General features: G+C 42.5%; 2 protein-coding genes across 3 annotated transcripts; one reads left to right on the top strand and one right to left on the bottom strand.

Moving 5' to 3' along the window:
• Positions 1–4,481: 4,481 nt before the first annotated feature.
• PAIP1 (poly(A) binding protein interacting protein 1) lies at positions 4,482–16,768 on the bottom strand. Of its 2 annotated transcripts, none has more exons than XM_053448079.1 (11): positions 16,425–16,768; positions 10,788–10,951; positions 10,257–10,454; positions 9,553–9,665; positions 8,960–9,071; positions 7,692–7,817; positions 7,251–7,384; positions 7,020–7,137; positions 5,423–5,477; positions 5,222–5,315; positions 4,482–4,856 (listed from the first exon to the last, which is right to left on the bottom strand). In XM_053448079.1, the coding sequence occupies exons 1-11, from the start codon at positions 16,681–16,683 to the stop codon at positions 4,757–4,759; spliced, it is 1,473 nt and encodes a 490-aa protein (XP_053304054.1). In that variant the 5' UTR covers positions 16,684–16,768; the 3' UTR covers positions 4,482–4,756. The 2 variants fall into 2 exon arrangements, with proteins under 2 accessions (XP_053304054.1, XP_053304056.1); XM_053448081.1 differs by having other exon boundaries at positions 7,278–7,384; positions 16,425–16,765.
• A 6,869-nt stretch (positions 16,769–23,637) lies between these two features.
• NNT (nicotinamide nucleotide transhydrogenase) lies at positions 23,638–61,799 on the top strand. Its single transcript, XM_053448078.1, has 22 exons — positions 23,638–23,769; positions 30,757–30,948; positions 32,904–33,133; positions 33,831–34,048; positions 35,838–35,925; positions 37,627–37,715; positions 38,281–38,468; positions 38,881–39,014; positions 39,481–39,672; positions 40,862–41,015; positions 41,379–41,540; positions 42,709–42,819; positions 44,131–44,276; positions 45,949–46,144; positions 47,205–47,438; positions 50,113–50,273; positions 51,464–51,643; positions 54,172–54,331; positions 55,989–56,070; positions 60,304–60,422; positions 61,007–61,122; positions 61,276–61,799. The coding sequence occupies exons 2-22, from the start codon at positions 30,798–30,800 to the stop codon at positions 61,423–61,425; spliced, it is 3,261 nt and encodes a 1,086-aa protein (XP_053304053.1). The 5' UTR covers positions 23,638–23,769; positions 30,757–30,797; the 3' UTR covers positions 61,426–61,799.
• The last annotated feature ends 10,290 nt before the right edge of the window (positions 61,800–72,089 follow it).

Below are 72,089 nucleotides of genomic sequence, written 5' to 3'. Positions count from 1 at the left end.
AATCGGAGTAAGGATTAGTGTTGTCATTATTATATATTGCAGTAGTGTGGTAATTAGTCTGGTTAAGAGGTGTTAATATTACGATAATGTAGTAGAGGTTTGTCAGTGTTACTCGTGTTTGCTTTTGTTGTTGTATTGTAATTCGAGACCATTAATTGCTGTAGTTGAATTTTCCTATTAATATACTCTTAAAATACATATTGCTGTGTGCGTGTGTTTCTTTGCCACCTGTCCCCAAAAGAACGAAAGAATATATATTTGGGTACAAATAGTTATATTTCTTACAAGTGCCAAGCTAGTTCCCAGGTGTCTATATAACTTATTATTAAAATGAATCAATCCTTGGTTAAGCCTCTACTACTTCATCTGAAAGGCTGTGCCATGTATCAACCACCCACTCAGTAAAACTCCTGTGTGTTATGTTTTGGTACTAGCTTTCTAGAATGTTGCCCAAATTTTGATCTTTCTCTCTTAAGCATTTAATATTTCAGCCCACAAAGAGAAAATTGATTAAATTAATAAATTGAATCCTCCCATCACACTATTTGCACCTTTTGAAACAACAAATGAAACCCCTTATAATGGTTAATAATGATATAAGCAACCCTTCTTTCATCACAGTGACAACGAATGTGTTTTTTTACGCATTGGAATTATATTGACCTTCAAGTGTTCTATGATATAGGCCGTGCATATAGACAATAAAGTCACGCAAACGAGAACACCTAAATAATATCACTAATGATTCCAATACTCCAGTAAGTTAACACTTTCAGGCTTGTAATTCAGGTAACTTAAAATATTTTTCTTGAATTTATTGATTGCATTCACAGAAGCCCCAGAGGATGAACACAGAATATGACCTAAACTGTTTCTTTTTACAAATTGTGATACATGATAAATTATGATATTATTTTAATTAATTATGCACAATTTAATTATGTCATTAACAAAAAGTTTTTAACTGTCTTTATTGTATGGTCTCCATACATCTTTGCTTATACTCCATTTATCTTTGCTTTTACTCCATTTTTGGTTCAAGCTGCCGTTTACTACTGTATAAAAGCAAAGATCGAGAACAGCATCCCGAAGATTAGCTCCTCCTCTTCGTTCTGTTCTTCTTCGTTCCGAACCTGATTTAACATCTGAAAAACTTTATTGTCATTTTACAAACATGCACATTGAGCCGGGAAATCGGAAGAACGGCACAACGTGTGGACGTAATCACCGGCTCTGGACTAAGCTATTTTATTGAATAAATCCACAATGAATATACTCGTTAATTAGATAAGAGCAGACATGCTTCATTATAAAGTGACATGAATTACAGAAACATAGCAATGGAAACTACAGAGATGATAAAATATAAAAAATAAAAATATGGTGCAAATAGCCTTAAAGATATTTATGTGGAATGCGATCAGGGCCGGCCTTAGGGGTGTGCGACCGCACAGGGCGCCATGGCAACAGGGGCGCCTGCCCGGGACTTATATCAAAACATTGTTTTTTTTTGTTTTTAAACTTTATTTAACATCCTTCATGTTAAATAACGTTAAAAAACCCCCCAAAAACAATGCTTTAATATAAGTCCCGGGCAGGGGCACCGATCGGTTGCTCATGAAGTTTTCAGCAACCGCTCTGCGCCACTTACTCTCCGTGACTCCGTCGCGGTGCCGGCATTTCATGTTGAGCGCCGGAATATGTCGTCATATTCGGGCGCTCAACATGAAATGCCGGCACCACGGGAAGACGGATGCCTCCCGCTCCCACCTCAGGACTCCGGCAACAAGGTAAGGGAGGATAATGAGAAGTAGGGAGAGGGAGTAGATAGTTAGAAGGGGCAGGGGGGATAGTGAGAAGGTCAGAAGGGAGGGGTAGTGAGAAGGGGCGCCAGAGTAGTAGTCCACACAGGGCGCCAGAACACTTAAGGCCGGCTCTGGATGCCCCCACACAAATGACACATCATTAGCATCAGTGCAATATGGATCAGAGCGACGTAACTGAACTCACTGTATTTTATTTTTTTTTCCAAATAATTTCCAGAAATAAGAATAACCGTTTTTTGTTTTACTATTTCCCCTTGTTGGAAGAGGGAGAAACTGTTTCCCTGCGATCCTCCTGCACTGATCCACAAGCAACTCTTCATAGACTTTCATCGGTGATCGCAATGTGTGTGATCTGCCAGCAGGGGGAGCAATCATACAGACAGACCCAACAGGTGATACACTGTCCATCTGTGATGTCTCGGAACAGAATAACTGATTACACTATCGGCCATTCCTTATGTAACGGCATACCGGTGCTAGTGCCAGCAGCCATTACCATTTGTCAGCAGGAAGCCGGTGATGCTCAGTTTAGCGAATATACCACGTTGATTCCATGGGCTTTAGGATTCATGTTTCTATAAGCATTAAAAAGGGTGGAAATCCCCTCGCTGATTTAAAACAGATGGGCGATCAAAAAAAACGGGTGGATGACAGAGACCACTATTAAGCTTTACTCATTGTGAAAAATAATCACATGACGCAGAAGCAGGCACTGATAGGCTGTTGCCATTGCAACTTAGTTTTTTTTGGTTAAATCACAAATAAAGGACACAGAAGCTTTTCAGATGAATGATGGATATGCCGAGATTTATTTGCTGACAGTCTACAGCTGTCCGGCTGAGAGTTCCTTTAAATTTTACAGTTGAAGTGCTATTTGCTGGCTTTCCCCGTTTCATGGCTGTTATACCTGAAAGTAGTTTTAGTGCATCACGCACAAGGTACGCGGATGATCAGCATACGCATGTAAATCCAGCACAAGCACCGACTTATAATGCAGATAATTGCCTAAACCAGACAATACAACAGCACATGGGTCCAGAAGTCATGTCCTATTAGCTTATATTCTCCTTCCAAAACATGGTCACAGAAAACAGGTATTTTGCCCAAAACATCCAACTAGATCTATTTTTTTTTTTTAAACCCATACACTGTAAGGAAGCGCTGGCCCTCAGCACCCTCCTCTCTAAACAGCGTTTAGCATTTGAGAATAAATGAACAATTCATTGAAAATCCTTTATTTGCTGTATGTATAACACAAAGGTTAATTCACTTTCACAGTAATGAATGTACAAAAAAACCCAAAACAAAGTGCTCACACAGGGAAGTCTACAAGCATTTATAGGCAAAATATACCATTAGAGTTCATCCTACAGTAAATGTGCAGACCCTCGAATGCTGGCGGTCTTCCCAATTACAGACACAAATGTTTAATGGATTATCTTCCCGGTGCTTACGCAGAATACTATGTTATAGATTCATTAGTATAGCATGTTACGCGGGGGTCAAATTCAACAGCAAGGCTGTGTGCAACGGGGGCCAAAGACCACGCGCACTACAAACGCAGCTATACGATGAAACGGGACAACCGGAATACGGGAAATCTGAAGGCTCGGCGAGGCTAGGAGGCAAATTGAAGGTGTAGCGGCAGTCGCACCGAAACCCCTCCAACTGAGGCTCCCAAATCTTCTAAACAAGGGGATCCGTACACTTCTTAGCTTTAGACAACACTTACGAACAATTTACACAGTAACGAGGACAATAAGTCAACAGATCTATGGTATCTACACATAACAAAATGGGTTTAATGCATACGAACCATCTGATTGAGTATGTTGAGCTGCATATTTTTTTGGCACTCAAAAGTTTGGCTATAGTTTCCCTTTAAAGCAGATTTAACCAACTTGCCGGTGGCTTTATGTTTGCATCAACAGCGGCAGTGACCAACCTACACAGGTCCACGACCTGATCACGTACCGCTGGGGACACGCGGCGGACAAAAGTAATTTATTCCGGAGGCACAACTATTTACACAATATTTCCAGATTCCGTAATGTGTGTGTGTGTGTGTGTTAATGGTGATTACTCTCGAGCACAATGGCTGAACTTGCTGGTTATACTACTCTTATTGCGAGACTAAATTAAATCGTAAAATCTAAAATACAATCACACATTTCTGTAGGGCCGAGAGACGACCTGAAAAGAGTTGATGATTGACATTAACAGACTTTGTATGCGGGTGTATTTGAAAGTCTTGGTGTTCACGTGGAAAGCTATTGGGGGGGGAGCAAGATTTAAAACGTGGATCTTGCTACAATCCAACACAGATCCGTACCATCTCTGATAAGCCTGGCAGGACTGTTTTCCTTCAAATATTTTTTTTTTTCTTAATTCACATTGGAGACACCATTTCAAAATATGTACAGTTTACTATGTTAAAATTCTAGTTGTACACAATACATACCCAACTAAGCTTTTGCGTTTATTCCTTACTATATAATCCGGTTATACTGGATCTGCTCCAAATCTTAACAGAAAGATGCAACTTCAATGTGAATTATTTGAGAAGGTCAGCAGAACTGTTAATATTAAAAAATAAAGCAAAGCCTATCAGCAGAGCAGACTCATGTTAGGAATCTCTTTCTGAACACAATACCATTCGGAAATCAAAATTTTTATTGAAGCCAAAACATACTGTTTTTTACTGTACATAAAATAAACTATAATATATATACACAAACGTCCATTTCTTTAAGTTACAGGGTTCCGTTTATACTTGGGTTTTTTGGCATTCAGTTTAACAAAGACTTTGCATAAAATTAAGGTTTCCAATGAGTTCAATCTTAATTTTGGTATAATAAAGTCATATTTGCCCCTGTCTTCTAAACATACTGGACCTGCCCTGAAATGCCAACAGCGCACCAACGGGGTATTTACTGGGCTTTTTTTTTGCGTTCTGACTCCAAGCAGAATTTCTCATATGCTTCCTCCATTTCTGGGTCCATCTCGTCGTCATCAAAGTCATCAAGGTAGCTAAAAGATTATAAAAGAAAATAATGAAACATAACGGTGGGCACTATAGTGTTTATGTATGTAAGTCTTCAGAGTGTATGTGTGTATGTATGTATGTAGGCTGAGTAAAGTTTCTTTAATAATGGCCAAAATAGACTTCTTAAATGGTTAATGAACCAACTGGATCACACATAAAACGCTAAGAGGTACCGGATACTCCCAACTCTCTATAAAATATTGCGCCCAGCTCTGTCACAACAAATTATATTGCAACAAAATAATTCAACCAGTTTTTTTCACTATTGTAATCCCCCCCATATTATTTTTCCTCCCAATACATAATCACTAAGGTCCTAGGCCACAAGTAACGTATGGAATACACGTACCCATCTCCACCACCACTTAGGTCTGTTCCGTTCTCCTCATAGTCGGGGAAAAAGTCTTCTCTGTCCAGCAGTTCCTGATACTTTTCTTGATAGTCTTAAAGCAAAGAAAAAAACTAACTAAAATACATATATAAAACACAGACACTTCCCTTTTAACATGTTGTCAACACACGGACGCCACGCGTGATGCGGGCAGCTTACCAGGGTCGGCTGCGGTGAAGGGGACTCCTTCCGATGTGTAAAACGTGGGTTCATTCTACAAAAACAAAGCCACATACTGTGAACGATGACATCAACGGATGTAATAACCCTTTACCTGAACTCCCTGATCACAAAATACAAAACAAAAAGGTTTTATTTCCCAACCAATGTAGAGAACGGCCACACACTGGCAAGAGACTTTATTTCAAGTAAAGCTACGTTTTACTATCAAAAAGCAGATCAGATTCAAGGAACAATGCCACCCGGTCCCAAATCCATTAGCAGCGGGTCCCCATGATGATCAGCATGGTTATACTGCATGCACAATAGACAGACGTATAAAACAATACTTGACATAGTTATAATAGTCAGTGGCTGAAGACATATGGTTGGCTATTCAACTCCCTGATTATCATGGATTGTAGAGTCAATGGGGTGTGAAGACTTTGAATGATATATATCAGCTGCAAAAGCGACAAATTACCTTTAAGTTTATATTTAAACAGATATCAAAAGTACTTCAATTACTGGTTGTAGTATGTTGGCTGTAATGAGCTTCTGCTGTGGCAAACTTCTCCTAATGTCAAAACAGTACAAGAGAAAAGAAACCAACAAAACGTAACTTTTAATGCCTATGAAAAATACTGTTAGTCCCTCCACTAAATCTAAAGGAGATCACACATAACCAAGGTGCGGCATATCGCTTCACGCAATGATGAGCCTATAGATGAAATGTCATAAGTCACAAAATAGTTAAAAGCACAAGGCTGTCTGTGATACATACTTTACCAGTATGGCTGGTCTGAGAACTTTTTTCCCCCCTGATATGTGCTTTTGGGCAACTAGGATTACCCCTTCTGTGCACCCACGGCACAGGTATTTGTTTTATGATACAAGGGAAAGAGGATTTTCAACAGTTTAACTATTTTGTGACATGACTTATTTTTTTGTGCGGTCCTTTATATTGTGGAGGGACTATTAGTATTTTTTTGTATGCATGAAAAGTTAAGTTATATGGGTTTCTTTACCTTTTTGGGTATTAGATTTTCAGTAATGGGTTAACCCCGTTTTGTTTGGCTCTACGCACATCTTTGCATCCAAACATCTCTTAACGCCCCATCTGATTAGGCAGACAGAGGTCTATACACAGAATCAACACTTGCCTGTGATAACGACATACGACGTAAATGTGTACAAGCGTTTGAGGAGGTTAGCAATTGGTATTTTTTTTTTTTTATTTTTTCAGTGCATATTTTACTTTTAGCACAGTATAACAGGGGCGTCCAACCTGCGGCCCTCCAGCTGCTGCAGGACTACATCTCCCATAATGCTCTTTCAGCTAAGGGGCTGGCTAAGGAGGATGGGAGATGTAGTCCTGCAGCAGCTGGAGGGCCGCAGGTTGGACGCCCCTGGTATAAGATGTACTCTGGTTCACGAAAATTATAAAAAACATTTGGCGAGATTAAATATGTCTGAAAAAATACTTTAAAATATTTTTTTAAAAAAAGGAAGCTACATTTCCGTAAGTTCTGAATTAAAGAGCGCTTCCGTCTGTATAAGAGGATATCTTTCTTTTTTTTCTTCACATGAGTCATACCATGAAATAATTGGGATCGTTTTCAGGAGTCGCTTCTTTGTAGGTTGAAGCTGCCTGGACCCGTCCCCAGTTACTTGAACGAAGTTCTACCAGTTTCAGTAGCATCTGCTTCACGTCTCTAAGATACATAAACCGGGAGAAAGAATTTATCACCGTTTTCATCAATACTAAAACTGTTGTTCTTTAACAGATGTTTCGTGTGACCCCCCAATGCTTGAAATTGATACAAACTGAGATATGCTAATTGCCATTTTCAACCTGCTACAGTCTGCGTCCAGCACTACATTCTTCATCCTCTGCATCACCTCTTCCATGTAGGACACCCCCTTCTCTTTCCACACATCCTCCAATACCGATCCGGTTAACTGGAAGACAAACACATGCGGTTGGTGAGTTCAAAGCATTCCTCGTGGACATTTAGAGAACTTTTTGCCCTGGTCGGTACCACAATACACAGTTTTATTTTTCTTCATATGGTAGAAAAAGAAGAGTGTATCACATCAGTTATCTACAGAAACTAAGCATACATCACTAGGCATAGACAGCCATTGACAGGAGTGCAGCGTCAAGGTCAGTCATGGTTAAGAAGGAGAAGCGGAGGGGTAAAGGGTCCCTAACAGTACTTTACCAGTGGACTGGTTTATGGAGTTCTTTACTTCGTTATTGTTTTACCTTCAGAAGCTTTACGGCACAGATGAGGTTATCATCCACAGGGTTGGTGAATAAAGCGTTTAGTAGTTCTTTGAGGCCGCTTTGAAGGATCTCTGCCCGAGTCACTTGTCCCTTTGCTCCCTTTATCTAAACAAACACAGGAGAAGATGGCGGCACATAGTAGGTGATCTAATCTAGGAAATGTGAAATACAGTATATAGGCGCTTGTCAGGAGTTATTACAACTGCAAAAATAAAAAAAAGTTAGGAGAGCAAACCGAGATACCTGCCAAAGGCAGAGAAAACTACACAGAGGCTATAACAATACGACTGCTACGCAAGAATAGTCAGCTGTCTGAGCCGTGACGCAGCTAGCAACAGCAAACAAGAGCGTAACTTACTTTGAACTTATTCGCTAACAACTCCAACTCAGCAACAGAGGCACAACGTATTTGCCAAATGAACAAACAAAAACATTGGACATAAGAGACTTATTTGAAGCTTTATATACTGTACTAATCAAAGGCTATACCTATAGTATGGTGCCATTTTAAACAAAATATTATTTAAAAAAAAACACACATTAGTAGACGGGTAAAACAGCATTTTTTTACATAATCTCTCAACGCCTCCCCACAAACCGCTTCCGTATCCCTGTCTCTTTTCCCACAGCTCTGCTGCTTCTCTTGCATCTTGTTCTTCTGTCTTCGTCAGCTTATCCGTAAAGCTGCCTCCCACACACTTCTGCAAAAGGGCGGAGCCTCCGGGCAAACCTCTCCCTCGATTGGAGGTACAGGGGAGAGGCTGACCCCGTGACACTGCTTTTTTTTTTGTTCACAGAGAAGCAGGTGAAGACAGAAGAACAAGAAGAGGCAAGAGAAGAAATGGCGCTGCGGAAAAGGAGACAGGGACACAGAAGCGGTCGGCATAGAAGGTAGGGAGACGTTGAGAACATCCAAACCCCTGTAATCGGGACAGTACGGTTGGTATTTATTTTCACTGCTCACCAATAACCGTTCTCATTAGAGCTACTTTGACAACACACACAATGGATTCATATAGAGCCGCATTAAAACATTACGTAACAACTAAAACAGTTTTAAACAACGAAAACAGCGCAGTGTTTTAATCCGAGACTATATATACCAGTATGGTATTTGAAAAAACAATCTAAAGCTGTTTTTTCCCAAATACTCCAAAAAGAAGCCAATAATGTGCCTGTAAGGTAGGAGATCCAACACCACCACATCAGTCATTAAGCACTGTGCGGAGCGGAGGCTGTAGACTCACCTCCAGGTTGAGATAAAGTTCACCTAGAAACAGTACAAAGGAATGGAAGCTTTTTCTCGTGGCAAGGTCTCCTTTTGCTGCCTGATCTCTCTTTTCAAATTCTGTTTGACACCTATAAAAGATAGTAAAAGGGCCGGTTATTAGGACATGGCAATGAAAGAGTTAATCCCAGTAAGTAGGTTTACTGGATTAATCCAACAAATCCATCATAAAGGACCTTTAAATAAAAAAAAAAAGCAAACAAGTTTGGGCTTCGATTTTTGTGTCACCCGATATTCTATGACTACGTAAAATGTAAAGATCCAAAACCTCCAACATGGCTTCTACTTCTCACACCTAAAATCTTGAACTCATCCTTGACAAAGCCTTTTAATAAAGGCATCAAAGCGCATAAAAAAAATTACACCTGGTCTTCCATATCTCCATCCAGTGACTAGAGAAGGTTCCCGTGAAAACGTGACTTACCGCCAGACACAATCAGTTCCCATGAAATCGCCAAGAATAGACGTTTCACCTTTACCAGCTGCAAATAATGGAAATAACGGCATAACACTTAAAAGGACGCAGTGGAGGAGCACCTGGAACGCACGTACCTCTTAAGCAACAAGCCTCTGAAGCTACTGTTCTGTGGGTTTAGCTGGAGGTTAAGAGATAAGTAATTACACAGACGAGCTCCGGTGTACGAGAAATTGGGGACAGATGTTGCCTAAAAATAAAAAAAAATACATAAATATATATATACATACACACACACACACATTTTATATGTAACTCATACTAATTTCACAGATGCAGAGGCAAAAAGATCCGGGGGTTAATAACACGGCAGCGGAATTATTTTAGGAGAACACGAATGTGTAGAAAACGGAGCACGGACACGAACCTCGTACTTCATTTCTATCTATACTAGTCCCGGCTACATCAATACATATACACACACGATACAGACTAATCAAACGTCACAGCCCGAGATCACGTCGTCAGCTCCTGTACAATCCGTCCCAGACTGCATGAAGGAGCTATCTGCTGCGTTAAGAAGTTCACCCACAAGGGCACTGTGTTTAGTACAGAGCCGAGTAGACTGCACTCACGTCCGCTCAGCCATCCCAAACGGCTAAAGTCAATTAATGAGTGACCTTAACATATAGGAGCAGCCTACATCAGGACCAACAAAGCAAAGAAACGAAGATAAAAAGCTGAAACCCATGGTTTTAGACCTTCAGTAATAAAAGACTATTTTAACGGCCACGTCTTTCTTTTTTCTCCTGAATACACAGAACTCAAGCAAAAGGATTACCTGCTGATACACGAGCTCGACAAGTTCTTTTAACAGGTCGTCTGTGGTGACCCAGCTGTTTAGTACATCTGCAAACTGGTAAATTTCTGCCTCAAAACTGCCAGGCTGTTCAGTCAAATGATTTAAGATGTCCTGGACGTATTCTGCGAGTGTCGGTTCTGGAAGGACTGGATACCCGCCGTTCTCATCAACATAGTTCTACAACAACAAAACATGTCCAACTTTTAGCAGAACACACAGTCACTGTAAGCGATGATGTATTTACCCTTGGCCTGACCCAGCTGCCCTCCCTTTAACTTTGCAGTGGCCGGTCAGAGGTCTGCCGGCCCCCTGGACTGCCACCCTAGTCCTTAATACGCTACTGGCAAGCACTTTGTGGTCATGGTCAGCCTATCAATCACTGTATCTATAACTAAATGCAAACACTATATATAATCACCTGGTTTTCCACAAGTGGATTCCCCATTCAAGCCCACGCACCTCATTCACACACTCACTCACTCACCACCCGATCGTTGCGTCTGTACGTACATTGCCTTCGACAGAGTACCCCGGAGGATAGAACTCCGCCGCCGTCACAGACAGGTTGGAGAGGACAGCTTTCGGCTCTGCCGGCTGAGCTTTGGACACCGCCATGGAGTTTATCTGAGCGGGTTTGTGTGCTGGCGGAGGAGACTTCTTCCGACTCTGCTGAGCTAACGGCAGAAAGACACAAAAAAATTAATAAATAAATGATTGATATCACATGGCATCACAAATCAAGAAATACAAGTTTAACCTCCAAGTAGACAGATCCCCAGCGGCTGAGAAGGTTCTTGCTAAAAACACGTATGAAGGCTAAAGACGATGGTAAAAATCATAGATTGGCGATAAATGGAGCGCGACAACTATAGACTGCGAATAACAGTTATCTAAAAACCCAGCGCCAATTAAAAGGACTTGATTTCTTGTGGCTCATTCAAAATAGTACATAAAGAACCCGAGCATGATCTTGCCCATAACGCTCAACCAGGAAGCAGGCTCGGCTGATTGGCCGAGGAGATGGGTCACATGACAAGTTACTTATCACCCCCTTTTGCCCTAATCACTATGAGAGCTTGAACCATACATCACTTGCTTGCGCTGAATACCCAAAGCGGTCGCAGTCACTCATTCCTTAAAGGGACTGTCTGGCCATCATACGCACTTCAAGGCATGGCCCTTTAAATGTGTCTGTCCCGACTAACACGTCAAGGATTATGCAGAATCCCCCCAAAACGGATCTACCTCTTTCTACAGCTAAACGGCCAGCAGGAGACGTGTTTGGCTGAACTAGATCCCATATGCCGGAGGATAATCAATGCTTTCTTTATATTTACTTGGGATGCTCAATTTACTTTATTTGGTTAACGTAAAAAAAAACAACCTAAAACAAAATAAAATTAAAAAGTAGAAGGCACGATAACGTTTTGTTTTTCATTTTTTCCCCTCTGATTGGTGGAAATTCTCAGCATTCAGTTCACGGAGTTATGAAGCTATAAAGATGTATTTCGGGTCCCATAACGGGGCGAGGGCTGGAGTTATAGCCCTTTTTGTATAATGCCAATTGTAACAACATTGTACGTTTTCACTCGTCCCATTGTAATAAAAGATAAACCATAAAGCGGCGCCGTACGGCCAGAGAGGCCATAATCCGGGAATCAGATCAGAAAATAGGATTTTAAACACGATTATTGTACAAATGCTTCATTTTAATGAAAGCACCACAACGGCCGATCACAGACAGGGAGCGGCGTTACCGAGAACTGAGGATGAGCTAAGAAACTATTTAAAAAAAAAAAAAGGCATTTATTAATAAGCAGAAAAATGTCCATCTAGTTTTAAAACAAAGAAAGCGGTCTGAAGCGCTTCTCAGGGGTGGCTTTGAAGTGTATGTTGGGATCTGCTCTTTCATGTAATAACCCAGGGCAGATCTCAAGCCGGACTGAGCAGCGAGTTCTGCAGCCCAAGAATATATATATATATATATATATATATATATATATATATATATATATTATATATAGGGTCTGTACATAATATTCCAGGCGAGGTCAGGCTGTAAATAGAGATTGGAAAATCAGGGGGAAAAAAGTTTGCTTCCGTTTTTACCCCCCAAAGCCATTTTTCGTTTGTTTTTCCCTTGAAAAATTAAGCAAAATAGAGTGTGGAATATGTTCTTCTACAACGAGAAATAATAAGTTTACGACGTGCCATTTAAACTATATAACAACATGAAGACCTTTATGAAAGATGCAGAAATAATGCCAGTTATTTAACTTTGCCATTTGCTATTGGTGTGAGGGCTCTGATTGGGCAATTGTGATTCCTTGTCCAATCCATGGAGGCAGATTAGAGATCTACTGTTTTTGGGTTGTTTAGTTATTTTCTTGCATTTCAGGGAAAGGTGTGTGTGTGTGGTCCTTTCCACTTATTGTGAAAACGCCTCGTAAGTCTCCATGTGAATTGGTGGAAGGATCGCCATGCGTTGGTCTCAATCAAGAGCCTTTCCTGCGAGTTTTACTTGCAGTTCCGCTTTTAACCACCAGGGTGTTCTGCGTAAAAAGGTATTCAGGTGACAATGATCCTTTCTGTGCTCCTCTCACACAATACACTTTAGTAAATACCGAGTGTCACACCAACTGGTGTAGTACGTACATGGACTTGCTACCCGGTAGAGATGGTATGGTCAATTTCCGTATGTGAGGGGTTAATTCGATTGTATAGGCATGTGGTGCCAAAAGGTCTTTTAAGATAAATTGGTCTTTTGAAGCTGGGACTCAAACCAAGGCCCTCTGCAAGGTGTGAAATGCCACAGGGAGGCGGTGCCTTTAAGTCTGCTAGCTGAGTCATTCACCATATGCCTGTCTCCCCTCATAGATACTGGATTCTTTGAGGGCTAAGTGTCCACTAGCAGTCAGGAAAACCATCTCATATCCAGGTCATATCAAACACATATCAATAATAACTTATATATTCATTATCATACCTCCTTGTGTGCATACCTAGAACGGGGAAAGCGCACCCTACTAAAAGAGTACAAACATGGCGGCGCCACTTAAACGGTTTGGAAGGAATTGTGAAGTCTATGATGTTCAGTCATAAGTAGTAAGTGTGACATCAATGGACTTAACAATTTACAGGAAATTCATAAATGCATGAATTATTGCTGTGGCGAGCACAGGAGGAACGATAAAATGAATATAAGTTATTTGGACTGATATGTTTCCACCACACAAGGGGGAGGTCGCGTATGGTACACACCTTCCCTCCGCTTATACCACCTCTGGGCCGGCTTGGAATCTCGAGATGAACTGGGAAAGAGTATAAAGTTAATGAAAGAAGATTGGTCATGGTGCCTACTAGGGGCCAAGATCTAATTTTGAGTAAGTCGCCATCTTTCCTTGCCGGAGCCCTACGGACAGAAAAACTGTTTCTTTACACTCAAGTGAGTAGTTAGGTTTTCTGTAATTTCTCCTTTTTATTTTATCTGTTGGTGTAAATAATCTGTTTATCATCTTTTTTGTACGCAATGATTTTTTTGTCCATAATAAATATTCCTTTATTAAGTTCTGTCTTTGTCTGGTAAAGACTCGCGTTACCCGATTAGACCATTTTATCGGTAATCTGGAATCACATAATTATTGTGATAAAATATATTGTGTGGGTTTTTAGTCTGATTCGCTTGGGGGACCAAGGCACCCCATTTATAAATTGTCTTGGTGGTGGCAGCAGCGTTATTTTGATATTAGTTATATCATTATAGTTAATTGCGGGTGGTACTAAGGGTGGATATTTGTATTTTTATCACTATTTCCAGTCTAGGGTAGACAGATTTTAACCCTTTTACCACCAGAACCAAGTTACGCGCACGCTTGGAGTAGAGTGCGTTCGTGACACCGAGCCTATCGAGATCGTTAGCCGAACGGGTCAGGCCTTTAGCTGGATGGCGCCAGCTCTCCCCTGATTGTTGATGGGATCGGGTTGGGGGGCATTCTGCGGAGCCCCCCCAGATATTTTCTGTGCAAGAGATGTGTTTAGCTCTGGTGCGGTGAACGCGGCAAGAGAGACCAGACTGACGCCAATGACGGATATAGCTGTAAGTTATCCCCCCCCCCCGATCGGGGTCTTCCTGTACACAGTTATATTGCATCAATTTAAAAAATTTCAATTTTTTTTCTTCTTTAAATCATGTTAGTTTGTCAAAGAGGGACAACAAAAATACAACCTTTACCAATAAATGGAAATCTTTATTCTGAGTAAACAGCCAATAAAGTGCAAACAAGCACCTCCAGAAAACAGATCACATAAACAAACCCATAAACAAACATACCGTTTTCCATCAACAGCAGAGAAGTATAACGCGCTCGAAATACGCTGACCCGATGCGAACGTTTAATAATAAAACTAAAACTAATAATAAAACGCAGTTTGTCATTTTTGGTTTTAGTTTTTCTCTTTGGAATGTGAAATGTGCGATTGCGGGACAGTTAATGGTCGTCGCTGTGACTTCGGGGTTAAGATCAGGAGACCCTCGAGCCCCCCTGAGCAGCTCCGCTGATAGAAGATAAATCCATATTAAATGACTGAGCCCTAAACTTCATATTAAAATCCTTACATTAAAGATAAACAACCCCCCCCACTTGTGATTTGATCAGGATCCGAAAAGCCCCCGTTGAGGTTAATGGGAGCGCTTTGCGTTGGTTCAGGGGGCTGTCTTGTTGGTGCCTCGTTGCCATCGGGGGCCGGAGCTGGGTGGCTGAGCATGGTGCGCATGTGCGGTGGCGTGCAGGAAATGTGTCCAGCTAAACACGTGCCTTCAATGCCAAGTATCGGAGGGGCAAATGTATCGGTGAGAATACATCCATGCATGTGCAAGGGGCAAAACGTCTTAAATTAGCCTGTCCCTTTATCTCAGCGGCCTGTTCCATTGATGTGGAGAGGCGGAGCGCGTCTGTCTGCCCCGTAAATCATTCTTTCCTTTCTTGTCTTATGATGTCATCAGTCTTAAACCGTTTATCTAAACAATTACTGCTGCCACCCAATGAGAAGTGCTGGGTTTAAAACCTGGCTTTCCCTTAGTGCCGATTACTGTTTTAATGCACTATTGGGGTAGGAGAGTGGGGGGTAAAACGCCGGCATTGGTTGCTATAGCGATTGCACGGCGTCTAAGTTGTCTTTCTATAGTGAGACCACAGACGCGCGCCGTCTGCATCCGCTGTAGTGCGAGGACGTCACAACCTTTCAACAACTCTGAGGTCTCTTTCATGAAAATAAGTCATTTAACGCGTTCTGAGAGATTTCCTGCGACAATCAAGTTTCTAACATCAGCTGATTCTACAGCGAAAAATATACATCAAATATACACGTTACCTGGTGATTCAACCCCCGGGAACCCCGGCACAGGGAGAGGCCGCGGGGCTCAGATCGCCGTGTGAGGACGACTAACGAAGCAACGGCGAGCTACACCAACACTGGGCTCTATTCACTAAACAGAGAGTTTACAGGAGACCATGCCTCCACTGCCTCGCTTCACTATTAAGTGAGCACTGGACAGATGGCCCTGCGTGATGTATAATTCAATGCATATTCTCTCCTTTTAGTGAATAGACCCCACTACGCCACAAATGAAAAACCAACTACACCGAAACAAGAGAAATACAGCGCGCCGACTCATGATATCACTAGAATGACATAAACAAGATGATCCGATACAGAGCGCCGACTCATGATGTCACCAGAACAAGTGAGCGGCTCCAATACAGATACGAATCATGATGTCATTAGAATAACACAAACTCACAATCCAAGGTCACAGAAGTGAGATCTACAGAAAGAAAACGGCCCTTCCCTGCCCCGCAGAGCTTACACTCAGTCGGATTAATGGAATCCCGAGGACCGTTCTTTTTCCCCCACACTCCAGGCGGGGAGATGCGGCGGCTGCACCGCGTTACGGAGGATAACATCGCCATCATAAAGAGCGAGGGATGGAGTAAAGAAGCGGGCAATGCGAGTGGGGCCCCTGGGTTTAGGAGCCCCTGTGGGGTCAGGAGGCAGGAGCACCGAGTACCGATGCGCCCCGCATGACGCTGGCTCGGGGCAGTTATCGGGAGCGGGGGCCGTTCAGGTCAAGGTTGCCCTCCCCAGTACCTGCTGCAGGCTCGGGTCCCACGGGCGGGCCGCTGCGAGGCGGTCTGAGCGGCTCCTGCTGGTGAACACCTCCGGCTTTGTTTACAGGGGATTTCCCGGCTTCCTCTTCGCCGTTTTGGGCCCTGAAGCCTGCAACTTTACCGCTCTCCGTCCCCTCAACTCCCCGGCCGCGGCCTCTAGCTACCCCCGTGTTCAGGTTCTGTACCCCGCGTCCTCTGCTCCTGCCTGCCCCCGGGGCTCGGTCGAAGCCGTCAGACATAGCGCGGAATTGAATCGATCCTTGAGCTGAGCTCGGCGTTCGAGCAGGACCAGCCCCCCGGGCTCGAGCGCAGTGCTCGCCCCACCCACTGTCACGGACTAAAGCGCTGAGCACGGGCAAGGAGCGCCTCTAGCGGCGTGGAGGACCGGAGAGCGGGATCCGCAGCACAGCCGCTGAACTGCAGCGCCGCCTACAGACTGGAGAATCGGCAGAGGCGTCCGTACCCGGGCCATGAAGCTGTAGTGCCGCTCAAAACCTGACGGGGGCGCCAGAGGCGGAGATGAAATCCAACCCCAGTGAGCTTCTGCAGGCTGGCCCTGTATCATGTATCGTTAAATCTGTGAGACTAATCCAATGCCTCCCCATGCTCTGAATTATACATTACACAGGGCCAGATCAGCTCTTCTTGCACGAGGAACTTGCCAGTGCTGGGCCTTCATAATGAAGTGAGGGAATTGAAACCACAATTTTAGCACGCCCTCCCTTTACCGGTGTTGTTCATAACGTACACCCATTCTGGCTAGCAGCACATCCACTTCTATGGCCCTGTTTAAAGCAGGTTCATCGTGGGCGAGCCTGCGCAGGCATGGTCTGAATGCGATGATCATCAGGGCTGGGCTAGTTGGGGGTCACCATTCACATTGATAATAGATTAAGGGTAACCCTTACCCTCTGCCCAGCCCCCCTACACTGTGCCCGTTCTATGTTCCAGGCGTGAGCCTTGGGTCGGCGGCACCTGGTTGCTGTATTTATTTGCCCCCCATGTAACCAACTCCAGATGATGGTATAATAACCCGGCCTCCCACCACATCCTTAATAAGAAAAGAGAATCGTTATCCTAAAACGCTTTGTACTACAGCTGCCTGGTGGTTAAAGGGTTAAACATATCTGTTGATAAACCGCAAACATTTACTTTTATTTCCGGGCCCGCGTTGTCAGATCACTTACCTCGCTCTCTCCACAATACAGCCCCGGTGCGATTATTGCCCCAGGGTGGCTGCGAGCTGATCCAAACCTTAAATTAGCACCCTTTAACCCTGCCTGCGCTGGAACTAAGCCTCTCCTGTTTACACGAGCCGTTGCTTCACTTCCACCTTTGTCTCGGTTTCACTTTCTGCACGAAATGTTCTGCGCGTTATAAAAGCATCAGGGTTCCTTCCTTTTATTCCCTGACGTTACCATATCTTTAAATTCAGACCCCCGGGTATTATGTTATATTATAATCTTACATGCATTTTTACTTATTGGTTTCGGTTACCGAGTCTGATCCAATGCAGCATATATGTGTAAAGGTTTTTGTGAGCGTGAGCTGCCAATCAGGGACAGGAGTCAGGTGCGTTCTAAATCTGGGCACCAATTTTTTTTTCTTTAAAGGGACACGCCAGCCGTCATTTGCACTTTCACGCCTATGGCAGCTGTGCGGTCAATGCTGACACCTCCTGGAAGATAGAGAAGAGAAATCCAGCAGGGTCTGTCCAAACTCTACTGGGATCTCTGGCTCCCCCTGTCAGCCGATCACACACATTGCGATCAGCAATGCAAGGCTATATGAATCTCTGCTGATTGGGCGTTGGTGGCTCCCAGTGGATGTAAAGGACAATGTGAACCTTAGCGTTAAGGGGCACGCTCTACTTTTGAACAGTTAACCCTGTGCTCCCCTGCAAAACCCTAGACACCGGGAAGCGATTTCTTGGCGACATGAGGTTTTTCAAGCCCTGCTTTAAGGTACTAAAAACCCCTAGTACTAAAGGGTTAAAGTACTCTAATATACATTCTTTGTAGTGGGACTATCAGGGACAGTAAACTGTGCCTGTAAATGGCGATCTATTATAAATACATAAAAAATGTTTCTAGCCTATACTGCATATTTAGATGTGTCCCCAGTTAAAGGGACAGTCTAGTCGCCATGTTTCTCTAAATCGAACGTTTTGCAGGGTTAATAAATGCTGGCGTGTATCCTGGTGAGCTTCACACGAAACAATCTCAAGGGAGCGTCCCTTTAAAACAAAATCCACTTGATTCTTCTTCAGCGCCCCCAACAGGGCAAGAGGCAGCGCTCCAGCTGTTGACAGATGGGATCTTAGTTGGGCGTAGTGAGAGAACGTACATTTTTAGTTAAAACTATTTACAAAAGACCAAGTACTGGATATGAGGAATGTTTTAAGATCTTTTTACTGCTGACATATTAAAAACTTTTTCACGTAAGCCCCGGTGAGCAAGTCTCACTAAGTGAGCCAATACTAAAAAAAAGGCTGAAAACACATTTAGGAGACAGTATGTTCTCTATGCACTTTACAGGCATCTCCTGCACACAGAAAGCCTATAAAGGGTCCAGTACGGATGTATTGTAAATTCTGCCATAAAACATTGATAAACTAGAGACCCCGGCGGCTCTATGTGGAGTTACAAGGAGAACACAAGAATACTTCAGGAGGGGTACCAAAATATTAAAATCAGAGCAATCCAGGGGCAATTTCCCGCTTACCAGCCCTCCCCTGCATTTGTATGTACTAAATACTAACTGCATACCCCCCAACAGTCCCGTTTTTTGTGCGACAGTCCTGATTTTCAGGTTGTGCTGTCCAGAGTAGCTGCCCCATTGTCCCGCTTTTGGGGCACCCACTATGCCTCCTTTCATTACAAGATAAATAATATCGATTTCATCGCTTTAGTAGTTTACTACATTTTTGTTGACAAAGATCCGTGCAAAGTACAAAATGTCATATTTTGTAATTCATGTGAGTAGCGACCTTTTACCGCGGCATCATCAAACCCTCGCCGGCCGCGGAACGTCCTCCCGGGTCAGTTTAATGAGCAATATTTGTACCGTGTGTGAAGAGGAGAATTCGGATGGAAATTCCTTCATCTACCCCCAAAAATAAGTGCACAGGAAATGAAAGTGGAAAAAAAGTTTATTTTGTGGAAATAAGGAAAAGAGATAATAAACTCCAAAAATAGTTAAAGGAATATAAAACATGTAATGTTTAACTAAGCATTGAAGCATCGCTACTCTTACCTTCACCAAAGCAGAGGTCCTTGTGCAAAGTGATCTGATCAGAACAATCAGTGGGATGGCCTTATCAGCATCACTATGTTGCCATGGTAACAGCATTATTATTATTTTCTAGTTGCACAAGAATCGTGTTTTTTGTGATCTGAGCTCCCATGGAGATCAATGGGGGGGGTAGCAGCTGCCAATCACACACGCTATCTGACTGCTGGTGATTTTATAGCATACATGTGATTGGCCGGTGCTTCTATTTCTTTTTACGCATGTATAAGAAGTGTAAGCTCCAGGGACAGGCTACCCAGAGCTCTCCCTCTTATAGGGCAGAGCTAGTCGTGCAGGCAGGGCAGGTTGTGCACAGGGGCGGGGATAGGCCCAGACAGCCTTAAATTGGTTGGGAGTGGGCATAGCTAAACAGCGCTCCCCGACCTGGGGAAAGAGGAAACTGAGCTGGAGACTCTGCATCTAACCTGGAGAGTTCCCAGGTATACTAATGCTTCCTGGTTTAATGGAGGCAGTTAGGGGGTGACTTATGTAAGAAATCATTTTTATACTTTTATTTTGTTCTGCACATTTTAGGCCTGAATGCAACTCGAGTGCTAGGAACATATGGTATCAATTAAGTGACGTAACTTAGAGGGTCTTGGAATGCTGGTGTATCATATGAATGTTCCAATAGGATTCTGTTACGTATACCCTAACCAAATGTAAAGGGGTATAAATTGGCATGACTACAAAGACAAGGTCTCTTTCTACGCTCTTTCTACGCTCTTTCCACGCTCTCATTTTCATCTCACCAAGATACTAAGCCTACAGTACCTTTTATCAACATTTGTTCCAGCATTGGTATTGTATGAATTGATAATTTGTCATCGAATAAACCTAATTAATAAACTTTGAAGCTGTGGTCTTGATTGCTGTTTGATCACTGGAGAAGCTTAGATATTCAAGACAAAGAATATTCTAACAACTTATAATATATATATTATAAAATACATATATTTCTACTAAAGTTCTAATTTCCATCAAGTAGAATGCATTGGAGTCCATGCAAGAGTTAATCATATAAAACCACATCTCCTTGCACGTGAAATACTCACCTCCAGACAGCACTGGTTCGTTGTCACTGCAGACGGGGGGGTCTATTCAGACTCAGTGGGTATGTGTGGCAAGTTCTCTTGTTGATTTAAATGGGTGCGCTTTCCTGCCACTGATTGGCAGCCTGTCGTCATCTCGAGTGCTTGCCCTGTGGCTTGCTGGATCCTTCTTAAGTGGGGCGGTCAGAGACATTAAACTGCCCCTTTCAGAAACCCAATTGAAAGGTGTGTTCTATGAAGGTACAGTTTAATGACATTTAACTCCTTGTGCTCGCAGACCATGTCATTAACACAGTCACTGCTTGGCAGGGAAGCTTCCCTGCGGCTCAGTGGGACTGCAGCTGTGAAAGGCAATGCTCGTCTGTCACACGGCACCCCTCCCACGGCTATTTGGACAGGTGCCATGAAATAGAGGACGGAAGTACACAGAGCGAGAGAAGACATAATGTGAAGCGAGGCAAGGTCATTTACAGAAGTCAGGCTGCAGATTCTGGAGAACAAGCAATAACCAAGCAGAGAAAGCGGCGGTCCCTGCTTGCGCCAGTCACACGCTTATGTCACCCAATACTTATTATTTGTATTTATTTGGCGGCGCAGTACGCAGTGCAGCGGGCGGGCGTGATGATCACAGCTGAAAATGCAGATAGTCTGCGGCTGCTGGCAGGGGCCTGATCGCGCCTGTTCTGGCCGGGTTCAGTTTAGTGAAAGTCACTAAGAAAGCATTCTATGACTTTTCCTGATCAGTAAAAAGAATGCGGCCGGGATAAATTCATTCTGCGAAAGCTTTAGGCACTCAGCAGCACTAAGAATGTTTTCAATGCTTCATTTAATGTCAGAGTATATCTCTGTTTTTACACTGTGCCATACCTGCAAACCGTCCTGCAATGTCTGGAGCAGTCCTGGGAACGAGGCTTCTGTGTCGGTTGTTGGCTGTCTGTTTATTGGGACTGCTGTTAGCCATTTGCATGCACAGTGAATAATATTTGAGGAACCTCAGCTTTTATATTGCAGACATCTATATTTGTACATACAAGCTAATTATCCATACATGTATGACAGCGCTACGTATAACACCATTAGCTGTAAAACATGCTGCATTTCAATTATTTTTTGGTCAAAAAGTCCGATCAACAAGAACATTCCATAGGTTCTTTTGGTGCAGTTTTAAAACATTGCTCTAGAATGACTTTTTATATATAACCCCGGATGCTCTTGCATTTTATCTCCTATCTATACAAACAGACTACATGAAAAGTATGCGGACACTCGACCATCACACCTATATGAGTTTGTTGGACATCCCGTTCCAAAACCATACACATTAATATGTAGTTGGTCTCCCCTTTGCAGCTATAATGGCTTCCACTCTTCTGGGAAGGCTTTCCACAAGATTTTTGAGTGTTTCTTTGAGACTTTTTGCCCATTTATCTAGTAGAGCATTTGTGAGGTCAGGCACTGATGTTGGATGAGAAGGCCTGGCTCACAATCTCTCTTCACACATAAAACGCCTGAGCGAGCCTATTGCTGTGATACAGAATTGTGTTTTGCTGTTTAATTATTCACTCCACACTGATTGTGCTGTGACAATATGTGCTGCGGAACTGAAAAATAAATGCTGGCACTCCTTACAGGGACCGTTAAATGTCCCCGACGCCCCACTGAAGAAGAATGCATGTAATCCGCGAGTCCTTCAATAGGTATCCTAAACAACAAAATAAATAGCCGCGGACATGGAGCTGCCCTCCTCCTTCACAGTCTGACGTTTCTTCAGGTATTTCTTTTTTCGAAGGTTGAAATTAATGTATTCTGGCCAAGCTACCTGTTACAGGCATTCCTAGGAACTTCTGGGCTCCGGCTACCCGGAGCCTTCCCTTGCGGGACGCGGCCAGGACTGCACACTGATGTCAGAGGGAGGTGCTCCTGACATCAGTGGGAGGTCCCGATGATGTCGGGGCATTCCTGCCGACAGCAGTGGGAAAACACCCCTATTTAAAGGGAAAATGGGCGGGGAGCGGGGCACGCCAAGACCCCGCTCCTGCGACCCAGAGGATTCGGGTCTTGACCCGGAGAAGCGGTGCTTCACCCAGCAATCTCCGGAGAGTTCCCAGGTATGGTTACAGGGGGAGGAGCACCTCTGCCACGGTGCGGTGCTGCTGCTCAATGGGCCGGTTAGAAGGTCACTGAGCTTCTCAACTGACACTATGGCGTACCGGCCAACTTTTACTCCAGATGTGGGAGGGGATATATAACACTACATTTCTCCGCCTACTTTAGGTCCCACCCCGTTCTGTCCCGGGGGGCCTGGAGCTTATTTACCTGCATTTAGGCTGCAAGTGTCTCTAAGACATACACAGCTTAACACAGCACTTCCTGTGCATGGTATAACTTATTATGCACATGCAGTATTTTTATGCTGGGACTTATCCGAATTTAACAGTACAGGACCCTGTAAATCAGGACTATAGGCAGATATGCTATGGAGGACTCCACCCTGTCACCACAGCCTCCAGTTAATTTCCGCCAGGTGCCCCAGGATATGACATCATATCCCAGCGCTCAGGGACTGAGGGGCAGCTGGTGGTGCAGCCCTGGGTGAGGCCTGCTGTTAATATGTCCCTGACTGGCAGTACTAGAGATAATGGGTCTGATGTTCTATTTAGTAGATTCCCTGCAGAGCTGGAGGACGTCACCGGGTCCCTGAGCATTAACTATAAGCCCAGCGCCCTGCCAATGGCCCAATGACCCCACAGCAGTAGCACCTCAGATTAGCACCAAGGGCAGAGCCTGGCATACAGGAGCTACACAGTCTGGAGGGGGAGGAGTCAAAGGCGATCACGTGACGCCGGCGACCCGCACTGCTTCCAGAGTCCTTCCGGTGCACTAAGTAAACTCCCCAGCTGCTTGTTCTCTCAGTCCCCCTGCCTGCAGCGGCCGGAGCGGGAGGTGCAGGGCTCTGCGGACTTCACTGCCAGCGGCTCTAAGGTTAGTGCACCGCAAGGTCCAGGCAACTAACAGAGAGACCCGGGAGTGGGGACGGGAATTACTGCAACCGGGTTACGGTGAATGTAACATCTGGACCCGGGGGTGGGAGATTGAGATCACTCTCCGGAGTCGTCTCTATGGGGGGTGCCAAACAGCTGGTCTGCTGCAGATCCCATACGAGTTTCTAGCATTGACTCGTTGGCAGTTTAGGAGTGCAGAGAGGGCCGCTGTCTGGGGTAATGTGCTTGTGAAGGCTGCCTCTGCATTAGGGTCACAGTGTTGCCCCCCATTAAACTTCCTTTCTGCGGCTTTAATAAACGCACTGCTGTTTTCTGCTTTACGTATCATCCTTAAAAGGTTCTATGCGGAGACGTTGCTTTATCTCATCTCTTTGAGGGGGTAAATAAGGGCAAAACACTCTGTGCCAAGGTCTTTACTACCCCAGGGGTCATGGCACCAAGGTGACACTTGGCACCATGTCGTTTAGTTTGTAGCGCAGACCGATCCAATGTGCAAACCGGCAGACGCACACAGCACCGACTGCCACTGGGCAACAGGTGCCCTGCAGTCACTGGAATCAAGTGTGTGCCCATAGCATGCAGATTGCCGCTTAGGACTGCACAGCCCATTAAAACAATGGTATGTGCAGCCCTTTTAATGCCAATAGTTAAAGGCGACAGCCCTACAAACAGCTGCAGTGCTGCCCCTTTGTGTGGTATATATGTTTTTATATATTATATGTACACATGTGTATAATATATATGTGATGTGTGTATGTATATATATATATATATATATATATATATATATATATATATATATACAATAAGCATGTGACGTGCAGTGGGGCCCCGCTCAGCGCATGCCTGTATTTGGTAGTCTATATGTATGGAGGGTCGCCTGGTGTCCGATGAATGAGATCCGCCGGCGCGCAGACTGACAGGGAGCTAGCCAATCGGGCGATTGCCGCGTTGCTTGTTTAAAAATAGAAGCTTCACCTCGCTCGATCTGGCCAATCATAAAAGCGAATTCGCTTAGGGGGCGTTTCCTGACGTGGCGACGCAAACTGCTTGACCGTCCCGAGGCACAGCAGGCAGAGGAGGCTGCTGGTAGGTTACACTTGGTTTGTCCTTGAGGGAGTGACGCAGCCTGGGTTGCTAGGCAACTCCCAGGCGGTGTAGGAAGCGCTTGCAAGCCTTCAGTGGCACAGGCCTGGCTCAGGTTACCGTTACTGGGTACGGTTAAGCTGGGTACATGTGGGGGGCTGTGTGTATTGTGACCGGGTCAGTACTGTCAGAGGCATGGCTGCAGAGTCATCGGCTCTAAAACATTGTAAAAGACTTTGTGAATCACACCCGTGCTTATCTGAGGTAGAAGCTGCCGGCCTCATCCTGAACAGACCTAGAGCCAGTGCTGCAGCTGCCTGGGTGTGATGATGTCACACGTATGAACAGGTCTGGCCAAAATAACTTTCTCTGCATGGAGAATAGTTGGGGTGAGGGCAATCTCCAGAATACCCCCTCCCCCCCGTGCATTTGCACGCACCGGGCCTCTGCTGAACGCACCGGAGTGCGTGCGGTGGCTGCAGTGCCCCTTTAAGTAAAACTTTCCACCGGTGCCTGGATGTTATCAGTTGTCTCTTTGGTTCGGAGAAAGGAACGCTCTGAGTACGAACGCTCCGCTGGCTGTCGAGTTTTACCTTCAGTAACAGTATTGTTGCCAGCCTTTTCCTGGAAAGAGCGTCCCCCCCCGTGACTGGCTTCATATTTACTTTGCTATTTTTGTTTTTCTTACCTACTGCTCTGAAGAATTGCCTTATTTACGACCTTAAAACGCAGACTGTGCGCCCGCCGACCGCCTGTGTCTCCGAGTGAAGGGCGGTTAGGATAGGGGTTGCTACCCCAGTAGAGCGACGCTCCGGCCATCGTATGCGCTGTGATGAGTGACCCCTTCACATTTTCGTGGTGGTCTCTTGCTGAGTCCCCTGGCTGCCCCTTTCTCTGGTGCTGGCTATTTTCAGTGCCGGGGCTGTGGTTTCTGCTGACATGTGATCTATTTGCCTGCAGCCATTACTTGTGGGGCTGTCAGGGACCCTCGGATGTCCCTTATAAGGTTGTAGGCTGCTGGTGGAGAAGAGTTTACGCCGCACGTTACTTCTGTTGTCCGGAACACGCAGCAGAGGAAGAAGCCGTATTGGTAGCCCACCCCAGCAGCAGCTCCAGACTTCACTTCTTTAAAATGCCACCCGTGTGTTTGTTGTACTATTTAGTAGAGAGATTATTAAAATTGGCTTTTTTTAAAAAAGAAATGTGATTTTTGGTCATTATTTGGTAAACAATCTTCCCAGAAGCACGCGTTAAACCTATATATCATTTCATTTACTGTTTTGTATCCCAAAAACCAGGGTTTTCTTTCAGCGTCTAATTGTCCCCACAGCTACAGAAGCTGAAGAAATGACCCCAAAGTATAATTACTCGTCCAGGTTGGATTTGCGTCTTTTTCAGAAATAACACGGCACGTGAAGTGCGCTTCTTGTTTTCCTTTAGCAGTAAGAAGGTCTGGGCCGTCCCTGTATAATGCATAATTTAATGCATCAGACCAGAGGAGCCCAACTAAACAAGCCAGGAATTCTGTATACCCCTACCTGAAAACAAGTCCTTCAATAAACGGTATGATTGAGACCCCTGTGCAGCCCCTGAGGGCCGCAGGCTGGGGTTTACGCACCCCTGAATTCTACCATCCAAGCTAGACCATCCAAGCTCCTTCTGCAGAAGATCCTCGCTGTGGTGTTACAGTGACGTCAAGGATTTGAAATCATCTCTCTCTCTCCTTAGTGAATAAGACCCCACTTTGGGAATTCTTGTACCGTAGCAGTTAGGACGGGTGTGCAACTCCAGGTCTTGGAGGGTGTAAACGGTTCACGAGTTCTGCATGTCCTGGGGTGGAAATAAACGGTGTCATTCTGTGATGTTTGGCCCTGTGTCAGAATACCTCTGGTTGTCAACTTCAAACTTTTGGGTGATTATTAGTATTATTGTAATATTTTTTTAGTGAAACGGCAGATAAAACTGGCTGATTGGTTACTACGTGCCGTCAGGCTGTGTGTGTGTTTCTGTGCCGCGGGACTTTACCCGGCCGGTCCCACTCGTGTTTTTGGCAGCCGCTCGTCGCTGAACTCGCCGTTACCTAGAAAAATTCCTCTGACGTACGTCGGCGCAAACAGTGAAAGCTTTTCTCACGTTACTTGGATTCTTGCCTGAGGAATCGTATGTTTTTTTAGTTTTTTTTTTTTTTTTTTTTTTTTTTTCTTCAAGTTTAAAAAGTGAAAAAAAAAAAAACAAACAAACCTTGAACCCGCCTGTGCCTTTTAACACTTACAATCCTGGAGATTTCTTCTGTATGGGGAGAATAGAATAGCTAAATCTCCCGTTTTGACTTGGTTAACGTCCATGACGATTAGCTTGGATTTCCGTTAAAGGGACACGTTTGGTAAACAGAGCGCTGGTTGTCGCTGGTTTTGCCCCCGCAGGAACTACGTGTCCAGAAGCTGTTTGGGGAGAATTGTGTCCATAAAAGTTACGAAGTAGCTGTGTTTTGTTATCTTATCGCCTCTAACGGCTGTGAGCGGCCCTCGCTTTCCCTTTTCTGTTAATGTTCGCAGTGAATGCGCTGACCTCCTCGCTCTCTCCTTCCTGGCAAATAGTTGTAAAACAGGTCGAAGGCAAAGTGACCTTGTTCCAAGTGGAGCTATAACGGAAAGGTTCGCGCATGTACAGCTGCTGTAGTATCACGCTTTTGATCTGCGTAGCGACGCCTGACTCATGCCGTGGTTTAGGTAAATTTTAGGTGGCTTTTGCCCTCGACGCCGGCTAATTTTATTTTATGATGGAGTTTGATGCTTGTTGCTTTGTGTAAATTGGAACATGAAATGTTTAAAGTTGGAAAACTGATTGAAACCAGGAAGTGTAAGTATGCAGACTTCCTATACCTTCTCATTAGCACTTATTGATGACACTGAAGCCTATCAAAGGGCTCGACAAACCTTGAGCGCCAGGTCACCATGGCGACTAGAAAGCAGTTCCTTGTGCCAACGGGTTTGCAGGGCTGCCATCATGAATCCGGTGTAGCAGGTGACATGAGGTGCTCAGCCGGCTCACAGTGCCCGCTACACGACCCCACTGGCTGCCTCACCGGCCTCCCTCAGGAAAGCATAGTGTGCCAGATTCATTATGGCAGAAGATAGGCAGTGGTGTGCAGGTGAGAGTGTAGTGTCGCTGTGTGTACTTGAGCCCTGCGCAGGACTGTCTTTTTTTTTTTTTTTTTTTTCCTTTCACCCGCTCCCGCCACATGTGTTCCACTCCCGCCCGCTCCCTTACCTGAACTGCAGATTTCCCGCGCAGCCCCGCCTTCGAGTTGCTCCCTCACAAGCGTCTCTTCTCTTGTTCCGCCCAGAAACACAGCGGAGTCATGGGAAGTGCAGTCCCTTGAAGTACAGTGTGTACTGTAGTGTGTGTGTGTGTGTGTACTGTAGTGTCATTGTGAGTCTGTATACTTTGTGTGTGTGTGTGCGCATGTGTATGAGTGTAGTGCTAGCGTGTATGGCGTTGTTTCTTACAGTATATGTTATGGTGTTAGAGTGTATCTATTGGTGTAAAGTGTTTACATGAGTGCAGAATGTTAGCTTGTGTCTGTTACTGTATGGTGTTAGCGTGTCTACATGTATGTTAGTGGATGGCAGGGCTCAACAAACCCCAGGAACCAGGTTAGCTAATATATAAAAATAACATGATTACGGAAGAAAAGAAAGAGCTGGCTCTTAGATCCAAGCCAAATTTGTCGACCCTAGCCTGTCATATGTATGTTGGCAAAATATCCGTGTTCAGCTAACAGACATGTGATTGGCTGCCGGTACTCATTGATTTTAATCATTGACTAGAATGGGAGTTTAGTTGAGGGTAGGGCTGCAACTAACGATTATTTTAATAATCGATTAGTTGGCCGATTATTTTTTCGATTAATCGGATAAAAAAAACGAATGTAAATTTTTCATTTATTTAAAATAATTTACTAAACAAATGATGTTAAATACAAACAGCAGAATAAAAAAACTTTGATAATACATTTCTTGTCTTTATTTCCCAACCAGCCCCCCAATATATGCACATTTGAGCCCAGGCTTGCTACGCTGCCTCCCAGACATGCCATGCTGCCCCCCCACATATGCCACGCTGCCTACCACAGCACTCCACGCTGCCTCCCACATCTGCCACTCCACGCTGCCTCCCACATCTGCCACTCCACGCTGCCTCCCACATCTGCCACTCCACGCTGCCTCCCACATCTGCCACTCCACTCTACCCCCCACATGCCACTGTGCCTGATACGCCTTATACCCCCTGAAACACCACTCCATCCTCCCCAGACATGCCACCCTGCCCTCCCCACATATGCCACGCCATGCTGCCTCCCACATCTGCCACTCCACAATGCCTCCCACATATGCCACGCTGCCTCCCACATCTGCCACTGTGCCTGATACGCCTTATATCCCCACTCCATCCTCCCCAGACATGCCACCCTGCCTCCCAGACATGCCACTTCTCTACCCCCAGATATGCCACTCTACCCCCAGATATGCCTTATACACCCTGATACACCACTCCGTCCTCCCCAGACATGCCACACTGCCCTCCCCACATATGCCTTATATACTGTATATGCCTTATACCCCCAGATATGTCACTTCACTGCCCCCAGGATTTAGATTCCCCTAAATTAACCCTAAACTCCCCATTAACCATAACTGCCCCTAAATTAACCCTTAACACCCCCTTAACCACAGCATCCCCTAAATTAACCCTAAAGACCCCATCAACCACAGCATCCCCTAAATTAACCCTAAACACACCATTAACCACAACTGCCTCAAATTAACCCCAAACACGCCATTAACCACAGCTGCTTCTAAATTAACCCTAAACACCCTATTAACATAACTGCCCCTAAATTAACCCTAAACACCCCACTAACCATAACTGCCCCTAAATTAACCCCCACCTCCCCTAACTTTCAGTAGCCCAAATTATATATATATATATATATATTACATACATATATACATATATATATATATACATATACTTACAGTTAGATGAGTGTCACAGCCATGTGGTTCTGGCCTGGAGAAGGAAGGGGCGGGGCCAGTTGTCACAGTGATTACAGGGAGGGGGAGTAAGTAGGAGCTGCTGCTGTGAGACGGTGAGTCAGACTAAACGGATTATATAATGAGGGGGATTTTTCAGAGCGTTTGCTAGGAAAAAACCCTCATTTTATAATCGATAATAATCGATTCAACTAATCGATAATGAAATTCGTTGCCAACGAATTTCATTATCGATTATTATCGATTTTATCGATTAGTTGTTGCAGCCCTAGTTGAGGGCACGCACAGGTATACTGGTGAATGCTGCCTGCTTTAGGTGGAGGCGACTGGGGAGGGATTAGGTGAGACTCACTCCAGCAGCTAAAGTATGTATGTCTGCATGCAGCGGAACGCGTTGGGGTTCACGCCACTCCAGTAACTTGAAAACAGGGTTGGCGAGCTCCTCGAAACATCACCTCCTTATTATTGATAATTGATAAGCTTTGAGCATCTTCTCATACTGAAGGAAACCACTAAATCAGAATGAGATGTCATCGTGCCAATATACACTCCCACAATGCACCTCCATGCTTTCGCCTGCTCCCGATAAAATGCATCCAATCCTCATGATCCGTGTTTGTTCTCCCGAGAGATCTCTGACCACACACTGCACTGTCTGGTGGCAGGTGGACTGTAAGCGTTATCTGCAGCGTAGACCTGTTCATCTCTTTGCAATGTGTTCTTCCATAAATACGAGGACTCGAAGAATATTTCAGCCTTTTGCTGCGAGGCGGGGGTTAATTGACTGGTGTGATAATCCATACTGCTGTGCTGTTTCTCTGCAGGTTGGAATTGCGAAGCGTCGAGGCCGTAAGATCCGGACACCATGGCTGGCCTCCTGAGATCAGTGGCAACCAGCTGCTCAAGTCCCCTGTTCAGCAGTGTTATTTCCCTGAAGGTTCAGACTGTGAAGACACCATGCCTGCGCATGTTCCGCACTCACCGAGCACTTTGGTGCCAGCAGCCCGTAAAACCAGGTAACCTCAATGTGTACCTAATGTGTGTGACAGCTTGTCTGCGTTCAGGCCATGACACCCAAGCCTATGCTATGTATGACAAAACCATTTTATTTCATTGACTTTTTAGCATTTATACTTTTTTTTATATCAAGCTAACTTAGCACATCTGTTCTCATGCTAGAAAACTGGGCCGAACGTATAAACAGTAACTTTTATCAAAGTTTGAAAAGTGATTTTGTTCCAGTGGAATGGCCCAATCAGCAGCAACATCCCATCGGTCGCTATGGTGACAAGACCACCAAAACTGTTAGAATCACAAACCTTGTTGAATCTATTGGTTCGTAATGGTTGGAGTGAAGCAGCGATACGTTTAGGTGTATGTTTACTATACTATGGGCGCTCGGGTGAGTTTAGAGTTCCCACTGTGTCTTTTCTATGCTGTAAGAAGAAGCGGTTGCGTCTTTACAAAGAATGGCAGGGCTGGCAATTTAATTTTTTCTGTGTTCTGCTGCCCTCTGCTGTCCTTGAGCGGAACAGTTTTCCTCAAGGTCCCTGTATATATAGAAGGACTTGTCTTTTGTTAAATTTGTTTTGTATATTCCATACATTCTTAAATACCATAACTCTTTTAAACTCTATATTTGTGTGTCTATATATTTATTAACACATACATAATATATTGTATTTCAGAATGTGATAATCCATGAATCTTTAAATTGTATGATAGGTCAAAAGAAGCAAGAGCTCCTCATTCAAATTCTTATGCGCGATCCCGCAACTTCTTTGTAACCTACCAACACAAAAAAATTGACAGCACCCTCAAGTGAGGGCTGGCAACTCTTGGCCTGTGGGGCAAGTACAAGCAGGTGGCCCTCTTGCTCTCCATCTCTGAGGATAACAAAGCAAGAATTCAGCGCATACCAACCAACATAGTTAAAAAAAAAAACAAAACAAAAAACACCTGTCTAAGGCATAAATATTGGGGATTCTATCATGCTATATGGCCATGTATCTCGAAGCCCGCCACTACGTCAAATTACCCCAAGTTTGGCGAGTGCTATCTAATTTTCATGGCTATATTGCTTACAAAGGAGCTAAATCAGTGGGACTGCAGTGTATTATAACCCAGTGAGACTCCCAAGAAACTTAAAGCCCTCTGTGGGCAATATAATATTAATAACCCATGTGTTTGGCAATGTAGTGTAAATGAGTCCCCAATTTTTATGTCTTAGTTGTTTTTTCAAATGGTATGTTTGGATTCTTGCTTGTTTTGAATTTATTAGTCATTATCATTCTAGCAGCAACCTGGGAATCTGTGTGATATTTTCCATATATATATATATATATATATATTTTTGTTTTTACCTGAAAGTTAGAAGCACAGATATATATAATTTTTTTTACCACTTTTATTTGAACATTCGTTTCCCGGAGCTAAGGGATAAAGCTAGAACCAGGAAAATCTTCCTAGGACCATTATACCTAGTCCACCAAACATTAAAGTTCACGTTTTGCAGGTGGCGTTCTTCTAGCATCTATAATCCCAGAATTGTCCTACGGGCTGCCAGATGTTTGAGTGTTTTGAAAATTAGATTCCAGTGTCCATTGGTGTCGAGCCCTAAACTACACGGGCTCATCTATGGCGTCTTGACCGTGAAAAACGTATATTTAATTAAGCTTTTAGTTATTTTATTGACATTTCCTCTTGAGGTCATTAGTGTAACGGGCCGTTTTCCAAGCCTCCGCACTCGATGGTCCGGTTATTAGTGTTTGCCGTTTACTGCTGTTTCCACCTTGCGGTAACGGGCAACTCCAGCAGGACAAACCTATTTTGGGTTGAAAATGGCATCCTGTGGCAACACCACATTGAAATTCCCTGGCGATGATTGTGTGTGACGTTTCTAACACCGCTCATGACTTGTTTAAAAATGTTTTCTGGCGTTTTTGGTCTCATATATTCTTTCTCTTTCCAGGGATTCCATACAAACAGCTGACAGTGGGCGTGCCCAAGGAGATCTTCCAGAACGAGAGACGAGTGGCGCTGTCACCTGCAGGGGTACAGGCTCTGGTCAAACAAGGTTTCAATGTTGTGGTGGAAGCGGGCGCAGGTGATGCATCCAAATTCTCAGATGACCAATACAGAGAAGCTGGTGCCGTAATCCAGGGGACCAAGGAAGTGCTGGGGTCGGACCTGGTCCTGAAGGTAAAAAATATTATTTTTATTAATATGACATCATTACTATCCCTGGAAGAGACTATATAGTCTTAGTTCCCTGAGATCTAGTTATTAAAACTTGTTGCCTAATTTATTTTTTTTTAATGCAATACTGTTCAAAAGTTTGGGGTCATGAAAAACAAGGAACATGTCTGGCTGTAACATAATTGCAAAAGGGTTTCCTAATGATCAATTAGCCTATAAACTTGGATTTGCGAACATGACGTGGCATCGGAAAAATGGAATAATAAAAGGCCTTTGTACACCTATGAAAATACTCCATTAAAAATCCATTATTTTAATGAACAAAATTTGCTTTCTTTTATAAACGAGGACATTTCTCAGTGACCCCAAACTTGTGAGTGGTAGTGCGTGTACTGAGCATTAAAATTAGAACGTGGATATGTATTATAAAACGTATCTGCGTTTGGTGTGTGTGTGTATATATATATATATATATATATATATATATATATATATATATATATTTTATTTATTTATTTTCCTTTGCTGTCCTTGCCTTCCTTTGTAAATTTATGTGTCATGGAAATTGTGTGCACTTCCACCAGCTTGCTGTTTGACCCCCGTCATAGGTTTGACCCCCATCAGTGTTGTTTCTCATTTCTGAGCTTTACTGCAGCACCGAACCGCTTGCCTTGTTCCCTAATCCACTGGATTTTTCTAGGTGCGGGCGCCCATGTTAAATCCGCTGCTGGGAGTGCATGAAGTGGACCTCTTCAAACCTTCGTCTACCCTCATCAGCTTTATTTACCCTGCACAAAACGCAGAGCTGCTCAACAAACTTGCGGAGAAAAAGGCAACTGTATTGGCCATGGACCAGGTGCCACGTGTTACAATCGCTCAGGGATATGATGCGCTGAGCTCCATGGCAAACATTGCAGGGTAGGTAACTTCTTCTGTGTTCTTCTCGCCAGCCGTAACTTAAACAGGGATTATCTTCCAGCTGCCTATAGAAGAACATTTTTATCTTGGTTGTTGCTTTTTTCCGCTTGAATGGATACAAGCAAATACTTTGGTACAAGGCCAGACCCATGTGAGAAATACGTATGGATCCGCGAAAGCCTAGCTATACTTATCTCAGAAACTCAGTGTGCCGTGTACAGTATGGCTGACACAATCTGATCTCATGTGGCAGCCTCTGTATCATATAAATAGTAAAATTTCCCTGTTTACCCTCAGTATGTCATTTGTATTTTGTGACACGGCAGCCTGTCTGGATACTAGATAGGCTAACGGGCTGTATCTCTGAAACTGATAGTAAAACATTCATATGTACAGAAAAAAACTAAGGCTCAGGGCCAAAGAAATGTCAGTAGCTACATGTAAAGATGAGACTTTACCCTTCTGGTGGACACGGAAGCAATGAGTTTTAGTGTTGCTGCTTGAAAGGTTTAACTCATTCAGTCCCCTTAGGACATACCTGTACGTCCTTAAAACCTCTTACAAGAAGCCCATTAGGACTTACAGGTACGCTACCCAGGAGATCAGGCTCTCAATGCAGGTACACCGTCATTCAAGGAATGCCTGCTCACTGGTAGGGGGTCACTGCTGACACCCACTGGAAGTTCACTTGTCCACAGGAGTGTCTCAGCAGGGTCTTTCTAGACTCTCCCATTGCGCCCCCTGATGACTGACGTAATTATTGCAATTGGCATTGCAGGCGCTATGGAGCCCTGCTTGCTGATCATATCATGATCAGCACAAACTGATCAAGAGGAGGAGGAGAAGAAGAAAAATAAGTTTTCCCCTTCCAAAAAAATGGAAAACAAAAATTAAAGGGAAAAAATTGATAGGGTATCTACTGATGTCGCATTATTTACTCGCATAAAAAATGTATGAGAGATCCCCAGAGGGGGCTTGAGCACTGGGAAGAGTACAAAAAGAACAAAATATAAATATTTTTTCAAATTTATATAAAAAGTGCCCCTTTGCCCTTCCATTATAAGTATGAAAAAATACAATCCAATAGAATAGCATTAAACTGTAATGTGGGGTACAATATAACGCATGGATGTGGGCCTCTGGAACATAAAATGTATTTGAGCTATGACTGTAATCAGTAGATCTTCCTGAACAAATATTGGGCCATTGTTAGGCTGTGACACGGTATAGAAGAAAATTTAAGCAAGATTACAAAAATTAGATTTTCATCTGTTATCACTGATAATTTTTTTTGTGTATGTCTATGATTTTAAAAGAAGGTCCTACTTCTCCTGAACAAAAGGATGTAACGTTTTAGCAGGTTCATCCAATATGGAAAAGAGGAATTATGGTTTAACAAACGTATATTAAAAATGACTAAAAATATTTTGGTCCTTTTGACTATGAAAAGCCCCGGGTCTGAAGGGGTTAAGTAAGTGTGTGTGTGTTTTTTATTTATTTATTTATTTTTTTCTAATCTATTTATTGATCTAAAATGAGTGTGAAATTCTACTCGGGTTTTAGCGATGCTAATGAACGATCTTTTATGTAGAAGTTACGTGTATCATCCGTTAGAGCCATTTCGTCACGTAAGCAGTTAGCACCCCGGATGCGAGGATACCTTCCTTCGTTCTATCGCTGTAAGGACGGCTATGAGAGGATTGTCGTCTACAAAAATTGATCAGCTTGAGGGATGGATTTGTTGCGTCTTCGTTGTATTAAATGACTCTTTCTCTTTCCTGCCCTGCAGCTACAAAGCGGTTGTTTTGGCTGCAAACAACTTTGGGCGTTTTTTCACCGGTCAGATCACGGCAGCTGGCAAGGTCCCGCCAGCAAAGGTAAGCTTTTACAAAAACCTGTGGGAATTGTGCAACGTACGGCGCATGCGTGGACTTGTATACAAAACCATACTTTCTCACTCCAGGGGGAAGCTTAACTATAAATTCCTCTGTTTCTAACTACATATACCTTGTGTATCTTAAGTAGCTAAGATGGCTGCTCCATTTGGAATGCTCAGAATGTGGGATTCTAATGCTTCTATATTATATATTGCTGCTTGAGTTTGTAAACACCTTTACATAGGTTTATTTTGCAAACTGTGAAATAGAATTATAGAATTGAATAGAATTATGAATTGAGTGACTGATTCCTGCCAAAGGCGTGTTTCGTGTGGCCAGCAGATGGCGCTGTTGTTCCAAGAAGCGTTTTCCGATTTCACAACATGCCAGAGATGGTCCGGAGGGAAGTTCTCGGCTCTTGTGGACGGACTCTTCTGGAAAGACACAAGGGATCTTTCTGCACAAGTCATTCTAAGTATATCTGACGTGTCCTGTATTAGGATTTCATTGCAGATATACTTAGTTCAATCCTGATTTGTATTGATCGTTTGATCATTCCTTTAAAGTGGCTTTCAGTGGCCATAGCTGTCACTTTACACTTAAGTGCACACAAATAAACCTATGTATTGTGTACGGATTTAAATTGATAATATACCCACATTGAATGTATACCATGGGAGCATCCGTCTTATGTTTCTGCGCTGAGAGTTCTCCACCCTGTTACCTTAATGATTATTGATGGTCGGTTCAGGAAGATTTTGGAAGAATGAAAAGGAGAAGAGAGACCCTTCTAGGAATGAAAATTGGATGCTTAATGCTAGTTTTGTCTCATTGAGACGGATTTCTGCTTCCCTGAATGAAACCTCTGAACAAAACATTGGCTGTAGGTTTTCAGGAAATACAGTAAAGCTAAACGCTGTGACGGTGATATTATGACCGTGTGTGTATACCTTCTAGATACCAGCCACCTATTCTGAAACACAAATGGTCATCATTACGGACCATTACCAAACAAAATCCTTGTTATCCCTGTCTGATTAGAAAGGATAAGATAGTAATCACCTGCAGGTACTTCTTTGTCTGTGGATTAAAAAAGAAAATGTATGTTGATTTGTTTCATCTCGCTAATTTAAATAAACATCCTATTTAGTGTCTGGGAGGAATCTGTGGCTTTCACGTGGAGAATTATAGTCTCGCAGATACTTTAATCTCTGGAAAACTATAAAAAAATAAAATTATGTGAAGTTAGAATTCTCTATCCTACACTTAATAGTTCTGTGTACCTAATAATAAAATTAATCTGTATGAGAAACCCACCTTCTCTTTATGCTAAGAGAACTGTGATCTTAACTAGTTGTTCTCTCTATTTAATTTTTTTAAATCTTTTTTTCCTCCCCGTGAAAGCCACAGATCCCTAAGGGGACTGGGTTCATCACCAGGAATTAGGTACATTTACATTGCCGGTAAACTCTGCGTCAGGTAAAATAAGTCTACATATTCCAACAGTGACACGGATTGAGAAACAAAACTCTAGCGCTGCCTCATTGATGTCTTACCTTTGCGTAAAAACTCTACAATGGAGGAGCCAGAATGGTCACCAGCTTTAGTTTTATAGTATAGGGAATCAGTCTACAATTAGGATCAGTGAGAGGACCTTGTCGATTCGTAATACTGACGCTGCGTGTTTATCGCCCCCTTTAGGTCCTTATCATCGGAGGTGGTGTTGCTGGGCTGGCTGCCGCAGGAGCTGCTAAGTCTATGGGGGCGATCGTCCGTGGCTTCGACACCAGGTATGTCGCGGATTGTAAACCCTCGTTTTCCGCCTCTTATTTGTAACCTTGAAGCATGCGCATGTTGGTGAGTACAGGTGGGCCAGGTGTGCATTACTTGGAGCTTCACTTCTGTTTCTATTGTCTTTCTGCCGAGTGTGTTATAAATGGGGAAGTCTCCTAAATTCTGCACAGATATGTCCTGCGGTGATGTGTGTAAATTATTTAGTTTTAAGAAAAAAATTGTGTTCTAACGCTGAGCAATTTATGAAATGACAACTCAGAGTCTTGTAGTTGGGTGAGTTACAATAATCTTTAAAGTCAGGAACTGAACATGCAGAAGGAAGGAAAATAATTACCGTCTGTGGTTCACCGGTCTCCCCCTAGGGCCGTAAACTGTACTCCAGATCTGAAGCAGAACCGCGTAGTAATCTGTTCTCAGCAAATTGGGCTCATTAATCATTCCTAAAACCTGATGTGGTTTGTGGTCTCCAGGATCAGTTCCGTGTTCTGTTTTAGCTCACGAAGACATTCTGTGGTGATGGAGAAGAGCAGCGTGAACCATTCTGTCGTGTTTAATCCACAGGGCTGCCGCACTGGAACAATTTAAGTCCCTCGGAGCTGAGCCTCTCGAGGTGGATCTGAAGGAGTCCGGAGAGGGCCAAGGCGGTTATGCCAAAGAAATGTCCAAAGAGTTCATTGAAGCAGAGATGAAGCTGTTTGCCAAGCAGTGCCAAGATGTGGACATCATCATCACGACGGCTCTGATTCCCGGTAGATACTGGTGGATACTGTACTCTTCAGCGTCCAGGCAGCCTCGCTAGTATTATTCATATTAAAGTACTTTTAATACGCGTTCATCACAACACTCCATTTATGCTCTGGTTTTCATGCCACTAATTGGCTGCTTATGGGATGTATAATTAATTCCTGTGTAAGATTGTTTGTGGCATCAGACGGTCGCTTTAAATGGAGATTGACGCTTCAGTACAAATTTAAACAATATTGAAGACAATGTCGGCTTACTGTTTAATATCCACGTATGGATTATCAATCAAATAAGAGACTTAACTCTTTAATTCGCTGTTCCCTTAAATGAACGCTTGAACCTCCTCTGCTTGCATAAAGGGATAGTTTACATAATCTGTTGAATTGTGTAAAATACTGATTTTTGAAATGTATTTAGGTAAAAGAGCGCCCGTATTGTTCCGTAAAGACATGATTGATCTGATGAAGGAGGGCTCCGTTGTGGTTGACCTGGCTTCTGAGGCAGGAGGAAACATTGAAACTACTAAGCCTGGAGAACTCTATGTTTACAAGGTAACGTTTAATTACACACCTAGTGTAGGGAAATCCCAATGTTTTATTTTACCTCTTTATCGTACGGGAATCCGCTTCAACCCACCATGGTGCTGACTCTAAAGATCTCCTTAGGGTGATCAAACATCACTCCGATAGCGAATAACCCGAGACCCCCCATCTTTATTCTTAAGATTCCTTTTTTAAGGTTTTCTTTGACTTTAATTCCTAAAAGTTATTTATTTTTATTTTTGCAAACAAATTTAGTAACCACAGAAGGTCCACAAATCAGTTTGATTAATATTAGCTGGGCTGGGTTTTGAAAGAACAGATTGGTTTCATTCTAAAAGTACAACGGTCATAAACAAAGATGCCTGCTTCTAAATGTAATATCAGCCGATAACATTAACTTGCTTACAAACCGTACCGATAAGTATCGCTGAACACCTTTGTGTTGTGATGGGATCATGTCTTCCTTCCCTGCTAGGGAATAACGCATATTGGATACACAGATTTCCCAAGCAGAATGGCTACCCAAGCAAGCACCCTGTACTCAAACAACATCATTAAGCTTCTGAAGGCGATCAGCCCCGACAAGGATAACTTTTACTATGACCTGAAGGATGACTTTGATTATGGCACCATGGGCCATGTTATCAGAGGAACTACAGTCATGAAGGTGGGTGTGTTTTTTATTTTTTGGGACGTTATAAAAGCAGCAGCCATGTCTTCATTACTTTTAAAAGTTGTCGCTTGAAGCTCTTCCTTATGATCTGTGGCCATCACGGTGTCTTTCCAGCAGGGAATTATTGTGTCAACATACCTAAATATCGATTTTCTCTGTAGACTCTGCTCCACGTCAACCAAATTTATCGTTCCCCCTTTTTTACTCCGCGTCTCAGGATAGCAATCCTGATGTAAAGTCTGGACCGGGATAACCTCCCTGCGAGTCTCCATGTGCTTTGTGTGTCTACATAATTTAATCAGGCGAATCGAGTGCCAGCTCCACACAAAATATTTTGGTTCAAATTACAAAGCGCTCTCGAAACCCAGAGCCATATATAACAATAACACTGTAATATGTTATTCTAAAGCAATAAATGGGAAATGTTCATTGTTATTTTTAGGTAATGATTGCAACACACATTCTCCAGTGTCTCCAGTCTTACATTACACGGTGTCAGATAAGGTTGTTTTCCCAGCAGCTGCGTGTTTGCCATATGGCTACAATACCCCATCCTCTGTATGGATCAGCTTAACGTGAGCTGGGTAGTAAGCCTGGTTCATCTGTGATTCATGGCTACGGGTTTTTTTCTTTTTGGTTGCCTCATATACTACCATTATCTTGTAACCCCAATAAAATATGTTGCCAAAGAGGGAGTAGCGTAATAAAAGGGATGCAATAATATACTGGGTCAGAATAATCACACCGGTCCTTCGTAAAGGAGGCTAAGGTTGCTTTTAAATGGTGTACGCATAAAATTAGTTTTTTTTGTTTGTTTTTTTAGTGTTTAAATACAAATTAAAGCCTTTATGCTGCACACTGGGCCGCAAAATGTAGTATTTACGGAAAACGTCATGCTTTTTTAAGAATGTTAATGCTCGAGCAGAAGCGTGTGTTGCCGGATTGCTCCTTGGCCCTGGATTATGTGGTTTGGTGCCCAATTTCTTTTCGTTGGAGGAAACGTTGTACCCTGCAGCTTTGGAAATTGGACAGAATGTATGACAGGCGCTTTGGATATAGGCGGGATAATCTGTATGATGGATTATTAACATGAAACTCTGACCCGAGCAAACCGGCTCGTCTGTGATTTGAGCGGTTCTACTTGTTTCGTTGTGACTGTTCTAACACTTTATGTTGTCTCTAGGACGGAAAAACTATATTTCCAGCACCTCTACCTAAAAAACTGCCAGAGGCGGCTCCCGTTAAACATAAAACGGTAGCGGAACTGGAAGCCGAAAAAGCATCTGCCATTTCCCCGTTCCGGAAGACCATGAATAGCGCCTCTGCATACACGGCCGGTGAGGACTGCGCTCCCGCAAAGGGCTTTTTCGTTTTGTTTAATTAAATGTTGGCTTTTTTTTGTTTTGTTTTTTTGTCTGCAAGAAAGGAAAGTAGAGGGCTCGGGCCTCATGATAATAGAAAATAAACTTATAAATTGGCAATATCAGAACGATCTCATGGGTTTTGCAAGTCTTTTAATACTTGACCATGGTGGCTTCCTTAGCTAGTGGTCCACTTAATACGTAGATTAAACCTGAGATTTCTTAAACTGCTTTGTGGCTGCTAGACTATGTAAATGCTCAAAAGCTTTTCTATAGCCCTAAAATAATTATAGTTTTCATTATAAAGTGTAACATTTGTTATTATTTTGTCTCTCCTAGGCTTGACCACGCTCCTTGGACTGGGCATTGCTTCTCCCCATTCTGCTTTTACTCAGATGGTGACCACCTTTGGTCTCGCTGGAATTGTTGGCTATCATACCGTGTGGGGTGTTACACCGGCTCTGCATTCCCCTCTTATGTCCGTCACAAATGCCATCTCCGGTAAGTAACTTATCCTCCCAGCTTCTGTAATTTTGATTCTTGAAATATTGAAAAAAAAAAAAAATAAACCTGGACTCTTACCTGTGCCTATTTACATATAACAGCCATGGAAACGATTTACATCCAATATTGGAAAAGTACTAGAAAAAGTCCTTACCGTTCTTTTTATTTATTAAATTATGCAGAGCCCCTTATAATGCATACATCTGACAAAGCTAGAAATGACGGGCTAAGGCAATCTGTTACGGTGCCTAAAGAGGACCCTCCTTGCGCGCTTACAATCTAGCAGGGACGGGGTGTACAGAAAAATAACGTATAGAGAAAGAGGAGAGAGAGTACCAGAGGTGGATGTGTATTGTAGGGAGATGAGCTTTAGCTGCAAAGATATTACGCGTCTCTGAAGAAGTGGATTTACATTCTTTTTTTGGCTTCTTTGATTAGGGATCAGAGTGTTTCTTGTGAATGCGCTCGTTCCACGTTTCAGCATGATGGGACTTTGAGAATTCTTCTTAAAGTTTGAGTATTTTGGACTATTTGGATAGATTGTTAAAGGAAATTATTGTTATCAATATTATTTGATCAGCTATAATTGGAAATAATATTGATCTTGGGCACATAAAGCAAACTCGGGCTCCGCACAGGTGGAACTGTGAAAAGTCTTGGCCTTGGAAGGAATTCAGCATATCCCAGATCATTCTCTTATCAAATGCCTTGTTTAATTTACATGGAGCTATTCACTAAAGAGAGAGCTGTAGGGAATTCAAGGTGAGGACTGTGAAAAGCCGGGTTATTGTACCAATTTAAGCATGCAAGGCAAAGACTGTTTCTTTTGCGGGCGTAACGCGTAGGCGCCTGCTTTATATAAAATCATTTAGTGTACTCTCTCTGTTTGTTCCCTTCCCAAAAAGTACATATTTCGTTTTGATTTCACACGTGGCTGGACGAGCCCTGGGTCTGGCTTCGCTCACTTACTGCGAGTTTCAATCATTAAGCTATTCATTTTTTTGCAAAATAATATTTATTAAAATTCCTGTTTCTGTTCATGCAAATCAACACCACATGGACAGCGTTGATAAAATCATATTAGATCCGCAGGAGCACACACGTTCCTTATCTGCAACTTTCATTTTCTGCCATATCTATATTTGTATTTTCTTTTTTCTTCTAGGTCTGACAGCCGTTGGAGGTCTTGCACTCATGGGGGGCAATTATCTCCCCACCAACACCCCCGAGTTACTAGCTGTGCTTTCTGCGTTCGTGTCTTCTATTAACATTGCAGGTAAAGCAAATACTAAGTGAGATTATATTATTATATCAAAACTAAAAAAATAAACATGCAATATCAATGTGCACGGTCCTCCCCGCGCATGTGCACGGTCCTCCCCGCGCATGTGCACGGTCCTCCCCGCAGCATCTCCGAGCCGGCGTTGGAGCTGACGGGTGATAAGTATCACAGAATATTCAGCTAAACGCATCTCCTGCTCAGAACATAGCTGGGGGGGTTGGAGAAAGGGGCAAAGGCATATGAAAGCCCCCCCATTCATCCGCAAGGGGGGGGCACCTTGTAGATTTTAAAGAGGCATCCACCGCTGTCATATACATCAGGGGCTGTGGATTGCCTCTAGCAGGTTGAGGGTGTTAGGTGTTGGAGTTAATCTACAGAATAGGATTAGGGTAATAGCCACGCACATCTCATCGGGGGGTTGCTTCAGTTGCGCTATTAACAAATAAAACAAAATGTTTGTTGGCCGCTCATGCAGATTCCTCAATAATAAATTCAGTATGAAAATTATATGGAGCTAATTGAGCCAGAGATCCTCTGCTCGCCAAGATATTGCTTTCCCTTACTCACTGTCTTTGTGTAAGTCGTTCTTTAAATGGTTGTCACGATCCGAGCCAAGCTGATATATCCCGTAAATCTAAAGCAGAAGTGTGTGATATTCTGGGCCTTGGCCGAATTACTGCTTTTAGACACAGAATAGACGTGCGTGTAAGCCAAGGACATGTACGCTGATTTAACGGGATCAAAGCGAAGATGCCAGCACCGCTTTAACACCGGAGCAAAGCGCAGGCTTTCTTGGAAAGTTCAACATTATTTTTATATATGTATATATTTATTTTTTTTACCACCAATAATTCTGCATGCGGGGTGAGATTTTTATTAAATCTGCCTTTTTTAATAATCTTAAATTTGCTTTGGCCTGGATTTTTATTAGGGATAGTTTTATCAAAAACATGGATACATTTGCTTGTTCACAAATCCCACCGTAGACCCCCAGCGTTCTCATTGCCAGTTGTCAAGTTCTGTGTTAAACCCATTTGCAGTCCAGATGTTCTTTTCAATGGCAAGCTCTGTGGGTCAGTCCCTAAACAAACCTACTGGCAAAATATACCTTATGCACCTATATCTGTGTAACTAATGCACGGAGTTTAACCCTGTCATTGCTTTATAAGACGGGAGTTCACACTGATTGCCATACGCAGGGTTCCCTTTGATGCGTCCGGGGAGAGACGGGGGGCCGTATATATAGCCGTATACATTTATTTATAGCTCTTTTTGTGTATTTTAAGATGTATTTTATGTGTGCAGGTGGCTTCCTGGTTACACAAAGAATGCTGGACATGTTCAAGCGTCCAACCGACCCCCCTGAGTATAACTACCTGTACCTGCTGCCCGGAGGGGTATTTGTTGGGGGCTACGCAGCTGCACTCAACAGTGGCTACAACATTGAGCAGGTAACCTGCACGCACCGCCAGTAGGAGGCGCCAGCACATGCCGTGTATTCGCATTTATTATTATAATCTTTTATCTATCTATCTATCTATCTATCTATCTATCTATCTATCTTATTCTCCGCGCATCCAGCATAACCTTCTGCTTCTGGTAACATCATGTTGTGCTAAAATTACAGAAATAAGAAGGCGCTGTGCTTGTGAAAGCCGCTAGCTGATATTTGGGAGATAGCCTATGCTTCAGAAATGTGCAATGACCGATCGGTACCTTATTGTGTCTGCTGACTGCCAGCAACAGACACCAACCACTGCCCAACATGTAACAATTTTGAGACAGTTGGCACGTGCTGGATCCGTGATTCAACGATGTATCCTCTTTCTTGCAAGAGAATGTTACAAGGTCCAGAACTCCCCGATGGATAGTGTCCTAGGTCATTTAAAATGCGTCATCTCGCCAAAACACACATGTAGCCCCATTTTACTGAATAGACCCGTATGAAGGATCGTTGCTGTCGGGTGCCTTATTAAGGAAGAGCCAAGGTGGCCTTGGATGATGCGTAGTTTAATCTTAGAACATATGTCGTTAGTTTAACATTTAGGTATTTTGAGTTGTATTAAGAGGCACACAGACAGGAGTAAAATAGTATTTTTTAACACTATAGGACTTTATACATCTGCCCAAAGGCGACCCTGATGATATCCTAGGCAGGTATCTGTTTTTTTATCAGGTCACGTGTTTGTTTATTTTTCACTTAATTTTTTGGGGGTTATAAGTTCTTTTCTTTAGCAGAAATCCAATAGAAAATAGTTAATAGCCTGGAAAAACCAAACCAATGTTTCGTAAGAAAAGCAGAATACATTTGTGCGGGTCTGTTGCAATCCCCAAGTGTCTGAAATATGATATTAAGTGACATGATTTATTAAAAAAAAAAAAGATATTGGCGTCTCTGGAGTACGAGTCCAAAATTATGCTGAGCAAACCTTTTATTATTATTCTTCGCACAGATTAATTTTGGATGTTGAAGAATGTATATAAAATGCCACCCTTTGAGTTCCATGGGGTTCAGGAGCAATGGATTGAGTTGCTAAGCCCTGGAATTTAGAGGGTTAATAATTGCCTCGGCCACATCGGCTATACTCCAGCGCACAACTGCGAGGTTAAATCCCTAAACAGACGTGTTTGTTTATATGTTCCAGATTGTGTTCCTTAATAATATTAGCATGTTTATTTAACTTGCTGTTATTTAATAGCCTGCATTGGAAATGCTGAGGGTCTTATGGATGATATGAGCTGTAAAAAAAAAAAAAAAATAAAAAAAAAAAAAAATATAATAATAAAAAAAAAATTAAAATAAAAATGTAGTGTCCAAATTGTGCTTTGTGATAATGTAGTGTATAAGGGCACTGCTCTCGTCCCTATAACCCTGTCTGTTGACATTAGGAAAGCTTCTACACTCAGCAGGCACTACATGGTGTATAAAAAGCAAATCTCACGTGAAGAGTATAACATGGAGCCGCTGGCAGGAGCTTTACTTGGACTTTCCGTGGCGATTGTTCAATTTTTTTGAGCTTTGACCTAGAATTTCCTTTCGGCGATGCTACCTGCGATCTTCCGTGCCCTACAGCCCATTGGTGACACGTGTTGGCTGGTTGCTGACTTCTTTTTGTATTTCAGATGATCTATCTGGGTTCCGGCCTGTGTTGTGTCGGCGCTCTCGCTGGTCTCTCCACGCAAAGGACTGCCCGTCTTGGCAACGCCCTGGGCATGATGGGGGTCGCTGGTGGGATAGTGGCCACCCTGGGTGCTCTCAAGCCAACCCCAGAATTGCTAGCACAGATGTCCGGAGCAATGGCACTTGGTGGCACCATGGGTAAACACCGCACAACTTAAATACGTGTTTGTCCGTGAGTTTGTACAAGGAGCTGGAAGCTTTAGTTTTCGCCAGATTAGAGCATTGTCTGACTGCTCCATTTGCTGCTTTGATGTGAAGAAGAGTTGTTTTAGATTGGACCGGCTTCTGCGTGCTATCTCCGCACGCCTGCCTTGCTCCGAGGCATGTTGCTGACTTGTTGCCGGGTAGAAGGTTGGAATTTAATGCCTATTGATGGTGTGATCAATCCTGAACAATCCTTTTATCTTCAAACAGCAAATAATCCCGAATGCTGCACGTTGTACCGATGATTCGTGCACTCAGCTGTTTGCTTCATGTACCAAAATAGTTTGCTCTTTCACACACTTTGGCAGTTTTGATGACAAATCCCAACAAAATACTGCATTTTCTAAAGTGAGTAGTGTAGACTAGGAACATGTCTCTGAAGTTGTTGGTGCTCTGATTAATTGATCCAGTCTGGGTAGAACATGCTATGCAGACTCCTATCTTCCGATTGTGGGGATATGATGGGACATCACGCATGCGCCATCCGACCCGCCTATAGCAAAAGGGCTTTTCTTTCTACTGTTTTAATGGCTACAAATCAAGTCATTATATTTTCTATCAATTATTGTTCTCATGCCCTTTACGAGACATTTGCTTTTTTACCTACCCTGCCAAACGGGTTTCAGATTTCAAATATCTGGACCCAAATAGCGACATCATCATCATTAAAAATGTACCTTTTTCAGAATTATTCGTGGAAAGCTTAATTAGTCAGATACAGATACAGAAGTTGGGCCTGATAAGAAGTTTCCGTGGCAACAGCCTAAGTTTCTGTGTTCTCATGTGGTCAAACATTTAGGTAATGGAATTGTTATACAGGAGTAGAAAACGTATCTGTTCAGTTTGACAATAAAGGGTAAAACACTATTTGTAACGCTGCTTGGCTGAAATTGTTTTTTTGTTGTTTTGTTAAACATTTGGCCAAATTATTTCAGAATGTGCATAGTTAATTTTATTTATTTATTTATTTATTTATTTATTTTCTCCCCGCCAGGTCTGACTATTGCCAAACGTATCCAGATTTCGGACCTACCGCAGCTTGTAGCCGCGTTCCACAGCCTGGTTGGTCTGGCTGCTGTTCTTACCTGCGTGGCTGAATACATGATCGAATATCCGCACTTCGCCACGGACCCGGCCGCAAACCTCACGAAGATTGTGGCGTACCTGGGCACCTACATCGGTGGAGTGACATTCAGCGGTTCTCTGGTGGCTTATGGGAAGCTGCAGGGTAAGTCTTTCATGTTGCATCAATCTGGGTTTCTTGCTAATTTCATAGTTTACTTTTCTGATTTGCTTCCTCTGTTTAGATCCCTAACGCCAAGTTATTCCGCATTAAGCAAACTTAGTTCTGGGACTTATTCCGAAGTGACAACTGCATACGTGTTCTGCTCCAGGTGCTCAAAACACAGATTTTTTTTTTTTATATTTTATTCTTTTTTTCCCTGTTTGTGGAGCGTGGGTGTTCTGTGCAGAAGGTGTAACTTGCGCCTTGCCACACAACCGCCTGCATCCAAAAAAGGCAGATAAACAACCCTTATTCTAGAAATAGTCCTGTGTGTATGTTTTCTGCAAAATACTACCATGTGTTTCCATCAAGAGTGTTATCAACTCTCACTTGGAGTTCGTTTATAGAAACTGCATGGTAGTTTTTCACTTATGCTATTTTTGTAAAGTATATTATAAATGTTAAATATATATATATATATATATATATATATATATATATATATAATATTTTTTTTTAAGTTAGAATATATATTTTTTAAATTGATCTTTAAAGGAGGCATGTTTCGAGCATGACCACAAATAGATACTTTGTTTATAGAATGACTCTGACTTATGGTATTTTAAATACTTTTTTAATGTGCCGTGCCGGGCCGGGTGGGGCGCTCCGGGCCGGGTGGTGCGCTTTGTGGGCTCGGTGCATTTCTCTAGTTGCGTCTCTTTTCTGGTAATTACTGATGGTAAAATCACATAACATGCTGTGGTCCTCATGTTGTCCAGATGCGTCCAAACCTCTTATATAACCAGTTCATTTGAGACTTTTTCATCTCTGGGATGTCACAAACCCATATTAACTACGTCTTTGTCTACATCTACGCCTCTGACTTAATGCACACATTGCCTGCAGCGGTCAGGACCTACGTGTTTGTGTCGTGCACGGATTGATTATCTTGAGGGTAATAGACCTTGTATTGTGAATTAGATGTAGGGCCCACGTCTGCATGTCATTTACACACAGGCTTGTTAGTAAATGGCTGTGTAGCTAATAAGTAAATGGCGTTAAGTAACTCCTTACTGGTGTCAGGGATTGTCCGTCGATGCTATCTGCCAATACGCTGGAACTGGTGGATGTAGAACATAAAACCATTCAATCAATGACTTGGAGCCTCGTTGGCATTTTTGTGATCCAATCCCACCGTAAAGCTCCATAGGCATAAGTGAGCCGATCCTCTGTGCCATCTCCTTTTTTGTTTAATATGTATATGTTTTTAAATTAATTGATCATGTCCTCCCACTGCCAGTCCCTCAAATCCTGTGCACCAGCTTTGCTTTTGGGTCCACATAGATGTCCACAGGACACACGTCGGCTTGTGCTCCTCGCACCAAGCTGGACTTCTACAGGCTCTGATACACAATGCGTGGCCCCCATGGCAATAGCAAAAGGGGGTTCACATAATGTTTCTAATCTCCTGTGGATGTAATACATTGGGAACTCACACAGGTCTGTTTCTAGACTGTTTAATAGCGCGTAATCTTTTCAAAATATATCTTTCAAGGTTCCAGTGGAATTATCTCTCCAACTATTTGGGATTTAGTGAAATTGCATACTTTTGATGGTTCAGTTCAACTTAAATAGGAAAAAAGTAAGATGCCCAGAACAGATGCCAGCAGAACACCGACTATGTCTCCAGCTCTGCCAACATACCTCCGGAGAGCCCCCTCTTCTTTCAGTCAAAAAGTCAAAACAGGACACGTGACCCTATATTAAGATCATTTCATAAAGCGTCCCTGCGTACGATTCAAGCTGTTTCACTGGATACGCCATGGCCGTCTGTTACAGAAACCCTTTTATTTACTGCCAATGCAAATCCAACGGATTAACGTGGCCAATATTCTCCCTCCCGTTTCATGTAAACTCCTTTGAACAAAGCAACATTTATTAAATAAGAGGGTTCCTAAAATGTGTCGGTGCGCACTGTGCTGAGATACGTCTAACTCGAGTAATTGAATAGTCCCGGCATCTAGCTCTGCCGATCGGCCGCTTCTTCTGATGGTTGCACTCATGGACCTGTGGCTCCAAAATGAAGATGCCAACAAAATGTTTGTAGTTTGGGAACCACCATACGTCCTCCATCGCAATCCCGTGCATCTAATGAGCTGCGTGCCTTAAACCGGCTCCATGATCTGCACTAGAAGAGTTCCAAGTCATACTAATAAGCTTAGTTTTATAATGGTGTCATTGGATTAGTTAGTGTGATTAGTTAGTTCCGTGTTCGTTGGCCGATGTAGGCTGTGTATCTGGAAGCAGAGAGAGCGGAGGTTTGCCGGCGGCAGCTCTTTACCCGACGATGTTTTCTTGTAACGTGGTCGGGGGGCTGATGTCTGATCGCATCCCAGCCAATTCCCTTTAAACGCTTCTCAGTATCGCTTTATTATAGATCAGTAAGTTACCTTCTCTGAAATGTTGTGCTCATCTCTGCAGCTGGAAAGCCCTTAGGCCACATTTAATGCACATTTAATACCGATCCTTGACAGATGGACGGTGTTTGGTATTATTCAATGTGCTCATCCTCCAACAGTCTGGAATAAATTCACTAACTAAAAAATATCCTTGTCATCAGCGAGTGGATTAATGGAAATTTCCAGCTCTCGATCTCATTTGTTTTACTCTCTGACAGGAATTCTCAACTCTGCCCCGCTCATGCTGCCGGGAAGACACTATATGAACGCGGGATTGATGGCAGCCAGCGTCGGCGGCATGATCCCATACATGCTGGATCCAAGTTATACAACCGGTATCACGTGCCTCGGCTCGGTGTCAGCCCTGTCCGCCATCATGGTAAGTAAGACCCCTGGCTTTCGGTTATCCACGTTGAGAATTTAATCGTCTTGTATATGGAGCCGTTTCAGGGCGTCCCTGTTTTGAAATACACTGCATCTCGCATAAGTTTGACAAATGGGTTTATTCACTAAAGGGACATTTGGCAGGGGGCTTGTAGGTTGTGGTTTTAACTTTCACTTCATTATTCATTATGAAGGGCAATGCTGGCAAGTTTCTCTTGTAAGAGAAGCTGAGCTGGCTCTTCATAATGTATAATGCAGTGAAGACATTTCATTAATTTAACAATGCATCGTACAGGGCCAGCCAAGCTCTTTGTGCAGTGAAAGCATGCTGGGGTGCTGTAATAATAATAATAATAATAATAATAATAATAATAGTGTATTGTGAAGTCATGGACCTGAAACCGGAACCTTCCTGTAAACTCTCCCCAAAAAATCTTTCGATAAAGGCTCCATTTTCTCTTGTACTTGTATAGTTTTGCCCATTTTTCTTATTATTCCTAGCAAATCTGCAAGCATAATAGGTGAGATTTAAGTTGTGTATTATTTAGAGCTTGTATGACACTTATTAGTTCTGCTTGAAACTATTTAGCAGTAAATTCTCTAAGATTCCGCGCGATGCAGGCAGACGTAGTTATGCGATCGCATCTGTGTCTGATCACAACACTTGGCTAACCTTTTTGTCTGCCGATGCCCGGCGGTCTGGTTATGTGGTGATAATTGGTTGGCTGCAGAAGATAAGCCTTTCAAATTCAAGTGTTCTTTTATTAAAGCATGTGGGATCTAAAGATATTCTTTCCTATACGAGAGTTGTGGTATAAACCCTTTGAGTTCGTTCTGTGTTATGAAGTTCCTGGCAGAAGAGTTTGGCTGCCCTGTATAATGCAGCCAATCAGTGGAGCGAAAAGCCAGGGCATGGAGGGGGTCAGAAGCTGCAACTCTGCAGCTTCTCCCCAAGGTAAGTACTTGTTTTTAAGCTGTATGTGACGCCCCAGCTGATGGCACGTGCTTTCTGCATTCTTCAAAGTGGGGAGATGGCCTTTCCGACTCGCCCAAGGTGAAGTTGGTTCCAGATCTATTCTTGGCCAACCCCGTCATTAGTGACCACACTTTTTCCACATCTTGCTTCTGGGTTGGGTGCAATATCTTCTTTTTATCGCATGTAACACGAGTCCGGTTTCTTCACAGGGAGTGACGCTGACGGCTGCCATTGGAGGTGCCGACATGCCTGTGGTTATCACGGTTTTGAACAGCTACTCCGGCTGGGCCCTGTGTGCCGAGGGATTCCTGCTCAACAACAACCTTCTCACTATTGTCGGGGCCCTGATCGGTTCCTCTGGAGCGATCCTTTCCTACATCATGTGCGTGGTACGTACGCTGCTCGCTCAGACGCGCAAAACCTCGTACTCTGGTATGTACACGCCTGAGACCTTAGCGGATCTAAAGGGTTAATCTCATAAATGATGTATAACTATAACAACAACCTATCGGTGTCTACGTTTGTGTCACACGACAAGTTCCCTGCAAAATTATTAGCAGGGTAAATTTTCACAAAGGATTATTTCAGGAAATTCAGCCGTACTAGGAATGAGGTTTCGGATTCTGCACGTAATTGTAAAAGCGTTAAATTAGTTAGCAGAACGGCACTTTTAACTTGGAATTTACGAATTTTACGTTTGCTCCTATTTTGCTTTATAAGCTATTTTCAAGTATTCTAGTACTCCTGGCAAATCCCTGAGCAATGGGTTGGGAACCAACAATCCGGTTAATTTCCATCACAGCCGAAAAACCGATAAGAATAAATTATCCCCCCCCCCAAAAAAATACTATTTTTGTGAATTTATTCTTTACCTTACAGATTTTCTATATTTCCAACATGCTTATATGTTGGAAATATAGAAAATCCAACATATTTAATTCTAGTTTTACTTATTTAGCTGCTGCCTTTAAAAAAAAAAAACAAAAAAAAAAAAAAACACAAATTTCACCTGCAAAAGCTTCAGAATCCATAACGTGTGAACTGGATCATTTCACAAAGACAAAAAAAAAATTCAAGCTCGTGTCTTTTAAGAGCACGCGGCTCTTTTGTGCTTCTTTGAGAATAATGATCCACTTTTTAATAAAAAAAAAAAAAAAAAACTTAATTACCCAGAACTCGGTTATTTAGTTGTTTGTGTAAGCGGTTTGCACCAGGATCGGTAACCGGATCTGTTGTGTAGAATACTGGTGAGTTAAACCGCTTGTCGTCCTTTTGATGTTAGAAGCGGTTTGATGGGCGGGGGGGTTTGGGGGGTGGACGTAAAATAGGAAATTGAGGGGATCTGTATAAAATTTGTGGCCGTCTTCAATGCTGCGTGCTTTTAATCAGTGTCATCTCTAGTTGGTTCTCTTTAAAGCTTACAGATAGCACAGCATTTCTGTACCTTCATGTCATGCAGCGGTTACTCAGTTCGTTGTAATTGTGGGCTTGTGTGTGGCTAAGCTGCTAAGCCTCATTAAAATCAAAATAATTAAGAAGTACGTTTTGTTTACTTGGCTTTAATCTGTTTAGATGTCGTCCATTAGCTATGGGGAAATATTTTGTTCAGTAGTGGCTTCCTAGGTTGCGGTTCAAAAAGTTTTCATTTTTTTTTTTTTTTTTTGCAATGTGGGACTTCAGACATACCCTGGGAATGAAAGGGTCAAAATATCTTGTTTTAAACTTAAATGGAAATACTGTTTTTTTTTTTTTTTTATTATTATTTGTTATAAATGTCATTATTCTAGCAGCAAATTACAAGGAGGGAATTCATTTTATTAAAAAAATAATAATAAAAGTGCGGCTCTTGACCTCCCAGAGGACAGCAGAATGTTTGCGTTTTATGAGAAGTATTACGCAGAACTGCTAAGTACTTCTCCTCGGATGTTGGCCACGTTGGGTTGGGTTCGGTTCAGCATTAAATGGGTTAATGAAGTCTAATATATGGCATTAAAGGCAGGTACTAGATACACTTCTTTCTCCAAAACACTGAAATAGTTAAATCATGCATTTTCTTGACACATGAAGACTCCTGTCCTGGAGGGCTGCTAACGGGCCAGAGTTGGGGATATCCCAGCACGAGCACCGATGATGCACAAACCTTCTGGCTTCTTTGGGGCCCCTGAGGACCCCTGGTATGGCGCTTAGCCTTGTGAGGTCTCGACGTAGCCAACGCTTGTGGATCAGACCTGCCGCAGTAAAACTTTACATATCATTCTCACTTTGTAAGACGCTCATCTGCACCGGATAACGCAAGGAGATAATCTACTGCAGATGAGGAGGTGGCAGTCGAAACATTTTGATTGCTCCAGCTTTATTTCTTTTTTTTTTTTTCCTTATGGCAGACGCCGAGCATATTTCTTGCATTAGTTAATGTTGTGCGTGCCTGGGGAGACCTACGAGCGGGGACTACCGCTGCCGGCTTTGGCACTTTGTGTTTGATGAAGCACATACGGAGCAGACGGTCGCTTGGGTTAGTCTGCGGTCACAGATATGGACACAGTAATCCTGTGGCAGAATAGTGTGCACTCTAATAAGATGGGGGGCAGTCTTTATCTGCGGGCCCCAATCTGGAATTTATATCTTTTGCTGCATTTATTTGTATTCCTGAAAATTGAAAATGCATGCTTTAACCATTTCATTGTTGGTTTAGAGACAGTAGGAGCTTTTACCCCTTAAACTGATCCACAAACCCCATAGCACCGTCTACTTACTAATACAGTGTAACAGGTATAAAAAAACAAGTATATTAGAAGTGCTTGAACTTGCAGAAAAATGTCACGGACTGCAGCCATTGCGAATTAGTAACTGTGTATTTAGTCAGACGAAGGATCCTTTTTTCCGCAGAGCGGCTTCTGATGCCTTGTCTTCTTTACAGGCAATGAACAGATCCCTTGCAAACGTGATCCTTGGGGGCTACGGAACCACATCGACTGCTGGCGGAAAACCCATGGAAATCACCGGTACCCACACAGAAATCAATCTGGACAACGCAGTTGAATTGATAAAGGAGGCCAACAACATCATCATTACACCAGGTATGGTCCATCTTCGACAGGTGTCCATGAGGTTCGGTGAAAAGGTAGATAAATACTTGCTTGTTTGTACTGGAAATTATATCTACCAGTGGTACTTTTCTATTGTTACTGCAGTGCTTTGCAAAAGTATTCACCCCCCTTGGAATTTTTCCTATTTTTGTTGCATTACAACCCGGAATTAAAATGGATTTTCTTGTAGACGTGAATCATTTTGATTTGCAAGACATGCCTACCACTTTGAAGACACAAATTATTTTTTTGTGAAACAAACAAGAAATAAGACGACAAACTGCATAAGCCCATTCTTCAAAGAAAAATTGCTCCTTCAAGTTGGATGGGCTCCGCTGCTGTACATAAATCTTTAAACCATACCACAGATTCTCAATTGGATTGAGGTCTGGGCTAGGCCATTCTGAGGGTCATTGTCCTGCTGGAAGGTGAACCTCCGTCCCAGTCTCAAATCTCTGGAGACTGAAACAGGTTTCCTTCAAGAATTTCTTGGCGCCATCATTCCTCCAATCCTAACCGATTTCTCAGTCCCTGCCGGTGAAAAAATATCCCCACAGCATGATGCTGCCACCACCATGCTTCACCATGCGGATGGTGTTCTCAGGGTGATGAGGTGTTGGGTTTGTGCCAGGCATGGTGTTTTTCTTGATGACCAAAAAGCTAGATTTTAGTCTCATCTGACCAGAGTACCTTCTTCCATATGTTTGGGGAGTCCCACATGCGTTTTGGGAACAGAACACTTTTTTTTTTCTTCTTTTTTTGGCCACTCTTCCGTAAAGCCCAGCTCTGTAGAGTGTACGGCTAAAAGCGGTCCTGTGGACGCATACTCCAATCTCCACTGCGGTGATTTGAAGCTCTTCAGAGTTATATTTGGTCTCTTTGTTGCCTTTCTGATTAACACCTTCTTTGCCTGGTCTGTGAGTCTTGGTGGGCGACCCTCTCTTGGCAGGTTTGTTGTAGTGCCATATTCTTTCCAATTCTTAATAATGGATTTAATGGGGTTCTGTGAGATCTTCAAGTTTTGGATATTTTTTTTAATAACTCAACCCTTACATGTTTGATGAGCTCCTTGGTCTTCATGGTGCTGCTTGGTGGTGTTCCAGACTTTATTTAACCAATTGTGTGACTTCTTAAGGTAATTGGATGCTCCAGATCCAGGGGCTTTACAACAAAGGGGGTGAATACACATGCATGCACCACTTCTCCATTTTTTTTTATATTTAAAAAAAAAAAAGTTATTTTCTTAATTTCACTTCACCTGTTTGGACTTTTTTTGTGTATGTCCGGTACATGAAATCCAAATAAAAAAAACACTTTAATTCCAGGCTGTAATGCAACAAAATAGGAAAAATGCCAAGGGAGGTGAATACTTTTTACAAGGCACTGTAAATAGTTTTGTTTTCTTATTAATATTTGTTATAGACCCATTTTTATTGAGGAATAATGGACAAATGAGATGCAAGGGTAGAAAATGTGGATAGGTGCAGCTTTTCACAGCAGATGGGGAAATTTGGTGTGGGGAGTACATTGATGTAAACGCCTAAACGCAGGTTTTTTGGGTGAGGACAAAATAAGTCGTAATGTGCCATATTCCCTACAGAATTCTGCTGTATTTAACTGATACAAATGCCACCATGTTGCTTTTCAGGTTATGGTCTTTGTGCTGCAAAGGCTCAATACCCCATTGCAGATTTGGTGAAGATACTGAAAGAACAAGGCAAACATGTCCGGTAAGTGTCACTATTTATTTTTATACACTACCTGAATGCACCTATTTAACCCGTTATACAAGGAACGGATGTCAGAGCTGCGTATGTGCCGTCACATCATTTCTAGGCAGGAAGTCCTGTTACCTGCTAGTCCTCTTAACCTGTGGTGCCAAGCGATAGGACTACGTATCAAGTGAGCACAGTGTAACAGTAAGAAGTGTATACTGTCCTGCTACACCAATACCAATTAATATATAATTCACTAGTTGTGTAATCGCAACACTTTATTCAGCGGTATTTTTCCATCTTACGGGAAGACGTGTCCGTTGGCGCTCTACAATGTTCTGGGGTGATTCATACCCTGTTGTGCTCGATCTTCTATTTATTTTGTATCCACTCGAAATCTGCCATTGAAATAGATGCTTTGGCTCCTAATTACCATCTGCAGTAATCTAAATATTTTTATTTTGTTTGCCCTTTCGTGCCTGTTCTGTAACCGGTCCCTATCTGTAGTTCTCTCCATTTGCACGTCACAGGCCAATCCTAATATAAACCTTCCTTTCTTCCTAGAAGGGAATGATCCAGCTGGGGAAATGCTCCCGAAAGAAACTGCTCGTTTGTAACAGTTCTCAGAATCACAAAATAAATGAACTTGCAAAATACCCTTATAATTGCACGGACTCCCCCTTTACTTACCCTTTTACTATATTTAGTTGGCACTCAACCCGTAAATGTTTATTACTTCTTTTGTATGCCAAAAAATCCTTTCCCCTCCATTTGTTCTAATCAGTTTTGATCTAGTGATGTAGGATTCTTCCTAGAATAACTCTTCTGCCCCGGGCTTCGGTGTTTAGTTCCTGTCGTCCTTTGTTCGTTCCTCTTCCTTTTACATGCAAGGGCTTCAGGGATTGTCACCTTCGGTCTTGCTTCACCATCTTGGCCTAATATGAAGTGATCCTAAGCAAGAATTAGGAGAATTTGAGTCTTTTCCTTCAGGAAAAGTGTTCCCATTAACAGATTTTTGGTTTCCAAATGTTCTCGTGCTACTTAATTTCATTGAGGAGTGTGTGTGAATGTGCTGCACAAGTACACAATTTTTGGCAAATGATCGAACTGCGAAAGGAAAGTTCATTTTATTTCCATCAATAAGCCTGGTTACTTGCGGATGCCCCACCATCAGTGTCTGTTAAGTAACCCTCTCTAGAACACTGGTTACCTCCGATAATGGGTCATACCACCTGCTTTGTAATGTTGGGGCCACCTTGTACCCCCATCATAGTTGCAGATTAGTTTTGGAGAGATGGCAAGATGTATTTGATAAGCTCAGCTTGTTTTACCCCGACGCTCGTTTGGCACTCGGTCGGCCCTCTGCTAAGCGGAAATAGGAAGCAGCGAAACGTTGAATGAAAACATGGTCTGCCCGGCTCTTTGATTTGAGCCTTGAAGAAACCAGATCAAACATATCTAATGCCACTTCTATAGCTCTATGTGTCTAAACTCTACCCAATCATCGTAAATGACTCTTAAATGCCCCATCTGTTTACCGCAAACTGTGAGCACACATTTATTTAATATGATTACTGTGTAACCACGGCGGGAACCTCTTGTTTAATCTAGCTCTTTCATCATCCTTGTGGAGCTCGCACGGTGTTCATTGACTGCAGCTGCTGCTTGCCCTGTCGGTTTCAGTAGACCTGCACTGCCTCATAACCATGTTGTGCGCAGATTGCAGACTGTGACACACTCGCGCGCACACACCAGCACACACACTCGCGCACTCACCCGCCACATGGAAACAGGCCAGCATAGACATATGGCTGTCATCAATTAGTCATGCCGGTGCTTGGCCAAGAAAGATTTTTTAGCTGTCACTCTGCCTTACGACTGATGACAAATTCCAACGTGTGATTGCTTAGTTTCATATTTGACTTTAGTCATAACACTGTGTGCTATCGCGGGCTATTATTCAAGTTATGATAACAGTGGAGGCCAAAAGCACTTCTTACAGTCAAAGCCCTGGCTGCTTATGGTTAACGAACATGTGCGTATAATTCTCCCAGTTTTGCTTTCAGCTGGCATCCAGAATATCTTTAGACCAGGCTAGCTGGATACAAATGGTGAGACTCTAGTTCTCTGGCGCGTATGTAATCATTGTTAAGGCATTTTAAGGCATAATACAATTAGATTTATGCCGTGCGCTCCAATATTTGGGAGAGCTTCATTCTTGGAGCTGCAAGTTACAATAAATGGTTTTCTAGTCCCTCCACGCCTTGAGCTTGATAGACGTTTGTATTATTGTTCCAGTTGTTTGTAGACATTCATACATGCGGTGTCTGATCAGGTGACCGGCTTACAGGAACCTGCTACCGCTACGACTGCCTTAAAATCATTTCTTCAGCGTATTTCAGCCGTGTGCACTGTTCTAATTTAGTTTTGCCGACGAGTGAAATTAGGTGGTAGGGAGTTATACGTCTCAATACTATCGGGGCGGAATTCTGATTTTTTTTTTTTCTCCTTTTGGCCTTGAAAACACTGCCAGAGAAATTACCACAATGTAACAGAGAACTAGAGTTGACGCTAGAAGAAGCCATGTCTGTATTAAGACATTTTTGGTCCCTAGTTTTTTTATTATGAGTGGCCCGTTGTTGGAAATCTAGATAACCTCAATCACATCAGATTTTTAGAATGTATTTATATTGTAAGAAGCGATTTCCTGAAAGTCAGGTGGTGGTTAACACTTCCGCTCACTAATTTTGCATCATAAATCACTTGAGCTCTCTGTCCCCTGAAAATATCAGTCCTTACGTGAATTTTCCCCAGCCTTTTTACTATACGTGAAATTCTTTGTATTGGTGCCACCATCTCTGTTTTATTATAATCTCCCGTTTAAATTAATCATTCCGTGAATCATTCTTGACGATTGTTTGACGAATGATCTACTCTGAACCTGGACACGTTCGTGCAAGATGAGACCGTACTAAGAAGCCAGAGAAAGATGATTAACCCCTGCTGGCTTCTCTGTTTTCTGTGCTTTGGTGGTCAGATCATAAAAAATAGAAGACTTAACACCCCCTCCTCATCCAAATCTTCTTTGGACTCCGCATTTTGTTATAAAATGTGTTTTTTGCATTTTTCCCCCCACCAATCCTTTTATAGTCTCCTAGTAAACAGTAGTTTCGTTCTATCTACCTTATTCTGTTTCAGAGGCGCTGTGCACACATCTGATTTATTAATCCCCTGTAATATATGTAAGGTAGCATCCCATTGCAATCGTGGAATATGACACGCGGCAGATCTGTGTTGGGTTTGCCGAGCCAGGAAGGTTTTAGTTACACGAACCTGTTATGTTCTTGGTATAGCAGATTGCGCAGCGAAATCCACGGCTTAACCTGCAGGAAATCACTTTAATATTAAAAGCAGGCGAGAAGCACACGTGACGGTCAATAGACGATCTTCCACGGCACAAGAACAAGCCTTCCTAGTAAGAAGGCATTTCTCTACGGCCGACGTTACATCTGGTTATGTGTACCTTCAATAAAACAGCCCACCTGCTCAATAAATTTAATACAGCACTGTAATGGTGTTACATGCGCTAGAGACCCACCGTATGTTTATGCCCTGGCGGCAGCCATATTATCGTTCTGCGTGGTTATTTCTCCCGGTTTAGTTGTTCCTCCTCTTTTGTGGAAGCTGTTCTGGTAGACGTATAAAGGGGAGAAGCCAGATGCTTCTGACGCGACGTGCTTGGTTTTGCCAATGTTGGTTGTTTGATCTTCGCTTCCAGTTCAAATCACAAATTTCTAGAACTAATATGTCTGAAAATGGGCACAAGGCTACGGGTAGTTTTAATAAGTATATTTGGTGATGCTTAATGCAGGTGACACACAGGTACATGTTTTGAGGATCCGGAGTGAAATTCGGAGTGCATTGCTCTGTGGTTCTGAATTAATATTAAAATTATTCTGTCCGGTGGCCCTAGTTATTATAGGGTCCTGGTCTAATCTTAATGCTTTTTATTCTCCTTGTGTATTTCCCTCTTTTAAGAGACTTTGATTAATCTGTCATGGAGTCAACACCGATAACAAGAATCATTCTGGGTTTAAAAAGTAGACCTTATGGGGAAAACATAATGAAGCTTTGACTCTAGGCAAAATAAAACTACAGAAAAATAGTTCCTAAAACTGTTTAGTTGCTTTCATAATACTGTTTAAAACCGGCATGTTCACTGTCCTTTTCATATCTGACGCTCCCCAGGTTCGGCATCCACCCAGTCGCCGGCCGCATGCCTGGTCAGCTTAACGTGCTTTTGGCTGAAGCTGGCGTGCCGTATGACATCGTACTTGAGATGGATGAGATCAACGAGGACTTCCCTGGTAAGTGTCAGGAAAAGGGTTTTTTTTTCTTCTTAGAACTGTAAATAATATTTTCTCCTCTCCTTTCTCCAATGTATTTTTTTCATAGGCAAGTAAACATAGTAGTTCTCAAGCGGAAACACTTTTTGTGCTACAAGTTAAACTTGTTTAGACGTGGTGTACAGATCCTGCAAATGCAGCTCTGAAGGGGATGTGATTTGGATGCTCCCTTGATCATCATGGGTTTGGTTTAATGCGTATCAAATTGCAAGGTTTTTGAACACAGGGCAACAGTCCAGTTTAGTTTTATTTCCTCACCCACTTGCTATTGCTGGCGTGATGTGCCTGTGTCCATCAGACTTTTAATGAAACTACCATGATGTACAGGCAGCCAAAACAGAATTAATCTGGAATACGGCTTCAATACCAAGCACCAAGGAAATGTCATGGGGTTCTCGCTTTGCCTGCTTCATACCCTTCAGCCCAGCAATGATAGAACGTTCATTGTCATAATGTTAATTCTCTTGTGTTGTGAAGGGGGGGGGTTTATCGTTGATAAATAACTCCTCCATAGAGCGTATTGTCATTGTCTTCTTTCCCTTTAGAAACTGATTTGGTCCTGGTGATCGGTGCCAATGACACTGTTAACTCGGCAGCACAAGAAGATCCCAACTCAATAATTGCTGGAATGCCTGTTCTAGAGGTGTGGAAATCCAAGCAGGTAAGAGGCCTTGGTTTGCTACTGGCATCTAAATAAATAGGGTATATATAGATATATATGTATGTGTATAGATGCATGTTTAATATGTATTTGCTGGCACATGTTAAGGGGAAGGAACAGTTTTGCATTAGAGAATTTGTTTATATCTCACAGGTCGTTGTGATGAAGAGGTCCCTGGGAGTTGGATATGCAGCTGTGGACAACCCCATCTTCTACAAACCCAACACTTCTATGCTTTTGGGAGATGCCAAGAAAACGTGTGACGCCCTGCAGTCCAAAGTACGGGAGTCCTACCAGAACTAGATGCTCACTTTTTGATTTTTATACAAGCTTCTTACTGGCCAGTGTTAGTAATTTTTGAAAACAAACACCGTTTTATAATAGAACTTGTTAGCAACGACCATGAGCATGGGAAAAGAAACCAACAGAGTATTTGGTAAAACGTAATGAGTCGCATGAGCTCGTTAGTATGATTCACCACCTTGTTTTTTACATGGAAGCCCGTTTGGCTTGCTGTTTTATATATCCTTGCTAAACACATTGAGTAAATTGGTTTAATCCAGGTGTACTCTAACTATATAAAGCTTGAATCCTGGCTATTGGCCAACAGCCAATGACCTTTTTTACCATGTAGGGGTTAAAAAATAAATTAAAAGCACTTACTAAATGTATCAAAAGTAATACTGTCTGTTCATTATCACATGATTTTCGAATCCATTCTAGATCACCTGGTGTACCTTTTTTGTATTTCTTTTGCGAATCATTGCCTTCTCATAATAATCTGCTGTTGGTTCACCTAAAAAAAAAACTGTCAAATGGTTTTTTTTTTTTGGTCTTTTAATCGGCTCCTTTAGCATTTTTCCTTTCTTAGTATCTTTGTAATCTGCAAGACCATCATTTCTTGTAACAACTGGAACCCCTGTTTCACAGAGCAGATTATCTGATACATTAGCTAATACGAGCAAGTCAGGCCGTTCATCCTGCTATGTGTTACGTACAAGTAATTTGCAAGAACTCGCGATTATCCATTAGCGGAGCTTAATAGGGAACAAAATGTTGCGCAAAAAAAACCCTTTTACTCTGATCAAGCGCTCAACACAGATATAAAGAAGCAAGTTGTTCCAAAACTTGTATCTATTTTTGAGCAATAGTTAAAAAATATTACGATAGGACCTGCAGGATAAATCCTAAAAATGCAAGTTAAAACCCTCTTACCCTTCTTGTCTGTTGCATTCGGTGGTGATGTGTGTTAATAGGAAGTAAGCAGCCAAGCGCTGAGAAATGAAGGCTCAAAAGAGAGCTAGAGGTAATTCTCCAAGTCTAGCGAGTGCATAATCCGTGGAGGCCTTGAGCAGAGAATCAAAAGTGGGTCAGCTTTTTGTGATAGGTGCACTTCTTCCTTACACACCTGTCAACAGGTGTAAAGAAAAAACACACTTTCTCCTTTTTTAAAAGGAAGGCTGGTATGCTGTCAATGTACTTATTTTATACCTCATTATGACTTTACTACCAACCACCTGACTGAGGACTGCACTGGTCATCAGAAAAGATTTGCGTGGCATTGAATTACTTGCCTGCCAGGATGCGCATGCTGCTGAGTTTTCATTGTTATAGGAGGCTGGAGGCAGAGACGTGTATCCTCACAGACTGATAGTTGGCTGATAAAGGCATATATTCATACGGATTTATTTAATCACTCAGGTTCTGTCTGACACCATAACTAGGATAAGTAACTGTAGCACAGCGAAGATACATTTTTACTAGATTATTAATCAGGTGAAAATTTGATAATCCCTGTGGTGTCTTTTGTAGCATAAAAATAATTTGTGGTCAGGATTGGTTCCCCTCCTTTGATTGTTTTCAATACCTGTACGTACATAGCTGTCCTCTTCTAATCAGATGTTTTCTCTAAATGCTTCATTTATAGACTGTGATTTGTGTAATCTATTTCCCAGTTTGGTTAATAACAAGACATTCACACTGGCTTCATGTACCATTCAATTAGAAGTTTTCTTTTGAAGTGGTTTGACTTATTGTGGTAGATCAGAATGATTAACCTCTTTAGTGTCTGGTGACCGCTACTTTTTTCCACCGCAGAGGTATAGAACACTAAAGAGATTAATGTTATCATTGTTTTTATAGCTGTACCATCACAATCAGATCTATTAAACAAGTCAACAATCCATATTTTGCTGGGTTTTCTTTATCTGCTTGCACTCAAATGAGATTATATATTGTGTATGTGTGTAATAAACAAAATGCAAAGTGAATGAAAATCTGTATCCATACATGGTGTGACCACCCTTTGCTTCCAAACAACATCAATTCTTCTAGGTAGACTTGCATGCAGGTTTTTAAGGAACTCGGCAAGTAGGTTGTTCCAAACATCTTGGAGAACGAACCCCAATTCCTTTGTGGATACAGGCAGCCTCGGCTGCTTCTCTCTCTGTGTAATCCCAGGCTGTGGGGGCCATACCATCGCTTCCAGGACTGCTCATTCCTCTTTATGCTGAGGATAGTTCTTAATGACTTTGGCTGTATGTTTGGGGTCATGCTGCAGAATAAACTTAGGGACAGTCAAATGCGTCCCTGATAGTATTGCACGCTGGGTAAGTATCTGCCTGAACTTATCAGCATTGAGGAGACCAGCAATTCTGACCAAATCTCCAACTCCATGTGCAGAAATGCAGCCCCAAACTTGCAAGGAACCTCCACCGTGCTTCACTGTTACCTGCAAACACTCATTCTTGTACCGCCCTCTAGCCCTTTGGTGAACAAACTGCCTTCTGCTACGCCCAAATGTTGCCATAAGTTCAGAGCACCTGCCTCTGTTTTTCCCCATTTGGTGTGGTATGGATTTTGGGCCACAAGTCTACCACTTCTCCCCAGACTTCTCAGGACAGTAGATGGGTGTACCAGGGACCTGATGTTTTCTGCTTGACATCATCTGATTGCAAAGGGAAGAAAGCATGATGTGCCTTTCATCTGCTGCACTGGTTCCTTGGCCAACCACTGCATCTACACTCCTCAACATTGCCTGTTTCTTTTGTGCTTCTTCAAAAGAGCTTGAACAGAACATCTGGAAGCCCCTGTGTGCCTTGAAATATCTGTCTGTGAGAGACCTTGCTGATGCAGTAGTCTTTTGTGGCTGTGCTTTGTGTTGCCCCGGTGTAAGACTTTTGACCTTAACCTTAGCATTATTTGTCAGTGAGTTTAGCCGTTCCTCACAGTTTTATTCAAACTACACAGCTGTTTCAGTTAATGAGTGAAACACAATCTACATATTAACTTGATGATCATTCACCAGATTATATGCCTACAAAATCGTTGGCTTTGTGCAAGTGAAATGTTTTGAAGGCAAAAGGTGGTCGGCTGTATTACCTGATTTCAGACTATGTCCATCATGGGAAATGGGAATATCTTCCATAATTTATGGTTTTACAGAAGAATCATGAAGACAAAGCAATACATTCATAAAATTGTAGAGGACTATCTTGAGTTGCACAAGACCTTTTTGTTATTTCTTTCCCCTGCCACCTTCACCGTACATATGAGGAAATGTCTACAAGAGATCAGTTTGTTGGAATGGAATTTAACTTCAGCCAGAGAATGTTACGTTATTTCTTCAGAGCCTATTCGAACACAAAGCATGATGTGTATTCACCGTGTAAAAATGTTTTTATTTTGTTTTTATTTTTAGTAATTTGCAAAAAAAATTGAACCAAGAGATGTTATTGATGTACAATATAATCAATTTTCACATAATATAGCTTAAAAAAAACTACGTTACAAAATCATTGAATAACTGAAAATAGTCTATAAAATCCATCTGTTTATAAATATAAAATACAAATCACCAGCATACGGATTTAATAACTATGTCGCAAGTTCAACCAGAGCTGATCCCTCCATCCCACTCCAAAACCATGGATATGAACATAGTTAAAACACGCACAAAAAAAAATTAGCTAAAAATTTGTGCCCATTCAGCCAAAAGCACTTCTGTCAGGTTGGATGAGAAGGCCTGGTTCACAAGTGGCGTTTCAATTCATCTTAAAGGTGTTCAGCGGGGTTAAGGTCAGGGTTTGTTGCAGACCACTCGAGTTCCTCCACCCCAACCTTTTGAAACCATGTCTTTACGGATATGGGATGCAGTCACGCCGGAACAGGAAAATGCTTTCTTCAAACTGATGCCACAAAGTTGGAGGGGTACAATTGCGTAAAAAGTCTTTGCATTCTATAGCATTAACATTACCTTTCACTGGAACAAAGGGGTCCTAACCCCGAAAAACACCCGCAGACTATTACCTCTAGACATCCGCCAAGCTCAGATTCATCCCAGCAGACATGGATATAGTAAAGCGTGACATCACTCTAGAGGACACGTTACTGCTGCTCCAGAGTCCAGTGGTGGTGAGCTTTACACCATATTAGTTGACACTTGGCATTGCGCATAGTGACCTTCAGCGTGTGTGCAGCTGCTCGGCCATGGAAACCCTTTTTATGAAGTTCCCAACGCCCAGTGCTTGTGCTGATGTTGCTTCCAGATGTAGCTTGGAACTCTGTAATGATGGTGCTACAGAAGACAGGTGACCTTAACACTCTAGGTGCACATGCCCCTACTGCTTCATGGCTTAGCTGTTGTCACCCCTAGACGTGTCCACTTCCCAATAATAACACTTTCAGTAGACTAGGGGAGATCTAGCTACTCAAAAAGATATATTATGGTACAAATAGAGAATGGAGGCAAAGATTTTCTTAAAGTATTCCTCTGCATGCTTCTTACCATACCCCATTAAAAAGCTTGCAACAATCTCGTACTTCACATTAATATAAATCCACAAGTTTGTTGACATGTACGTGTCCCCCTGTTCACAGCTGCACATTGTTTTAAGCTTGGGAATGCGTATTATATTTCATTAGTCTAGTGGGGATAACACTGCTGGGGATTTCCCTAAAGTCGGATAAAGAGATTCAACAGAATGTACAAAAATTAAAGACATGTCTTAATCACCACATCCTCCTCGGAAGATTTTAAAAGAGGAACTGCTGCCAGCGTTCAGCATTACTAAACGTATTCATTAAAATCACCTGTTCTTACGCTTTTTGTATGGTGATTTGTCTACTTGTTTCATAGCTATTTGGTTTAACTCTGAGGCCATGCCAATTTCATAGTTTTGCTGGAGGTATTCTTGGACCTATACTTTATCTAAGGATACTTTATTATTTCAGGACAAGTTAAATAATGAATGCCTAGTGTAAAGCAAATCATACATTGCATCGCATCATATAGTAACACAATATATGCCAAATATGACTTCAGTGATAGCAAGCTATCCAGATCCTGATGAGTCGTAGCACTGCTACCAACAATCAAAGTAGCATATAGATGACAGTCCACGTAGGGACTCAATCAGAACTACAGAATATAATGGTGCTAAATAAAATAATAACAATAATAAGACGTAAACCTCAACATGCCTAAGCCTCCCAATTTCCCAGTCCTTCCCTGTGGACAAGAGGAAACAAAAAATAAGGGTGAAAAGAAGCATGGCAAGGCTCTAGGTGGCATCTGAGCCCAGAGGGATCTTGACTGCTTTGGAGGAAAATGCAATGTAAAGATTTGGGTGTTGAAAAAGAGAACCAGAGAAGCAGCACATCTCCGCGATTTCTCTGGGCCAAACCCAGAGCGTTCCCAGGTATGCCCCTCAGTCATGGTTGGCGCCCAGAGCACCTTAAAAGACGCACAACACCTTTTAATGAATTTTGTGGAGACTGCTGTCTATAAGAAATCAAGAATAGTCCACCACCTTTGGTTTATTTCATTCTAAAAGGTGCAAAAGCATGCATAGTTATCGACCCTTCTTAATGCACGGTCAGTGTGTTGCGGCTTTTATCTTACCTTCAAGCTCAGTGAACCACTTTGCCTTACTAGCAGGTGGACTCATGGAACATGTAACAAAAAGAACAAAAAAGAAAAAGTGAGGTCACTGGAATAATGTATCATCATTGCTGCATCAAGGAACCGTTAAAAAACTAATTATATGAAACAGAAACATTAATATTTGAAGATGAATCCAAAATGTATGGATGTTCACTTGTGTGATCCCATATTTCATTTTATAATAAGTAGAATTCATTAGTTGTTCTTACATAGCTTGGAACTACTGAAATAATTCTGAGAAATCTAATTTGAAATGTCAGTTCTTATAATTTGGCAACGAAAAAAAGTACGTAACATGCATTTATTATTTCCATACTATTTATTCATACCAGACATGGAGAAATGGATTGGCAAGTAACACCTTGTAGAGCAAGAATATAATTATATCAAGATGAGTAAAAGCACTCTAAACGACAGTTACTGAAGAGCTTCGCAGTGGCTTAAAGTGGAACTATCACTTTTCCCAAATCCTAGATTTTCATTTCTATACACAAAATAAATATCTGCATTGATGTTATATATATGTATACATATATTGCTATTTCTCAGGATCTGTAGATTATTCTCATTTGTTCCTCTCCTTCCTGACAAACTAAATAAACAAACTAAATAAACAAAAACAAAGCAGAGAGCTTCCAATTATTGTTTGCTTTTCTTTGTTTTTGTCATTTTCACTCATACTTACTCACTCTCTCTCTCTCTCTCTCACGCTCACTCATGCTCTCTCTTTCTTACTCTCTCACTCAATGTCTCTCTACCCTCTCCTCCCTCCATTTTTTGTATCCCTGTTTCCTTTCCTGAAGCTCCACGTCTTCTCTTGCCTCATCTTGTTCTTTTGTCTTCTTTCTTCATCCACTTCTCAATGAACCAGGCCTTCCTGAGCACTTCTGGGTATATTAGTGTGTGTATGTGCCTGGGTATGTTAGTGTGTGTGATTGGGTATGTTGTTGTTTATTTGGTCATGTTAGTGTGTGTTAGTGTCTGATTGTGTTAGTGTGTGTTAATGTAAGTGTCTGTGTGCATGTGTGTTAGTCTCAGTGGTGTTAGTTTGAGATTATGGTTGTCTTGGTGTCTGGATGTGTGTGCCTTGGTATGTGTGTTGTTGTGTCTGGTTATGTTAGTGTGTGAGTTTATGTAAGTGTATGTGTGCATGTGTGTTAGTCTCAGTATGATACCGTGTGTGTCTCTGGGTGTGTGAGTATTAGTATCTGTGTGCATGTAGGTTAGTGTGTCTGGTTGTGTTAATGTGAATATCAGGCTGTGTTAGTGTTTGGATGTGTGTGTTAGTATCAGTGACTGGGCGTGTTACTGAGTGTTAGTGTTAAATATCTAGCATGTGTGTCTAGGTGTGTGTACCTGTCTGGTAGTGTTGAGTGTCTGTGTATTCGTGTGTGTTGGTGTGAGTGTCTGAATGTGTGTGTTAATGTGAGTGTTCTTCACGAGGTCAGGCTCTGGATCTACCCCTGCCTTTTAGCTTACACGCAAGACAAGTTCTATTTAATTGATGCTCAGATTCAACAAGGCTGGCAGTAATCATGCTGTGTGTTACTATCAATTATCAACTACATTTGGTAAATTGGTTAATTAAGGAGGCTTTTTTCCTTCTATAAAACTATCATTTAACAGCTGCATTTTGTGTTTACTAATATTACATTTAGTTTGATGATCTGAAACATTTAAGTGTGATAAATTTGGAAGGGGCAAATACTTTTTCACAGCACTATATATGTTCATATATCTAAATCTAGATTCAGGAATATAAACCATAGTTTAATTTGCACTTGGAAAACCGAGGTAAACCTAAGTATAGGATATTTTTTGGTGCCCCCACCATAAGTAGGATATATTATTTTACCCACGGTTATCCCCCACCCCCTTAATTCCCACCACTTCCCACCTGTGTCAAACCCCACCAATATTCCTAAGGTAGGGGAAATGCCTACTATTGACCCTGCGGACAAACATTAATAAAATACATGTAACCCAGTACAACAGTCTCACCTGTTGCTTAGCAACTGGCACGGTCACCCAAGACCTCAAGGATTCCAAACTTCCTATCAGAATGTTTCCTGTTGTCAGGCGGCTCCTCCGACCAATGAGAGAAGAGCTGGGTGGGAGGACTCAAACTCTATTTTTGATTGGCTGTAGCAGAAAGAGATGCCTCAGAAACTGGGCACACTGGACGGGCGGAATGGTTCTTATGTGCCGACACATTCTATGTTTCTATACTACTCTCTGATTTAGAGTGGGCCGCGCTGCTCCTGACTGAGCCCCAGTGGTGACTCTAGAAACAATATATAGGGGGGCACACAAGATACCACAGTCAAACTGGGGGGGCATTAATAATTTCCACCATTAAATCATACCACTGAAAAAACACACACACACATATATATATATATATATATATATATATATATATTGCCAAAAGTAATGTGCTATGGAATGATACTTTTGTTATTGGCCAATACAATACTTGATCATTCAACATGGGAAGCCTGAAGCCACAATTTAGTAAGACTAATCCTTGAAATCCTTTAAACAACACAATACCTTAACTTTTGCACTAAATGATTTCAGGGCCTAATATTAGATCCTGCTGCTGATATATAAATATTAGCCCCTGCTGCCCAAATATATTAATATTAGCCCCAGTTGCCGATATATATATTAATATTAGTCCCTGCTGCCGATATATATATAAATATATATATAAATATTAGACCCTGCTGCCGATAGCAGGTATAGATCAACACATTAACACACAAACCCAGCTTTGCATGTATAGATCAATTGAAATTCACTTGTGATCTCAGCACCGAAGGTATATATCAAATAAACAGAATCAGACATACAAATCCTGTATTTGCAGGTATACAATAATAATATATGAAACGTAGCATCGCAGGTATAGATCAAATAAATACATGGAAACAGCATTGCAGGTATTAATCAACTGAACAAGACATACAAACCCTGTATTTGCAGGTATACATAAATAATGTATGGAAACATAGCATAGCAGATATGGATCTACAGAAGAACACACAAAAACCCAGCTTTGCAGGTATAGATCAATTGGAATTCACATAAAAACACGGCATTAATGGTATATTTAAAACCCCCTAAATTACAGGGATAGATCACAGGTTGCACACCCAGATAACACACATACGATTTGCCATCTTTGTCCCATATACACCCTGCCTGTGCCATCTTGGTCCCCAAGGCTCAAACATCCTGCTAGTGCCATCTTTGCCCTTCCACAATTATACGCACAATCACATTAACTCATGCTTTCCCTCATTCTGACAAATCATCCACATATTAACGCATGCTCTCCCTCATTCAGACAGTTCATCCACATATTAACGCATGCTCTCCCTCATTCAGACAAGTCATCCATTTTAAGAAACTACACCCCTTGGTGCTTCAAATGAGGGGTTACATGTATTTCTAGGACAAAAGTTGAGTGCACAAATAATGATGGAATATGTCACTTTGGCTAGAAAATATGTTTTTTCTAACCATAGCGACATGTTCATTTGTGTCTTGCGCACTCCAGGTTTGTACTAGAAACACATGCAGCCCCTCATTTGATGCGCCAAGGGGTGTAGTTTGTACTGTGTGTACTTTTTGTGCCATAATTTAACTTCCTACTTGAGCAGTAATGCCACGTCAAGGCTTCAACCCTAATTACTGATCATTCACACGCCTTTCATATCTCCATTCACTCGCAGAAGCACACACCATACTTTCCATACATTCACTCACAGAAGCACACACCATTCTTTCCATACATTCACTCACAGAAGCACACACCATACTTTCCATACATTCACTCACAGTAGCACACACCATTCTTTCCCTTTACAATCCCAAAGAAATGATGGTAAAGGGAGAAAAAAAAATCACTTTTACAGCAAAAATAAGTTTTGCAGTAAAAATGCAAGGCGCTCCAGCGATGAGATGATTACTCACGTACCGCACAGGCTAAATGGCTGATTTTAATAATATTTGCAGTTCATCAGGATTTCAAAAATTGCCTCCCTCTACCGTTGGCTAAATTTAACCCCATGATCAAAGGGATCATAGGATTAAAAATTAGTATCGGCCATTTTTAAAAAGGGAATGTGACTTTTTATAGCTTTATGATCGCTGTGGTAACATTGGCTACCACAGTGATCATTTAGCTAGAATACTTAAACTACTTTATGTTTAAATAATTTAATTTGAGGGTCTCTAGGCAATTTTGATCTTTTTTATCTGCCTTTAGAGACCCCCAAATCATTTTTTTTACATTTTTATTTTTTTAACTTAATATTTTTTATTATTTACAATCTATATACCGTTGGAAAGGCGAGGCGATTGCCTTTCCAATGGTATATGTTGGGGGTATGTAGCTGCTTAGATGCCTGAGATACAGGCATCTAAGCAACATGCCCCCATACCTCTTTAACTGACAATTGTCAGTTCTTAATAAAGTTGCGCGGTGACGTCATCGCGTCATTGCGCGTGCCGTCACCGGGCAGATCGGGTGGCCCAGGTGATGCCCTTCAGTGTGAGGGGCAGATCGCCGGGATAGGTGGTGATGGAGGTCCACAGACCTCCATCAAGGTAAGGTAGTGCTAGTAGCGGCATGGTGCCGTCGTTAGCACCTGACTGGGACTGCTAGCGGCGGTACCATGCCGTCGTTAGCAGTCAAGGAGTTACAAATTCGGCGGGGGGGCAACAGGGGGGGCAAGGAATAACCAAGGGGGGGCAATTGCCCCCCCTTGCCCCCCTGTAGCGACGCCACTGCTGAGCCCCCTTCTGAATGCCTGCGGTGCACGTCCCGTGACTAAGATGCTTTTATAGAAAGGCCATAAAAATAACAATACTTCGACTTCATTTCTTTATTGTTTTGGGGGAATCTTTGCTTCCCCCACAGCAACTAGTAGAGCTTACATTTTGTTTTGGCAGCTTAATGTCCACAGCATTTGTTCCATTTTTTACCACACAGTAACACTAATGAATCACACAC

Source organism: Spea bombifrons, chromosome 1 (assembly GCF_027358695.1).
Source record: "Spea bombifrons isolate aSpeBom1 chromosome 1, aSpeBom1.2.pri, whole genome shotgun sequence".
Lineage (NCBI taxonomy): Eukaryota > Metazoa > Chordata > Amphibia > Anura > Pelobatidae > Spea > Spea bombifrons.
This window is presented reverse-complemented; position numbering and strand designations above follow the sequence as displayed.

Excerpts from the sequence above, each read along its gene's own strand:
- PAIP1 (XM_053448079.1), bottom strand. The coding sequence starts at position 16,683 with ATGTCTGACGGCTTCGACCGAGCCCCGGGGGCAGGCAGGAGCAGAGGA. Across the intron at positions 7,385-7,691 it reads GTGCCGTAAAGCTTCTGAAG|TTAACCGGATCGGTATTGGA; the intron begins GTAAAACAATAA and ends TTTGTCTTCCAG. Across the intron at positions 5,316-5,422 it reads CTTCACCGCAGCCGACCCTG|ACTATCAAGAAAAGTATCAG; the intron begins GTAAGCTGCCCG and ends CTTTGCTTTAAG.
- NNT (XM_053448078.1), top strand. The coding sequence starts at position 30,798 with ATGGCTGGCCTCCTGAGATCAGTGGCAACCAGCTGCTCAAGTCCCCTG. Across the intron at positions 41,541-42,708 it reads CGTCACAAATGCCATCTCCG|GTCTGACAGCCGTTGGAGGT; the intron begins GTAAGTAACTTA and ends TTTTTCTTCTAG. Across the intron at positions 46,145-47,204 it reads GGCACTTGGTGGCACCATGG|GTCTGACTATTGCCAAACGT; the intron begins GTAAACACCGCA and ends TCTCCCCGCCAG.